Source organism: Cannabis sativa, chromosome 3, assembly GCF_029168945.1.
Source record: "Cannabis sativa cultivar Pink pepper isolate KNU-18-1 chromosome 3, ASM2916894v1, whole genome shotgun sequence".
NCBI lineage: Eukaryota > Viridiplantae > Streptophyta > Magnoliopsida > Rosales > Cannabaceae > Cannabis > Cannabis sativa.
The window spans coordinates 9183602-9255690 of record NC_083603.1 but is presented as its reverse complement, the minus strand read 5'-3'; the positions used below and the strand labels follow the sequence as shown (position 1 = coordinate 9255690).

General features: G+C 33.4%; 7 protein-coding genes across 7 annotated transcripts; 5 read left to right on the top strand and 2 right to left on the bottom strand.

Annotated features, from left to right (window-relative positions):
• The first annotated feature begins 6330 nt into the window (after positions 1-6330).
• Positions 6331-10626, top strand: LOC115708807 (protein ABSCISIC ACID-INSENSITIVE 5). The gene is made up of 6 exons (XM_061111642.1): positions 6331-6738; positions 7583-8969; positions 9575-9646; positions 9750-9779; positions 9875-9989; positions 10089-10626. The coding sequence occupies exons 2-5, from the start codon at positions 7650-7652 to the stop codon at positions 9968-9970; spliced, it is 1518 nt and encodes a 505-aa protein (XP_060967625.1). The 5' UTR covers positions 6331-6738; positions 7583-7649; the 3' UTR covers positions 9971-9989; positions 10089-10626.
• A 7585-nt stretch (positions 10627-18211) lies between these two features.
• Positions 18212-32467, top strand: LOC115710982 (protein DETOXIFICATION 16-like). Its single transcript, XM_061111641.1, has 10 exons — positions 18212-18372; positions 18515-18545; positions 21749-21953; positions 29336-29880; positions 29998-30084; positions 30202-30258; positions 31058-31296; positions 31383-31501; positions 31592-31678; positions 32258-32467. Exons 3-10 carry the CDS (start codon positions 21756-21758, stop codon positions 32333-32335), a joined length of 1410 nt encoding a protein of 469 aa, XP_060967624.1. The 5' UTR covers positions 18212-18372; positions 18515-18545; positions 21749-21755; the 3' UTR covers positions 32336-32467.
• Positions 32468-33946: 1479 nt separating this feature from the next.
• LOC133035902 (uncharacterized) lies at positions 33947-38184 on the bottom strand. The gene is made up of 5 exons (XM_061112344.1): positions 37699-38184; positions 37466-37622; positions 36883-37314; positions 34490-34550; positions 33947-34046 (listed from the first exon to the last, which is right to left on the bottom strand). The coding sequence occupies exons 1-5, from the start codon at positions 38182-38184 to the stop codon at positions 33947-33949; spliced, it is 1236 nt and encodes a 411-aa protein (XP_060968327.1).
• Positions 38185-38272: 88 nt separating this feature from the next.
• LOC133035613 (L10-interacting MYB domain-containing protein-like) lies at positions 38273-41351 on the bottom strand. The gene is made up of 3 exons (XM_061111640.1): positions 40973-41351; positions 39151-39504; positions 38273-39063 (listed from the first exon to the last, which is right to left on the bottom strand). Exons 2-3 carry the CDS (start codon positions 39502-39504, stop codon positions 38464-38466), a joined length of 954 nt encoding a protein of 317 aa, XP_060967623.1. The 5' UTR covers positions 40973-41351; the 3' UTR covers positions 38273-38463.
• A 13046-nt stretch (positions 41352-54397) lies between these two features.
• On the top strand, positions 54398-54889 carry LOC133035901 (uncharacterized). The gene has a single exon (XM_061112343.1). It carries the CDS (start codon positions 54398-54400, stop codon positions 54887-54889), a length of 492 nt encoding a protein of 163 aa, XP_060968326.1.
• Positions 54890-68982: 14093 nt separating this feature from the next.
• On the top strand, positions 68983-69501 carry LOC133035900 (uncharacterized). The gene has a single exon (XM_061112342.1). It carries the CDS (start codon positions 68983-68985, stop codon positions 69499-69501), a length of 519 nt encoding a protein of 172 aa, XP_060968325.1.
• Positions 69502-69543: 42 nt separating this feature from the next.
• On the top strand, positions 69544-70255 carry LOC133035899 (uncharacterized). The gene is made up of 2 exons (XM_061112341.1): positions 69544-69870; positions 69959-70255. Exons 1-2 carry the CDS (start codon positions 69544-69546, stop codon positions 70253-70255), a joined length of 624 nt encoding a protein of 207 aa, XP_060968324.1.
• Positions 70256-72089: the final 1834 nt, after the last annotated feature.

Here is a 72089-nt window from a genome sequence, read left to right as displayed (position 1 = left end):
TCAAGATGTCTTAAATAACTACAATATGCACGACAATAAAAAAAAAATAGATTAAAAAATTTCCTTGGATACCTAAACAAACAGAAGTGCATCAGTACATTCTTTTTAGGGATACACACTACAACATTGTACATCATTAGCGGCGGACCACTCCGCTGCTAATAACCCCACTCTTGGCCGCTATAGGGTATTAGCGGCGGAGGTCGGCCGCTATTGGTCGGCCGCTAATGCTTGGCCGCTATTAATAGTATCAGTGGCCAAAAAAGGGGTCCGCCGCTAATACTATTAATAGCGGCGGAGCATTAGCGACGGGACCCCGCCGCTAATACTCTTGTCAGTTTCGTGTTTCGAGACCGACAAAGAACATTAGCGGCGGGGTCCCACCGCTAATGCTCTGCCGTTACTACCTATAAAAATAAAAAAATATATATAATAAATATTTATAAATAATTATTTATATATTAATCCTATATATAAATAATAAATATAAATATTTAATAAATAAAATTCCAATTAATATAATTATAATAATTCAATAAAATTTATTAATAATTTAAAAATGTCTCAAAAGTAAATAACTTTAACATATTAATCCTAATGCAATATTGTCTCAAAATTAAACTAAATTATTAAAAAACATAAATAAATTATTCATTAACATCTTCATTAAGGTCTCTAATTATAAAGTCTTGATCCGGATTATTATCGTTACGAGTCCCCGAAGCCCGTGGCGGAGAAGGCACATATGCTTGGTGTGATGATAAACCCAGTGTTAAATTGCCGAGCTCAGCTTGGTTAAAAATGGGAGTTGAATAAAATTGGTTCTCCTGCGATGAACTACCAAATAATCCAAAATCAGCAAAATTTGAGCCGAGCGGAGGAGACTCTGATGGTGTTCGGTATAAGAACTGATTTCCCAATGGCGGACCAGACTGTTGTTGCTGTTGAGGAAAAGATTGGGGTTGCTGCTGCAAAAAATTTTCAAATTGCTGTTGTGACAAATTTTGGAATTGTTGTTGCAAAGACTGCTGTTGTGGTTGAGGAGGTTGTTGTTGCTGTTGTGGAGGAGCGGCATAACTCTGAGAAGACGAACCACCAGGTGACTGCGACTGACTATACGTTTGAATAAAATTCTCAAATTGTGGGTTAAATAAATGAGCACGTTGTTCAGGCGTCAAATTACTCCCCCCCCCCTCCAAGTGGCACGCATAGTTGAGAATATTTCTGCCACAGTGCTCATCATTTCAGTAGTTGGTGGGGGAGGCATCGTCGATTGACTTTGAGGGATTGACTTCTTTCCTTTGCCCTTAAGCCTTTTACCCACGCCTCTTTGATAGTCAGATCTTTCGCCTAGAACTGTTTCCAAAACGTCAAACTGATAACCAGTATCAGATTAAGTACCAGATGTAGCGCTCTGGGATTGCCGTTCAAGTCTTTTCCTGTCAAGCTCCTTCAACATTTCTTCCTATTTAAATAAAAATTATTAGAATATATAATTAATATAAAATAGAAATTTTAATAATAAATCATTTTATTCACTTACATAATCTTTTGCAGCAGCTTCATTAACGAAAGTGCCAGACAATTTTTTCACATGAATCTCCTTCCATGCTTCAACTACATGCTCTCCAGTAGGACCCCCTATACGAACATAAACAATTAAGTTAGTTTATTATAAGGGAAAAATATTATTAACAATTAAAAAATTGATATATACCATTCCGTGCCGTATGGAAGCCAACGATTTTGTACCTTGCGTTGTTGGATATTTCATTAGTTGCCGATTCGATTTATTTTTACTTTAGCGATTCAAAAATGCCTCGCTAACAAACAATTCGCAAACCGGTTTCCAAGTCTCAGTATTAAAGTAGTCAGGAGAGAATTTGAGAACTGTCTCCCAATCTTCTGTTTTTTGTAATGTTGTTTAAAATGCTTGTGTCTGAGTGTCTTTCGCTCACTATACCTCTCCGCCATCGCCGAATATAAAGTCCCCATCAGTAGGTCTCGGTGGGGATTCCCATCGATATCAAAATAGTATTATGTAATAAAATAATTTAAAATTTTAGTAATTTACAAATAAGGATATAAAATAATTACAATCATGAATAATTAAAAATCACTCACTCTTATTCGATTGAGCACTTGATCCTGATATTGTTGGGGTACATCTGAAAAATTTAGATGACCACCTCGGCACAACATGCTTACTTGCTGGCCAATAAATCGAACATAATTGCTTGCTTCAGTGCCAACAACTTTGCCAGTTTCAAGATCCACCTCCACCGTTAAGGGCTTACCAGCTTCTCTCCTTTTTTTCTTCAAGGTTAGTGTTTGCTGCAAGCCCACGACCCTTTCTTACCGGAGGTGGAACTTTATTTATTCGAGAGAAAAATACTTTTATTAGTAAATTGAACATTCACCATTTATATTAAGAACAATGTTAGATTTGAAAAAATATGAAAACCTGATTCGCAGGACGAGGGTACCCTAGAAGGATCAGGGGGATCCCTGCCATCACCATTCCCACCGTGGTATGTCGCTAGAATAGCTGACATTGTACTTTACTTTGAAGATGAAAAATAAAAAAAAAATGTGAAACACATAATTCAAAGTTGACACAAATATTAATACAAAAGAAATTAAAAAGTCATTTAATTGTAAAAAGTTTTAGTAACAAATATTTAGAAAATTAAAATTACACCGACGAATCACTATCATTTCCATCATTCACCAAGTTCTCATTTTCATCCTCTACATGTTCAACTAGTAAATCATCTACTTCTTCGGCTACATAATTTTCATCAAGTTCATTATTCTCTATCTCAGAATCCACTAACTGATCGAACGATTCAACAATTACTGGAGGTTCATTCGATTGCAAAATCAACTCTCCAAGATCAACCGTCAACACAAAATTTGAAGAGTTAGAATCACTAACAACATCAACATCTGTCTCATCTTCATTGTCATTAATGTCCCAAATTTATCGATGGCTAATATCTTCAACAACCTTCCAATCGCGACCTCTGAGTGGAACTTCAAGATAGAAAACTTGCTTGGCCTGGTTAGCAAGGATGTACGGTTCATCTTGATACCAAAATCCACGTATATTTATACTGGTTATATTATTTTCAGTGATTGTCTTCTTTCTTAATGGATTAGTGTTATACTATTTACATTCAAACAATGTCACTGTATATGCACCAGTATAAGATATAGTGATAACACCTTCAAGTGTGCCGTAGTAATTAAACCCTTCAGTTCCAGCAACAGTCACACTACTATTTTGTGTCTTTCGCTTTTGGTCTCGCTGAGACGCAATAAACCGAACACCATTCACCACACAACCTTCGTAAAATGTTGCTAAGTAATCGGAGCCAGAAGCTAGAGCGAGTAACTCATCACCATTTTGTAAAGTTCCAAGTTTGTGCAACTCATATATCTAAATACATAAAATGTATTAATATGACAGGATTATAAATGGCAAATTTTTATGTTATATTATACTTTTTTAATTTTTTTCATTATTTTCATTTTTCTTTATTTAAAAAATAACAAATTACAAAACTTACCACCTAAAATTATACTAAATAATTTTTCATTATTCTCACTTTATTATGATGATATTACATATTTAACATACCCAATAAAATTAATTAAATCAAATAAAAATTATAATATAACAACCAAAAATAGACATTAATAAATACATACAGTTCACAAAAAAAATTGTGTGTCCACTTTCTTGATCCTTTTACTTAATCTGAAAAATAACAAAAATAAATACTTTCAATTCCACAAAATAAATTAAAAAAGTAAAAAAAAAAATACAACAATAAAATATGTATATAAACTTTACAAAATATATTTATTTAGTATATACAATCACCAAAACGATATATATTAAATATACACATATATAAACAAAAACAACATATATTAAATATATAATATACAAACAATACATTATATTTTAAAAATATAACCAAATAATATATATATACACAGTGAACATATATACCCAAATAAAATAATAAATACCCAAATCAAATATATATATACCCAAATAAAATAATAAATACCCAAATCAAATATATATATATATACACAGTTAACATATATACCCAAATAAAACAATAAATACCCAAATCAAATATATATATACAAAGATTAGATTATATACATACCCAAATCTTATATATATACACAAACTAATATATATATACCCAAATAAAATATATATATACACATATTATTATATATATACCCAAATAAACAATATATATACAGATCTAACACAAAAATAATAAAAAAAAATCGATCTAAATATAAATATATACATAAATTATAAATCAAAAATATACATACAACAATAAAGATGTATATATTAATCTAAAACCTAAAACTATATAATATCAAATCTAAAATAAAAAAACAACACTTACCTAAAATGGTCGGTGGTGGTGGTCGGTGGTGCGTTAACGGCGTCGGGGTGATGGTGCGTCAACGGGGTGGTGGTGCGTCATGGTGGTGGTACGTCGGGGTGGTGGTGGGCAGCCAAGGGAGGGGGGGGGGTCGGGCTGATGGGAAAAAGGGGGAAAATGGTTTTTTAAATTTTGAAAAGAAAAAAGAAAAATGAGGGAAATGGGACTGATGGGGTATTTTTAAAGGGTTAGCGGCAGGGGTCCGCCGTTGATAGTACTATTAGCGGCGGGGGTAGTCCGCCGCTATTGATTTTGAAATGGATGAGCGAGATTTATCCCGCCCATTTATTAGCGGCGGAGCAATTGCGGCGGGGTTTGCCGCTAATACTAATAGCGGCGGAGAAATTGCGGCGGGGTCAGTCCACCGCTAATAAAATTTCAAAAAAAAAATTAAATTCGGCCACTATTAGCGGCGGACCCCACTGTCCGCCGCTAATACCCCTGTTATTAGCGGCGGAGAGGGTCCGCCGCTAAAGACTCCGCCACTAATGCCTTCAATTGTTGTAGTGATACTATAGAATTTTCTAATATAATATGGTAAATAATATCTTTTATTTTTTTTTTTATGAAAAACTAATAGAAAAGCACCCAACAAATAATAAAACTTAATCAGCTAAATTAAAAATATTTTAAAATTCTTTAATATATTTATTATTATTGAAAAAGTATTAACTAACTTATTTAAAATAAAATCCATCACCAAATCCACATATTTAGTATTTTTTTTTATCAATAATTAAATATTATTAATATAACAGAAAAAGTTTTAAGTTGAGCGTGTTTTTAACAAATAATTTTTATATGTATTTTTCAAATTGGTAAATATACTATTTTGAACTCTGTGTTTTGCAAAAGTTACTAATTGAACTTGCTATTTTGTTACAAGATAAAATGGACCCTGTATTTTCTAAAATGGTAAAAATAGGACCCTGAGTTTAATTTTTGACAATTTTTTTTAATATAACTAACTTGAAAACAATTCCTAACACGAATACAGAAAATGTAAACAGTTTTGTCATAAACACCTTTAGATCGGATTATTATTAAATTTTATTTTGACAAAAAATCAGTTTAGGGTCCTCTTTGTACTATTTTAGAAAATACAAAATTCATTTTGTTATTTAACAAAACAGAGAGTCCAATTAATAATTTTTGCAAAACACAGAGTCCAAAATGATATTTACCCTTTTAAAATTTTATTAAAATATTTAACACATTTTTTTTTTCTTTAAAAAACATCCATAGTCATTGTTCAAAAAAAATATTATAGTTACTAAAAAAGTAGAAATTTAAAAATTTAAAAATTATTTTATTATTAAAATATTAAGAGAAAATTATTATACACCTTAACTCTTCATAATCATTAGATGGATTTTATCAATAACTAAAAAAGTATCCTCACAATTTAGCCATCCCTACTATAATAGTCATGTCCTATAATTATATGTTAGATGTTATATATTTATGTTAACAATTTGTACAAAATCTTAAATTATTTACAAATCAGCAGCAAAACTCTTGGTAGTATTGAACCACTGGTGAGCCTCATAGCAAGGCCAAAGGCTGTTATAATGTTAGAACTCCAATGGTACTATATTATACCAAGAGTCAATGTATTGCAGGACATAGCCTGTCAAGTCTCGACAACTAACCAAATTAAAAGAATGAGATTACACCAAAAAAATACATCTAAACACTAACACAATAAAATCTTCCATTACAGAAGGAACATTACACGCGTTGAGCTCCCAACAAAGAAGATCCCAAACAACGACACATGCCCAACACTTGTCAACATACCAAACCATACTACTAACCTATTTAGGGACTCAAGTTTCATTTTCTTTTTTTTATTGTTGGAAATTGTGAATTTTTGCTACCTATTGTGGGCCCTCATATTTTGCTCAAGAGAAAGAGATAACAAAATATATCTACATTTCCCTTCTTCTACTTTATTCTTGATCTACCTTAGGGGGTATAGCTTAGAACACAATATACACCATTACCATGAGACTTAATCCAATTCAACTATCTCAAGTTTTGTACTCTTTGCTTTTCATATCATAATAATAATTATATTATTATAAATATTACCCAACAACTTCTCTAGAAATTAAGTATTCATCAATGGAGATTTCGTGAGATTATTTTCTTAGATGTAGATCTCTGTCCCTCCAAGACTTGGATAGGGTATTAATTAATTTCTAGAACTACTTGACCTGAATATTTGTATTGCAAAACCACCACACTTCAGGTATATTTAAACTACAATTTTTCTTTTGCTTCTATTTAATTTCCTCTATGTAATATATATGTAGATTTGTTTGTGTATGTTGCCTTAAGAATTAATAGGTTTAATTCCATGCATAGTGTTTATAATATGAATGATAATATGCATGTAATTAAAAGTTATGGGGATTTATTTTTTGTTTTGTTTTTTTTTTTTTTCAAAAAATTGTATCGATCAGTCCCTATATATGTATAATTCATGTTCTTCTAAAAGAAGAAAGATTCTCTTGGTCTATGAAAGCTAAACCCCCAACAACAAACTATTCCAAATTTGGTAACATATACACGACTAGTAGTGCAGATATTTACACGTTTCACATCATTGTTTTTGTTTGCCCCATTATTTACACTCTCTTATTATTTTATTTGTTCCCACTACAAATTATATAAAATTTGATTATTGTTGACGTATAATTTACACTCTAAATAATTTGCTTCACAAATATTTTTTTATTTAACTAATTATATTTTAGATAAATGGCAAGTCCCACTAATTATATACTCATTGGTGCGTCCAGTCTGTGCATGTAATTTAATTATTAACAAACCCATAATTCCTAGTTTTGAAGATTATTAGTAGAGGAAGTTAGAATTGTGTGACCCCATCAAATTAAATAGACTCAAAATTAACAAGTATATGCCTATAACTAGCTAGCAATAAGTGTCACTTTTTAGCTGTTACTTATTTATGTTAGAAAACCACATTAAGTGTTACACATAAAGCTTGTAGTGTTCGAAACATTATTATATATGTTCGAATTTATTAATCCTAACAAAAAGGGCACTTCGATTTTTCGACCTTTTAACAGGAAAAGATAGCTACAAAGTCCCCTCGAAGTCATAGATTAGTAATCTCAAAACAAAAGAGAAAAAACAATGGTGGGAGTAGGAGAGACAGAGGAGACGATGTCACATGAACAAGGAGAGGTAGAGCCCTCATCACTACTGCTCATCCAAGCTAATACTGAGCAGAATAACCAAAAGAACAACAATACTACTACGACTCAGTACCCATTTTCATCTCTGGGAAGACAGTGCTCAATTTACTCTCTTACCCTCGATGAGTTTCAGCACACTCTTAATGAAAGTGGTAAGAATTTTGGCTCCATGAACATGGACGAGTTCCTCACAAGTATCTGGACAGCCGAGGAAAACCAAGCCAATAACAATGATAACAATACTAATAATGATGTTGATGATGATGATAACAATAATAATAATAATAATCATGGCAGTTACAACAATGGCGGCGGCGGCGGCGGCGGCGCGGCAGCTGCAGCCGACTTACTATCACTCAGTAAAGTCGGCGCCGAAAAAATTGGGGTAGCTTCTCAGCCGAGCCTGACGCGCCAAGGCTCTCTCACTCTCCCTCCGCCGCTGTTTCGGAAGACTGTGGAGGAGGTTTGGTCGGAGATTCATAGCAAAGGTCGGCACGATGACGATCAACAGAGGCAGCGGCAGAGCACTAGCGCCAGCGCCGCCACTAGGAATAATACTATTAATCATCTTGATAGTGTTGGGGATATTGTGAGAAATTCCGATTCTACCCCTCGTCAGCCTACATTTGGAGAAATGACTTTGGAGGATTTTCTCGTCAAAGCAGGGGTAGTTCGGGAACCTGCTCCTTTAACGACGGTGTCACCTACGCCGACGACGCAGTCACTGAAGACGCAACAGTACGGAATGTACCACAACAACAACAACAACAGCAGCAGCAACAATAACAACAATTCTGCTGGAGCAGGGCCTAGTTTTGTGAACAGAGTCACCGGAAATTCTAGTGGCGGTTTGGGTTATCCGAGCGCGGTGGCTTTCGGGGACTCGGCGGTTTACGGAGGGAGTTCTTCGAGAAACGGGGCTTACACGCAGCAGCAGCAGCCGCCCGCGCCACCGCCTCCTCCTCCGGGTGTTTGTTATGGCGGGAGAGGAGTGAATGGCGGAGGAGGCGGGTACGGTGTGGGGGCGGTAGCTGCGCAAGCGCCTATGGGGTTGGCTGTTCCGATGAGTCCGGTGTCTTCGGACGGAATTTGTGGGAGTCAGGTTGAGAATTCTGGTAATCAATTTGGTTTAGATATTGGTGGGGTGAGGGGAAGGAAGAGGAGTCATGATGGTCCTGTGGAGAAAGTGGTGGAGAGACGGCAGAGGAGGATGATCAAGAATCGAGAGTCGGCTGCCAGGTCTAGAGCCAGAAAACAGGTTAGTTTTAATCTTTAATCAACTGTTTAAGTAACTTAGAGCAATTGATGTTAATTACAATATGTTATGCTTCATTAAGTTGTGTATTGACTTAAATTGTTCACTATTTTTCATTACAGTTTCTTTAGAACAGAGCAATTGTAATGGTTTTCTCATATCATTAGAGAGAATTTTACTGTCAATTAAGCTGTGTATGAACTTAAATTGTCCACATTTTTTCCCATTACAGTTTTCTCTAGACTAGGGTATTAATGCTTAAACCAAAGATAAACAAATAAATATAAAATAATTAAAGTACTCTGTATAAAAGTGTTAAAAAAAAAAACAAAGCATTATTGGAGAGTGAGATTTAAGTAACGAAGTAAAAATAATTAAGGAGTGACATTGATAAGGGTGTACTTATTTTAATATATTTTTTTTATTCTGCTCGACAGTGATGATGACATGTACTTTCAACTAATTTCGAAGTTTTTAAGGTTATATTTTGATGATGACAGAGTTATGTTGGAACTTTTTGGTTAACAAATCGAGGAAACTCATTTTATTATTATTGGTTATATCTTAATTATTAAGGATTGATTCATTGTAATTATATAATATTGCAGGCGTACACAGTTGAACTGGAAGCAGAATTGAACCAACTAAGGGAGGAAAATGCTCACCTTAAGCAAGCACTGGTAACAATAATAACATTAGCAACTCAATTAGTTAATTTTTTCTGTTACTGACAAAACATGTTTGTACACCATTTTGATTTTTTTTTTTAAAAAAAAAAAACAGGAAGAACTCGAGAGAAAGCAAAAGCAACAGGTACTGTACTTATTAATTTAATTATTTTAGTAAATTGATTAACTTTTTTTTTTACTTTATCTATGGATCCTGTTTTTCATGTGTAAATGTTTCAGTACTTTGAGGAAATGAAGATGAAAGCTCAAACAAGAGTCTCTATAGCCAAGGACAAATTGAAATTATTCAGAAGGCATTTGAGCTGCCCTTTGTGATTAAATGACAAAAAAAAAGGTACTTTATTTATTATACATGGCATGAAATTGGTTTTCCTACTTTTATGAAATTTTAATGTGATTTATTATTGAGGCTACTACTTTTTTTTTTGTGCAGCATTTTAAGAAACAAGGGACAGCTCATGTAACCAGTAAAAAAGAAAAAATCTGAGACTAAAAGGCTGATCAAAGAGAAAATGTTACAAAAGGTGTTGAAATTTGATTGCAAGGACTACTACTACTAGCATGTTTGGTTGATTTTAGGATTAGATAATTATGTTTGGGACTTAATTTCTACTCGCCTTGAATAGTTTTTGTACACAATCTTAGTCTAATTTATACTTGGTTAGCGTATATGTCTTTGGGTTTTTTCCTTTGTGATCAAATGTGTATATATGATGAAGTTTTTCCAGTCAATTGATGGCTATTAGTGGTAGTGGTATACATGCTGAGACACTACTGTGATTAATTGTTATAGGGATAAAGATGCAGAGGCAGAACCTAGTTTACGAGGGAAGGAACTGCTTTTTAGTTGTGAGTAGAGTAAAAAGAGAAAGACAATGCCTACTTTTATGTATTTATATGCTAGTTAATAGTTACTAGGTACGTGCCGCCCTCTTTATTAGAAAAATAAATTAACAATTAGTGTTATTAAATTACATTTTTGTTATTAAATTACATTTGAAGTGGATAAATTGTGTAACTTTTGTGCCAACAAAATCGTATAATATTTTTTGAAAAATTTATATGGTATACTAATTTTTGTTATTTTTTGACAAAAATATTGTTAGGCGGTATTTTTTTTTTATTTTTTTTAATGTATTTTTTTATAAATTTTATACTGCAGTATATTATGTTAAGTTTTCAATGGTGTATTTTAGTTATTCTACTGTTGGTTTGAGTTGTTCTGTTTTGTGTTCTACTTGTGTTTTATAAAAACACAGTATTTTTAAAAAAAAATTCATGTGACAATATTTTTATAGAAATTAATCTAAATTTCAGTATTTTTGTAAGTTTTTTTTTTTCCTTTTTTAAAAAAAAAAGAGAACAATTACATTATGCCTTTCGAAAAAAAAAAAATATTACAATTATGAAAACGAAAATGTTACAACTATTCTAAAAGAGTTAACAAGGTACATTCAATAGTATTTTTTTTAAAAGGAAATACACAATTATTAAATGTGTTTGGAAGTAGCTCTGTAATTACTAGGTAGGGTAATTATTAGGCTAGTAATTACACAATTTAGTAATTACACTATATTTTAAAATGCAATGTGTGTTTGGATATGAGGTGGTAATTACATATGAATTCCTAATATCTTGTTTGGTAAAATAGTTAGTAACTATATAGGAAAATAATATTTTTTAATAGCTAATGTTTAATATGGAAAGTTTTTAGTAATTACACAGTATAATTACATTCCTCATGGGTGGCCATGAGAATTGGAGAGTGTAATTGGAATCCCTCAATTACTTTCAATTACACAGTTACAGTGTAATTACATGGTTAGACAAACATGTCAAATTATGTAATTACCTCCAATTACATTATTACTTTCCAAACGCACATAAATTTGTTGATACATAAGAACTTAAAAAGTATAGACAAGTATTTGTCCATATACTCTTCTAACTAGTAATAGAGGTTGTGGGCAACATTATTTGCAAGTCGTGAAATGGTACTACAAAAATCACAACTAACAGCAGCTAATAAAGAATTAATATCTAATAAAATAGATTGAAAACTAAAATTTGAGTGAAGATTATTAATCTAACTAATTGCCACTGAAGAATCAATATTAATAATGGAAATACTAAAACTAAATTGGTGAGAAAGAATTAGGTCCAGTCTAATGGTAAGCAGCTCTGCTACATTGACAGAAAATTCACCTAACACACCAGATGACTAAGCCATCCATACTACACCATCGACGTCCCGTATCACTTCACCCAATCTGACAAAGCCCCTCCCAAGAATCATTGAAGCATTAGTCGCAAGAGAAAAAGAATGAGAAGGAGGAGGCATCCACCAAGGGTTTTCAATAGGGTTTGAATAGTGCAATCCCAAATGAAGGCCCCGCCGATTTGAATTCAAAAAAGTGATTATGAGCTTACTCTAGAACAACATCTAATCTTGACTTCTTATTACCAAACACTATTGAGTTTCGATCATACCAAATCCACCATAAAGTAATTATTATCAATTCAAAAGACTCACAGGATAAATTTTTAAAGAGAAAGAGCAAAACTTCTAGCATTGGTCCATGTACACAACGATGGAACACCGACCATACCCTTAATCGATGTAACAATAGAATCAAAACAGAGCAAAAAAATAAAGCATGTTCTAGAGTTCCAATTTCTTCTCCGCACCGTGAGCAACAAAGAGGTAACTTAACTTTTCGAGAGATAAGCTGTGTAACTATTGGTAACACTAAATGGAACATACGCCAAACAAAAACTTTTACTTTTGGTGGCATAGCAAGATTCCATACTCCATTCTACCAATGAATCAACTTAGATGAGTCTTCTATTCTCTCATCGACCTGAAGTGACCACACCAGCGAGTAGCCACTCTTAACATTATAAACTCCATCTCGATCATAATGCCAGTACCCAACCATCCTTTACTTCACACCTTGTTAATGGAATAGACAAAATTATGTCTACATCCATGGACAAAAAACTGCTCTTTAGTTGTGATTTGAGTAAAAAGAGAAAGAAAATGCCTAATTATATGTATATATATGCTAGTTAATAGTTGATAGTTGATAGGTACGTGCCTCCCTTTTTATTAGAAAATTAAATTAATAATTAGTGTTATTAAATTACATTTGAAGTGGATAAATTGTACTAATTATATATCTCTTTTCATTTTTTTTGCATGTGACGTTGGAGCTCATTGTCCGCCATTATGAAGTACGAGACCATCTCTACTGCCTTCGCCCTCTCTCTCTCTCTAAAAAAATGGACTTTTCAAAGTTGAGATTCATTATTTTACATTGTTCTCCGTCTCACGCGCCCAGCTCCAGCTCTGGTCTCTCTCTTTTGTTCGAGTTCTCTCTCTCTCTCTCTCTCTCTCTCTCTCTCTCTCTCTCTCTAATTTCTTTTGCAGGCAGTGGTGGTGGTCTGGTGGGATGGTGGTGGTTCGATGTGCTTTTGGTGGTACAATGGGTTGCTGTGGTGGCGGTATTTATTGTTGTTATTGTTGTTGGGTTGTTGTGGCGGTCCGAAGGATTGTGACGGCCTAAAAGTTTATATTTATTTTTTATTTTTTTTATTCTTTTACTTCGGTTCATAACTGAAACAAAAAACTAATTTACGTAAGTGTTTACTATTTGCGTCGGTTATGAACTAAAGAAAAAATCTTTTAGCGTTTGTTATCAAGTGAAACAAAAATATGAATATTTGCATTTACGGTTATAGTGTCGATTACACAGACCGATACAAATTCTTTATATGTCACTTAAAATTGAAGCAAAATACCATTTTTGTAGTTGTGGCATTACTAGTAGCAACACAACTTATCTCCTAAAAAGTTTAGGTATCTTTTGCTATTCACAATGCAAAACGGAACTTGAAACTTCTAAGCATGCTCTTTTTTCCTTCGTTGGGTTGACTCCGCTATGTGGTAGCAATTGGGGTGGTCGGTGCTTTGTCGAGGTGTATATGGATCAATGCAAGATATTCTCATTTTTCTCTTTGATAAGCTATCTCGGGAGGCTTTTGCTATACTGATGACAACTCTTTAGTGTCTTTAATATGATCGAAACTCAATCACATGCAACCTCGATTAGATGTTATTCCAGAATTGGCCAATTATCACCTAGTGGAGTTTAGGGAATACGGTAGGCGGGGCCTTCATTTGAGGTTGAGCCTTGCACACTCACCTGTAAATCAACCTAATCGATGAATTCCACCACCGCCTGAGTCCTTTGATCTAGCGATTGATGTTTCAGTGTTACCAGGCGGGGGTTTTGTCGGTTTGGTGGGAGTGATACAAGATGCTACAGGTGTGGTTTGGGCGGCGTGGTTATCTGGTGTGTTAGGTGATTTCTCTGTTAATGTGGCAGAGTTGCTTGCCATTCAGTTGGGTCTGTCTCTTGCGCATCAACATGGTTTCTGTATCTCCATTATTAATAGTGATTTTACAGTGGCAATTGGTGGAATTAATAAGCTTCACATGAATTTTAGTCTTCTGCCTATTTTATTAGATGTCTATTCTTTATTAGCTGCTGTTGGTGGTGGTTCTTGCATCGTCGTTCCGCGTTCGGCGAATGGTATTGCCCACACACTGTCAACCTCTATTGCTAGTTTAGGAAATTATGTTTGGACGGATGCTTGTCCACGATTTTTGAGTTTTTCTGTAACAACGGATTTAGTTCAATGAATTATGTCTTTTTTTCAAAAAATAGAATAAAATGCTCTCATATTAATTCAAAGAGTTACCCTACAATAAACATTAAAAAAGGTAATAGTTAGTTCCTCTAAGCGATACTCATTTGGTATTTGGTATTTACCGAAATAGTATATTTTAAGTATTCACATCTATAATATAATATCTAATAATCTCTTATATTTACCATTTAATTTCCCATTTTTTTTTTGAAAAAAAAATTAAAAAATCTCCTTTTTTTTTCTCTTTCTTTTTTGTACTTCCTCATTAAACACCATTTTCTTTGTCTAACTCTATTCATCGCACGAGGCACTTACTGGAAAAGTAGTTTCTCTTCGTCACAGCTCCAGATCACCTTTGCTCTTGCTCCAAAACACAACCATAGCTTCGAGTTCGACGATTGCATCGAACTTCAGGTTCGCCCTCCCCTCCATCCCATATCACTTCCATTTCACATTGGGTTGGTCTTTCTTGGCTTGTTTTCGATAATTATTACGAAATTCTTCCAAAAAATTCACTGGGATTTTATAAACGATTTCTTTCAAATTTTGATTCTTTTATTTGAGTACCTAAAGTGTTTTTCTCAAACATCATCGATTTCCATAGTATTTGAATTTCCGGTAATTACTGATCAAATTTGTAGATTTTCTTCATATTCATTACATTTTATAATTTTATTATTCGTATTTTTAAATTATTATACATTTATGATTTGTTTGAAAAATGCTTAATTATTACCCTAAGAAATAGTTTAAGGAAATTTATGCCCTTTTTAGTAACACATTAAAATTATAGACATTCATTATATTATTTAGGGATATTGGCGGTAAATCATCTGAACTTTACGTTTTGTAACACATAACCACAAAAACCAAAATTTTGGTGGCAAAATCTACTGAACACCCATTTTGTTTTGCTATGTACCCCTCCGTCCAAAAATCACAGTTAAATACCACAATGACTGTTCACGTGGTAAATTTTTAGTGGTCCACGTAATATTAATTTTAAATATTTAAAAAAATTAAAAAATTAGAAAAAAAATTTAAATTCTTTTTCTTTTTTACTTTTTTTAATTTAAAAAAAAATAAAAAATTAATAATTTTTCATTTTCTTTTTCTTTCTTCTTCTTCTTTTTCTTTTGTCTTCTTTTTCTACTGAACCCCTCCCAGGCCCTCTCTCTCTCTCTCTCTCTCTCTCTCTCTCTCTCTCTCTCTCTCTCTTGTCTCACCACCAGAGCCGAAGCACCAGACCGGAGGCGAAGGCTCTCTCTTTCTCTCTCCTGATCTTCTCCTTTTTTTTTTCTTTTCTTCTTCTTCCTCGCGCTCTGTCTCTGTCTCTGTCTCTCTCTCTCTCTCTCTCTCTCTCTCTCCCTCTCTCTTCGTGGTGGTCGCCGGAGGTCTCTTTGTTTGTGCTGGTCGCCGGGGTTGGTCGAGAGATTGGGGAGAGGAGGAGGTCGAGGTTTTGAGTTTCGGGACTTGGGGACTTGGGGGTTTTGGGTTTTGGGGTTTTGGATCTCCTTGTCCGTTGGTGGCTCCGACACTGGACAAGGGGGTCGGGGGTGTCGTCGGCATTAGGGTTTGCTAGGATTTTTTAGTGAAGAAGAAGAAGAAAAGAAAAAGGAAAGGGAAAAAAAGAAAGAATTTTTTTTTTTAATTTTTAAATTATTTTTTTATAATTTTATAATTTTATACTTTTTAAATTATTTTTTAAAAAAAAGAAAAAGAAAAAAAAAGTAAAAAAATATTTTTTAATTTTTTTTTTCTAATTTTTTAATTGTTTTTAAATATTTGTAATTATTTTTTAAAACTAATATATTGTGTGGACTACTAAAAATTTGCCATGTGTACAAGTGTGTACACGTGGACAGTCCACCGTGGCACTTAACTGTGATTTTTGGACGGAGGGGTACGGAGCAAAACATAATGGGAGTTCAGTAAGTTTTGCCACCAAAATTTTAGTTTTTGTGGTTAAGTATTACAAAACGTAAAATTCAAGTGGTTTAACCGCTAATATTCCTATTATTTATTTAAATGTGGATGAGATTTTTTTTTTCTGTCGTGTATATTTGTAAAATAATATTATTATGCTATATTTTTTTTTTAATAAAAGGTATGTTTTTACTTTTAACTTTAAGGTAAATTTTGTTAAATTTTTTATAATTTTGTGTATTTTATATCCACTTCCTTATTTTTTTTTTCCATTACAATTCTTTATTTTTTTTCTCTTTAAAGATTCTTCCCATTTCATTACTTTCTCTATATTTATCTTTCTTCCATTTTTTTTTTCACTTATGCTATTCTATTTTCCTTTCAATTTTTTTTTTTTTTGGTTTTAACATAATTAAAATTCTATATTTTAATATTACATATTTTTATCATTCTTTATGTTATATTCTTATGTATTTTCGCTCAAAAAAAATGTTCTATTATTGTGTTTGTTTTTAGGCTAATTAGTAATTTTTCCCCATGAACTTTGACATGTACTAAATCGTGCCCCCTAAACTTTTTTTGTCGTTAAAAATTCTCCACTGAACTATTGAGATTGTTAAATTTAAGGACTTTTGTCTAAATTTAGTAAAAAAATTCTAACATGGATGAAAGTATAAGAGGCATGATTTAGTACATATGAAAATTTGAGGGGCATGATTTGGTAGATATCAAAATTTGGGGAGCATGGTTTAGTACATAAACAATCACTGAAACAGTAAAATTTAATAAAATTAGACAAAAGTCCTCAAATTTAACAATCTCAATAGTTCGGGGGAATTTTTAACGACAAAAAAAGTTCAAGGGCACAATTTACTACATGTCAAAGTTCAGGAGAAAAATTACTAATTAGGCTTGTTTTTATTAATACATTTTTTTTTACTTAATTTATATTTTTCGAAAGGCTCATTTTACAAAGTTTACTCTACTATATTGTTATAAAAAAAATCAAAGGAAAATTTTACGAAATAAAATTTTTAATTATAAAAATATATTTTTAAAATTTTAAAATTATAAAAATACATAATAACGGTAAATCAACTATAAATAAACTGTAAAATACTTAGAAAAGTAACTTTATGCCAAATATAATATTGTTTTTTTTTTTAAAATGAATATGCCAAATATAATATAATTATAAACAAATTATAAAATAACTAAGAAAATAATTTATTATATTTATTGAAGATATATTTTTTGTTTTTATAATTTTTTTTTTCAAATTTTTGGTTATTTTTATAAATTTGAAAAATCTTTACTGTAATGTAAATGCCTAAATGGGAAAAAAAAATTTAGATTTTTTTTGAAAGCAAAAAGTTTTTAGATTAAAAAAGCAATTAATATTACATTAAATAGGAATGAAAATAAAAAATACATATATAAATATTTCACGTCCCATGATATGATTGTGTGTTTTTTTTTTCTTTCAAAAAACGGTAACTAAACAAGAGCAACAAGAAAATTGTGAGCAAACAAAACAAAGCTGCACGTGTCATTCTCTGCAGCTGGGCCCGCGATATCAGATTCCTCTATCACTCACTGTTCCGCGCGTGTATAACAAACATCTACCTCTTTGGAGGGTGCGCAGCACGCTCCCTCGTGTGAGTGGTATTTAGCAAATAATAATAGAAACGGCTTCACAAATTGCCGTTTTCCACGGCAGCTAAGCATTATCCGATGACAGAAACAATCTTCGTTGCCATCTTCTTCAAAAATAACTGATCAGTATGTAATATAGTAAAGAGAGAGGAAGAATACAAAATGTGCCACGTACGACTTAATCCTATAATTCTAACAAATTGACACGTGTGCAATAAAAACGTCTGCAGAAAACAGATGTTAAAAAATGTCTGCAGACTAGAAGAAATTTCCAAAATGGTTTATGCAAATAAAGAAAAGAAAAATAGAAAAATGATAGTATAAGAAAGAAAGCCACAGTTTATTTAATAAATGGTTGAAGAGTTCAAGGGAATACAAGTTTGTATTTGTGGCTGAAGCATTGAAGAAAGAAAGCATATACGGTGATCCTTACTATTAATATTATTATTATTATTGTCAATTTAACTACTCTTTCTCCCTTGGATATACCACCATGTCTTTTTTTTTTTTTTTTGAGTGGAAAATAGTGTAATAACCTCTAATATGTACATTGTTAAATTCCAGTGGGAAGCTAAAGTAAGGGACTCTTATAAAGGTATGTGGTTTTATATATAAATAGAGGAATTTTTGTTTTTTATAACTTTTGCTCTCATCTATATATTGGAGATTTGTTTTGTTTTGGTATTTTTTTTTTCTTTTGAGTTGATTGGTTATAGACTGAAGGTTCACTTACTTTTTTTTTGCTTAATGAAGTTTCACTTACTTAGGTTGGGTTTTATAAGATTGTATTATTATTATTATAATTATAATTATTAGTGATATAAGTATTTAAAATTTTTATTTCATAAAAGACATAAATTCAATATTTATTTTTAACTGCAAAAGTACTCAATATTTGTAAAATTGTTATTTTTTTTTTAATTTTATTGGAACAGATTCTATTATTATCTTAAACATGACACATATAAAGTCCTGATTCTAGATTATTGAGGCTAGGCAAAAACATGTAGTATCAGTAATTTTTAAATGTTCTTTTAATAAATTCAAAACAGATTCTTTATTGACGAAATTTAAAGAAATTACAGTTTTACAAATATTGAGTAATTATGCCGCTAGACATAAATATTAAGTTTATACAATTTATAAAATTAAAATTTTGAATATTTATGTCACTTTTTTTTTATTATTATTATTATTATTATTATTATTGAGAAAGGAGAGATTCCAACTTGCATACTCTTTTTTATGAGGAAAAGCAGTGTGAAATCTAACTAGGCGGGGCCACATGGGGTCATGCGGGGGCACATGATCACACTTGAGTTTTCCTAAATTGTAATTTTGTATAGAAATTATTTAATAAATTTAATTTTTTCCCCATAAAATTAATTTTCTCTTTTTGTCTATAAATATATGCTTTTTATTTTTTTCTCACATATTTTTTTATATTTATCTGCATAAAATGTACATTTTTATTTATATTCTCACACATTTATTTTTATCTATAAATTTTTATCCAACAAAAAATTAATATTTTTCATTCATATCTTATTTTAAAAAATAAGATTTTTGTCCCTCCACTGATTTCGCCGCTGACCATAAATATCAATGACAATAAAAAATCTTATGAAAATAAAATTAGTGCCATGACCTAAGAAACATTGGACTATAAATATTTTGAACAAGTAGTTTTATATTTTTTAGGTAATGGCTTTCCTAAAAAATTAATTTATTTAGAGCACTGGCGGATGTAAAATAGAGTTTATTTAAAATATTTTTTTAAAAAAAACCAAACAAAGAACACGTTACATCATATGTATTTGGAATTGTTTCTTCATTTTAAAGTTGTTCTTTAGAATTTTATTTAATTTATAGAATACTTTAAATATATTTTAGAGGAAATTACATATTTTTTTTTTGGATTTTTATACAATGTCTGCAAAAATATGCATTTTTTGTTTTAATAAGTTATTTTAGGGAAAAAAATTCAAAAAAAAAAAGTATAAATATAGAAAAAATAGTTAAGGGTGTAATTGTTACCTTATGCTGTTTACCCTTCATTTTTTAACCTTTTTTTATATATAATTTTTTTCCCATAAAATAACTTTATTGAAAAAAGTACATTTTTATAAATTTGTTCCTTAAAAACCATAAAAAATAAAAATTCTCCTATATTTTATTAATTATTTTAATTTTTCTCTTACATATGAATATATGTATATTTGAAATGAACAAAATGAAAGAAAGTGAAATATGGTGATGTATTGTGATGTATTTTATTGTGCAATGTAAAAGTTTAAACAAATAAAAAAAGTAAAAATTTGGTGATATATTTTGAAGAATGGCCGGGTATAGAGAAGTTGTTGGGAGAGTACTCTTAGGGGATGGACCCATTAAGATATAGTGCCCACTAATAAAAATATTATCTTTTAAGAAATTAAATGTATATTTTTTAATTTAATAATTATAAGCCAAAATAGTAGAAAAGTCCTCACAAAATTAAATAAATTTAGTAAGAGTGATTATAATATAGCTATAAATATATTTTTTTTATGATAAATAAGCTTCTACAAAGTAAAAATCTTAGGTCCGTCACTGACACTTAGATAAAAACATAATGTATTATTATAATATTTATTTAATTTTTCAATTAAATAAAAACATAATAGTAACAATTTTGAATATTTTTTTATGATAAATATTATAATATTCTGGTTGAAATTTTGAATATTTTTGTTTAGATATATATGCACACATATAATTGGTCGTCAAAAGAATTTTTTTTATTTCTTTTAACAATTTTGAAAATTAAAATTTCCAATTTATATGTCAATTATGGTTTTCTTTCTTTCTTTCAAATTTGATTAGTAGTATTATTTCTTCTTTAATGTATTATTATAATATTTAGACAATTTATGATTTTTGTTCTTCAAATTATGACTTATGTATTAGAGTAATTTGCAACATAAATACTTAAATTTAACTTCTAGTTGTAAATAAATACCTAAGTTTAATTTTTAGCGGTAATAATACTTAAGTTATAATTCTGAAACTTTTGTAAGATTACCTAGCTGTTAAATATTAAGTAAATTGTCATGTGTCAATTTCTAATTGGTGCAAGTCATCAAATTTTTATTTTTTTATAAAAAAAATAATTTAAATATACCAATAAGAAATTGACACGTGGATAATGACTTAAAATTTAACGATCAAGTACCTACAGAGTTCCAAAAATATAACTTAAGTATTATTATTGTCAAAAATTAAACTTAGGTATTTATTTACTACTGGGAGTTAAACTTAGGTATTTATGCTGCAAATTACTCTATGTATTATTGTGCCCCCAAACTTTTCAGTCAAGTTTTGTCACACATAGCAAACAAAATGATAGCATGTCTGCTTAGCCAGTTTCCACATCAATGTTATGTGTATAATTTAAAATTAAAAAAATAAAATTATGTATTTTTAAAAAATATTAACTAAAAAAATCAATGATCAAGAAAATTACGTAAAACTAAATTAAAAAAATAAATTATTTTTTTTAATTTATTACACACGTGGCATTCACATGGCAGTGACGTGGCAATTGACTAAGCAGTCATGTTATCATTTTGTTTGCCACATGTGACAAAACTTGACAAAAAGACCAATTTACAATACTGAAAATAGTTCAGGGACTATTTTTAATAGGCTAAAAGGTTTAGGATGTACAATAATATATAGTTCGGGAGTTAAAAATCTTAAATAGCCTAATATTAATTTAGCTTTAATAATATTGCTACTTGCTAACATATTATTCAGGAATAAAATGGAGACCTGGAAAAAGGTTTGGAAAGAAGTGCAAAGACAACTTCTATTAGCAGGTCCAGTGTCTTTGGTTACTTTGATGCATATTTCTTTACTTATGATATCATTGATGTTTATTGGCCACAATGATGGAAAGTTGGCTTTAGCTGGTGCATCAATGGCAACTGCATTTGCTGCGGTCACTGGTTATTATGTCCTGGTATAATTAACTTTTGTACATTATTTTAATATTATTTGAGCTCTACTACTATATTATATATTATATGTACTTATTAGAGGTAGGGAACAAGTTCGTCTTTAGGGTGGGGCAGACAGGCCTAATTAGGCCTTACGCCCTGACATTTTGGGAGTCTAAAAATAAAAAATTTGTGAGTTTAATATAAAAAAATTAAATGAGAATCAATTCTAAATTTCTAAGCCAGTTACATTTCATGATACAAGTTGGATTAAACATAAATTATATTATGATTTTTTGATTTTACATCCTATACACAATTTTTTTTTTAATTTTGGGCCTCCAAAATTATGGGGCCTTGAGAGGCCTAAAAAGACCTTATTTTAAATTTTTCCCTAGGACTCGCCCGTCCCACCCAAAACATAAGCTGAAAAGGCTTCATGTAAACACTGTTAACTAATACTTAGTTCTTTGTTAACTATAGGATTAGTTAATCGTGTTAGTTAGTTAAGGTAGTTATATGGTTGTTATTTTTAGTTTTGTATTTGTATCATAACTTCTCTATAAATAACATTGCCTTTGATGTGAGGTTCAACTTTTGCTAAACTGTTTTCTTCTATCTTTCTTTCTCTCTTGTGCCCTGTTTCTCTACATGGTATCAGAAATCTTGACCTACGACCATGTCTTTGTCTACTTCCAATCCTCAGGCTCCTGCCATGAATTTTGCTGCTCAAGCTACTCAGGCCCTTGCCACATATCTCGCCGCTCTTGGATTCCATTCTCGAATTCTTCGTCTTCATCTCTCACAATTAAGCTTGACCATGTTAACTTCTTTTCTAGGAAATCTTAGGTCATTCCCACCATTATCGGACATGATCTCAATGAGATCTTGTTCACAGGGGTCCCTCCTCCTCAGAATCTTGTTAATAATACTGCCAACCCCGAGTATCTCCAATGGCGACAAAAGGACCAACCTCTTTGCTCATGGCTGCGATCATCCATGTCTGAGAATGTCCGTGCTTCAGTTGCTAACTATACAACCTCCTACTCTGTTTGGCGTACACTTGAGCAGAAATTTGCATCTCAAATCAAAGCTCATCAACTCTAGCTCAAAGGTCAATTCTCACATGTTCAAAAAAGAGGCTTATCAATCTCTGAATTCATTGACAAAGTTCAAGCCATTGTGAATTCCCCAGCCATTGCTAGATCACTTGTTGATGAACAAGATTTGGTGTTACAAGTTCTTAATGGTCTTGGACCTGAATTTGATCCAGTTGTCTCGGGGATCACTTCAAGAAGCGATGTTTTGACCATTGAAGAAGTGCAGGCTCTCCTTCTTTTGCATGAAATTCGTATTGAACATGATCTTGAAATAAAACATCTCTCAGTCAAGATGCAAGAAAATGTGGCATTTGGCAATGGCAGATCTGGAGGTGTTCGACCTTTTGCCAATTCCAATTCTGCAACTCAAAGTAGTGCACAAGCACCAACAGATCGAGGCAGGGGCTATCCCAGGTTTTCTAATCAGAGGGTTGTCTGCCAAGTTTGCATGAAAATTGGTCACACAGCTGCTATGTGCCATTACCAGTTTGATAAAAATTGGACAACTCCAAAACTAGGTAACTTTGTTAATCGTGCATTCCTCACTGATCTTAAATTTGATTGTGATCCTCAAGCATACATGTAACACCCTAACTAACATAGGCGTATTACGTGATTTTTAAACTTGCTGTGCAGCTCGTTGCTAATCAACGAGGTTTATGGAAAACGTGATTAATTAAAATTTTTGCCTTTTAATTAAACTTGTAAAATATAATTACAAAAGACTCGGGATCCCGATTACAAAATCATTTACAAAAGTTAACTGTTTATACAAAATAAATGTCGCATAGCGACTAGTTACAAAATCAGCCTTTCTGTCCCGAGGATCGTACGCTCCAGGCCTAACCACCCCGACATGTACAATCTTCACAAGCTCGTTCACAGTCCATCAGCTTTAGCCTTACCTTTACCTACACATAAACGTAGAACTGTGAGTCGACAGACTCAGTAAGAAAAGCATAATAATATTCATACATAAAACCCGGTCATGATCAGACGCCCATACCCCTGATCATAACCCTAACTGCCGTGTCCAACACGATACTGAGTCCCACTACTGCCGTGTCCAGCACGGTACTGAGTCACTACTGCCGTGTCCAACACGGTACTGAGTTCTGAACGTTCATAGGGACGGTACTATTGACAAGTAACAGCCTGATCGGTCGAACCGGTCATACTCCAGCCTGTACCGACGTGTTACAGTATCCTCCTGATCGGTCGAACCGGTCATACTCCGGCTGCTGGTCATACTCCAGCCTGTACCGACGGAATACGTCAATAGTACGGAACCACCAACCAAGTGTCAGCCTGATCGGTCGAACCGGTCATACTCCGGCTGCTGGTCATACTCCAGCCTGTACCGACGTGACAGGGTTGGGTGGTTCGAAGCCAACATACATAACTAATGTAATCTAACAGGCTTCCTACATGCACGCTAAACATGTAATCTACATATGCATACTGTTATACTAATCTTTCCTGGATTCCGAATTCAGGTGTGCCGGTCAACCTGACTGGAACTTTAACTGTGCGGCGGATTATAGGCTCCTAAACCATAAAAATCACAACACTATAAGTGACACGCTAAATCACTTCCCGGGGACTTAAACTAGGAACTAAAAGTTTCCCTATCGATAAAAAGCATGGCAATACCCCTAAAAACATAAAAATAAGGAAAACTAGGGTCCCTGAATTTTCCCCAACCGGTAGACCGGTTGCCCAACCGGAATTCCGGTTCTGGGAAAATTCAGAACCCCATTCGGAATTCCGGATGCACAACCGGAATTCCGGTTCCTCGCAGGCAGCAAACTCAAAAATCCATATCTTGCTCAAATCAACTCCAAATCAATTCAAACCTTCCAGACCTACTCCATATAACCCAAATAATATTTCTAAGGCATTAAATCTACCCAGAATGCACAGAAATGAAAAACACCATTAAAGCTCAAGCTTTGAGTTCTAAACTTAAACTTGAGCAAACCTTGCTAACATGCAACCAAACTAGCTCAATTCTACTTAATCAAGCTTAGAATAACCTCAAAAAACAATAACAAACATCAACAACATCACAGCAACAGATTCAAATCATTTCTCTCAAAAATCATAAGTTTTGCATAGAAAAAACCATAGCTTTAAACAAGATAGCAAGCATGCATTAAAACCTAGATAATCCATTCATTTTAGACCTAATTAAGCTTCTGTAAACAACATATAAACACAGCAACAACAGCCACAAATTCATGCATGCATCATACCATTTTCATCATTTTTTTCCAAGAAACAAAGGAGAAAAAGCTAGAGAGACATACCACAACAAGAGATTACTTGAATTTAGGTTGAAGCTAGCTTGAAAATCAAAATCCCAGCCCTTGGAACACCCCTTCCAGCCGAGAGAGAAAGAGAGGAAAAGAGAGAGTGTTTTCTTGAAAATTTTCTATCTTTTTCTAAATTGAGAGTTTTGAAATGAGAAAATGAAAATAAAAGACACCTATTCCTATTTACTTCAGCCAATATTGAAGATCAAATAACATTTATTTTTCAATTAATAAGTCACAAAAAGACAAAATATCATTGGGGCAAAAAGACCATTTTGCCCCTCCACACCAAAATCACATAAATCACACTAGAGGGGTATTTTTAGGAAATTCTAAATTCCCGGCCATTCCCGACATTCCCAATGTCTAATAACTGTCCCAATTTACTAACATACTAAGTTGTGATTTCTACTGAGCCAAACACCGAGTTCCAAAATACCGGGCACCGGAATGCAAAATTATGCAAACTACTACATGACATAAAAATGCATCTCTGAATTCAATAAATAACAGTATAATAAATTATTTAAATAGCTATAAATAATTTTCATAATTAATCATAATTAACTGCTAATTTCCAAATTAAACTAAGCGGTCTTTACAATACACCACCACCATGGTTCAAGATTTTGGAGAGGATAGTTCTTGGTATGTGAACTCAGGAGCTACCACTCATGTCACCTTTGACAATGCTAATCTCGACACCTCAAAGGCCTTCACTAGTACTGAGACTCTAACCATTGAAGATGGTAAGAAACTATTCATCTTTCATATAGGTTTTGTCTCAATTCCATCTCTTAATAAATCTTATCCCTTACATATGCATTCAGTTCTAAATGTCCCGTCCATTACTAAAAATCTGGTTAGTGATCTAAACTAACTAAGGATAATGACATTTTTCTTGAATTTCATAAAAATTATTGCTTTGTCAAGGACAAGACAATAGACACCGTTCTTCTCAAAGGGAAGGTTAAAGATGGCCTCTATCTCCTTGGTGATGCCTCTCATCAGTCAAGCCCTACACTACAATGTCATGTTTCCACTTCTGCCAACTCTAATAATGTCTACTTTAAAACAAACTGTACTTGTACTACTGAGTGTGTTCACACATCAATCTCTTGTTATACAATTTCAATAAATGAAAATGAATTCTGTTCTTCTTCTTCTTCTTCTTCTTCTTCTTCTTCTTCTTCTTCTTCTTCTTCTTCTTCTTCGTCTTATTCTTCTTCTAAGTATTCTACTTTGCATGTTTCACAACCTGTTAACATTAACTTGTGGCATTGTAAATTAGGCCATCTTTCTCATTCTACATTACAGAAACTATTGCCCTCCCAACCCCATACTATCTCACTGAAAAACATTCAGTTTTGTAATGCCTGTCAACAAGGGAAAAGTCATAGACTTCCTTTTTCAACATCTCAATATCAATATCGTGCAAATAAACCATTATAACTAATATATACAGACCTTTGGGGCCCCTCTCATGAACCTTTCAAAGATGGATTCAGATATTACATCCATTTCTTGGATGACCATAGCCGGTTTACTTTGATTTATCCACTAACATTGAAATCTCAGGCATTTGACATGTTTATTCAGTTTAAAAGTTTGGTGAAAAAACAGTTTGGATTGCCTATTAAGAGTGCGCAGGCTAATGGTGGTGGTGAGTACAAACCTTTTGAAAGATTTTTGGCTAACCAAGGCATACTGTTCTCTCATCCCTGCCTCACAACCAATTCCCCAACCAGCTCCACAACCTGCATCTTTACCTCCATAAATATTTACACACCAGCCTGTCCAACAACCTGACCTATTTGACCCACAATATACCAATACAACAGAAACTCCTTCTACCTCAAACCCAATAGCCAATGTTGTTCCTGTTCCAAATGTTGAACCTGTTTTAGATGTTGGTTCCGCAACTCTTCATGAGAAAGCTCTTGCTGCTCCTGGCCCCAATCCCTCAACTTGTGTCTCAGGAAACACATTTCTGCCACTATTGCTCACAGATCTCATCCTATGGTCACTAGATCCAAGAATGGCATAGTTAAACCAAAAGCTTAATTGGCCCCCAAGCACCCTTTACCAGAATCTCTTTTACCTTATAAGCCAAGACCTCTTCAAGCAGCCCTTAAAGATCCTCAATGGTTTAACTCAATGCAACATGAAGTTCATGCTTTAAAAAAGGAAGGTACATGGACATTGGTTCCCTATAAACATGTCATGCACATCATTGGCAACAAGTGGGTTCATAGAATTAAACTCAATGCTGATGGTTCATTAGACAAGTTCAAATCAAGACTTGCAGCCAAATGCTATTTACAAGCTCCTGGTATTGACTACGAGGAGACATTTTCCCTAGTAGTAAAACTTGTTACAGTTAGAACAGTCTTATCTCTAGCTGTTACTTCAAACTGGACAGTGACTCAATTGGATGTTAGTAATGCTTTCCTAAATGGATCACTAATTGAGACAATTTCATGCAACAACCTCAAGGTTTTGTTGATCAGTCTAAACCAGATCATGTTTGTCTTCTTCACAAGGCTCAAGCTCTAAGAGTTTGGAATAACAAACTCAGAACTAGTTTACTTCAATGGGGCTTTAAGGCATCCAAATCTGACACATCTCTATTTGTTCATGGTATTGGAAACAACCTGCTTATACTCCTTGTATATGTATATGATATTCTGGTAACAAGTCCAAACAAGTCTCTCATAACTAAACTGGTTACAGATCTTAACAGGCAATTTTCACTCAATGATCTTGGTGAGGTTCACTACTTTCTTGGAGTGGAAATTTATCGAGACTCCAATGGCATGTTCTTATCACAGACTAAGTATACCACTGATCTTTTAGTCATTCTTCACATGGAAGGAGCCAAAACTTGCTCTACTCATTTAAGCAGTACAACAAAACTGTCTCTCAATGATGGAGAACCATTTGAAGAACCAACACTGTATAGGAGCACGATTGGGGCCCTACAATACCTTACTCTCACCAGGCCAAATGTTGCCTCTGCAATCAACAAACTGAGCCAATTTTTGAAAGCTCCAATAGTGCTGCATTAGGAGGCATGTAAGAAGTTATTGCGATATCTCAAAGGCACTACCTCAAATGGATTATTTCTCAAACCTACCACTGTCATGACATTAGAAAGCTACTCCGATGCTGATTGGGCCAACTGTATCGTTGACAGAAGATTGACAGGGGGTTATGTGGTTTACTTAGGTGATAATATCATTTCACGGTCTGCAAAGAAGCAATAGGTTGTTGCTTGATTAAGTACTAAAAGTGAATTTTGTGCTTAAGCAAACACAGTTGCTGAGTTGAAATGGATTGTTTCTCTGCTTACTGAGCTACAAGTCACTCTTCCACAATGCCCTGTTATTTGAGTCGATAATCAGAGTGCTACTACTCTAGCAGCTAACCCAATTTTCCATGCTCGATCCAAGCATATTGAAATAGATTTGCATTTTGTCAGGGATCACATTCTAGACAAGAAGCTCTCAGCTTGTTATGTTCCTTGTTTCGATCAAGTAGCTAATATGCTCACTAAACCACTGTCCAAAGATTGATTTACCTACCTTAAGTCCAAACTTAAAATGGCTAAAAATTTTTTTCGTTTAAGGGGAGATGTAAACACTGTTAACTAATACTTAGTTTTCTATTAACTATATGATTAGTTAATTGTGTTAGTTATAGTTATATGATTCTTATTTTCAATTTTGTATATGTATCAAAACTTCTCTATAAATAACATTGCCTTTGCTGTAATTTTCAGCTTTTGCAGAACTATTTTCTTCTATCTTTCTTTCTCTCTCGTGCTTTGTTTCTCTACACTTCATACTTACTATAAGTTTATTATATTTTGTTATCAATTCTATTAATTTATTCATGCATCTTTTTTACTAGTACTCATTTTGTTTGCTATTATTATTTTTTTGATTAGCATGGTATCACTATTACATTTTACTTGACTTGTTTGACCAGGTGGGATCCACTAATGCATTGGACACTTTATGTAGCCAACTATTTGGAGCAAAACACTATCCTATTCTTGGCATAGAATTGCAAAGAGCAATTATATTTAGTTCGGCTACTAGTGTTATGATTTCAATCATATGGGCAAATGCAACTCCAATTTTGATTGCCATGCACCAAGATCATGAAATATCTCATGAAGCAGGAAGATATTTACTATATTTGGTTCCTAGCAATTTTGCATTTGGTCTACTCCAATGCTTTCGAAGTTTTTTGCAGAACCAAAATATAGTAAATCCCATAGTCTTGAGCTCTGTAGTAGCAACTATTGTGCATATTCTCTGTTGTTGGATTATGGTTTGTAAATATGAGTGGGGAAGCAGTGGAGCTGCAGTGGCAACCTCCATATCGTATTGTGTAAATGCATTTTGTTTGGCCCTCTTTATCAAATTTTCTTCAACATGCAAAGAAACTTGGAATGGTTTTTCAAAACAAGCTCTTCACAATTTTCTTCCTTATATGAAATTAGCCTTGCCTTCGGTACTAATGGAATGGTAAATAAGTTGATGATGAAATTATATATACATATACAATTAATTTTCTCTTTCAATTAATGTATATATATGTTCTGTTAACATATATACATTATTAATGTTCCATTGATTCAACAGCTTCAAGACTTGGGCATTTGAGATATTAATCATCTTTTCTGGGTTTTTTCCTAATCCAGTGCTTGAAACTTCAGTTCAATCTATATGGTAGGTTCAACTTTTTACCTTATTAATCTTATTTGTATTAAATACATGCATATTTTTTGTTGATTCATAAAAACTATTATTTATCAAGGAAGGTAAAATCTGTTTCTCTTTTCCCAGTCTTAATACATTTGGATTGATTTGGTCTATCCCTGCTGGGCTCATGGTCAGTGCAAGGTAAGAGTAAATAAATATTACTCATTAGTCTTTTTATTAATATTTAATCAAACTTTTACGTGATTGTCAATTGTTTCTTCGTTAGCACATATTGATAAAAATGAACTCCAATCCTAATATATAATGCTGGTTACATTTGATACATATTAAATGTTGGGCCAAATTAATTTGGATCAAAATATAGCATGACCAAATTTGATCGAAAATATATTAAGAGCCTAATTTGGTCCAAAATATTAGCATGGTCAAATTTGACCTAATTTACTAACATACCTCTCCTATTTATGTAATTTATTTGTTTTTGTATGGATGTACTTTATTAATTTAAAAAGATTTTTAATTTATATTTTATTATATTGTATTAATTTTTTTTTTAACATTTATATATTATAATACATAAGTTGAGCTCAAACGCAACACTTCCAACACACATATTTTCCTCTTTGAACTACCCTCAAGTGATATTATATTGTATATCTTTAATAAATATTAATAACTTGTTGACTTTTTAAAATTATTTTGTCCCTTGTACTTTGGAGCAAAATACAAAAAGTGGCTAAATATAATATACTTTTCATTAGAGATGTCAAACTCTTTGTTTGCATTTAAATACGAGAACAAGAGAAAGTTAGAGAGATTACTATCGTTTATTGAAACTGAGACTCATTGTTTTAAGAAAACAGTTTCATGGCACTAGATATAATGTTTTGGTGCATATTTTAAGTGCATTATGATTACTCATACAGCAATATATGAATAAACATTAATTATAACTTTCTAATATATATTTACTTGTCAGTGTACGAGTTGGAAATGAAATTGGGGCCAAAAACTTAGAAGCAGCTCGTTCAGCCATGGTCGTGGTATCAGTAATAGTCATCATTGAGGGACTTGTGGTTGGAATTAGTATCATACTCTTGCGTAAGATGTGGGCTGGGTTATATAGCAACGATGAAAATGTTGTCAAAATTGTGTCATCCTTGATGCCCTTTCTTGCAATGTCATGCTTTCTAAATGGATTTCAGACTGTTCTTTCAGGTATATATATATAACTTTGTTTCATCAAACACATTAGGTAAGTTTTATTAGAAAATAACTTATTTGCTCTTCTTTTTAATTCTTAGGCATTTTTAAAGGATGTGGCTGGCAAAACAAAGGTGTATACCTCAATCTTGCAGCGTTCTATTTTGTTGGAATTCCATGTCAAGTTACATTTGCCTTCGTACTCCACATGAAATCCAAAGTAATAATAATAAATTGATTTTCATGTGCAAGAATTAATTACTAAATATTTTTAGTTTACTATAAAATAATATATATTTGATTGCTGTAGGGGCTTTGGCTGGGGATGATTATTGGCTTTGTTGTGAATGTAATATTTTTCCTTATGATCATCTTACGTGCCAACTGGGATAAAGAAGTAAGTCTATATTTTTTTAAGCCGTTTTATTTGTTTCATTTTTTATAAGACAAATTTTATATATGAGGATTCTCTTACACTATGTTTGGTAAAAACGAGAGAAAGAAGGAGGGAAAGGGGTGGAGAAAGAGGCATAGAGGGAGAAATGTAGATTAACCTTTGTTTGGCAAGAGGTAGAGAGAAGAGAGAGGATCCCCTCCAAGTGCACAAATTTCAATCCCTTCAAAACTGAAGGAATTTATGAAAAAGACAAAAAAAATTAGATGTGTCTTATACCCTTTAGAAAACAATATATAATTATATTAAAAATAATAAAATAGTAATTTTATTAATATTTATTTTACTATTCATCTTTCCACAATACCAAACAATACAAAGAATAACAACTATTCTTTCTATCTCCCTTACTTTCCTACTCTCCATCATTCCCCTTCATTCATCATACTCTTTTTCCTTCCTACTACCAAATATAACCTCAAGGATAAGATGAGATTTTTATATTGAATAAAACATAATCCTAATTTTTTAGACATCTATTCTTTTTTTATTATAGGTTTAATTTTCATCTATATATTTTAGGTAATGAAGGCTGAGAACAGAGTGAAGGAATGCTCAACTTATGGAGAAAAGTCTTCAGGTCAAAATAATTCTAGTTAACACCACCACTTTTGGTGAACATGATAATACTACTTTGTAAATTGTAATTTTATTTATTTGTTGAGTTGTTGATGCTTTTTATTATTTTATTTTGAATTTATTTGTTTGAATGGTTATATATTTATACTTTTCTATGTTGTTGATTAATTAGTTACATGTAGTTGTTATTTTCTCTATTTATATTTTTCTATGTTGTTGATTAATTAGTTACATGTAGTTATTATTTTCTCTATTTATATTTTTCTATATGTTACTTAATATAATACCATTATAATTTAAATAATTTATTATGAATGCAAAATATATATTTTTTTAAGGAGTCAAATTTTCTGTCCCAATTTTCTCCCTATCCCAATCCAATTAAAATGTTCCACTTCAATTAAATGTATATTTCCTAACAAAGTTAATACATTTCTCTTTCCAAAATAAAGAAAGAGAATTAATATATTTAAGTACTATTTTATTTTATTGTTAATAATAATTTATTGTCATGTGACTATTTTAAGAAAAAAAATAATAAAAACACTTAAATCAGATTTTACCCTAATATATTATTAATAATATTAACGTAAATTGTAATACTAATACATTTAAAAAATAATATATTATTAATATTAAAAAAAAAGAAGATTCTTGATAAAAAAAAAATCTGAAAAATAAAGAGCAGTAGAGAAAAGAAATAGGTCTATTTTTTTTTATAGAATTATATTATTTTTTAGGGGAATTACTCCATATACTGTTTTTTAACTTTTTTGTTTTTTTTTTTCAAATTTACGGTTTGAGTTTCTAAAGTGGTTGCAGCGTTAGTTGCAATAGGGATTTCTATACGATTTTTTGTTGCGATTTAGGTTACAGCGCTAGTTGCAATAGGAGTTTCTATATATAATTCCGTAAAAATATAAAAAAAAAATATTTTGAAGTGTAAAAAATGAACACGCCCCTATTTTTTTTTAACTAAAATCTTATTTTACTCTTCTTCTTTTTTTTTTGTTTTTTTAACGGAATTCATTTTATTTTAAAGAAATTTACATGGAATACTAACTTTTGCCATTTTTTTTTACAAAAATACTGCTAGGCGGTATTTTTTACTTTTTTAGTGTATTTTTTTATAAGTTTCATACTGTAGTATATTGTGTTAAGTTTTCACTGTTGTTATACTGGTGTTTTTTAGTTGTTCTACTGTTGTTTTGAGTTGTTCTATTTTGTGTTCTACTGGTGTTTTATAAAAACACAGTATTTTTAAAAAAATTTCGTGTGACAGTATTTTTGTAAAACTTAACCAAAATTTCAGTATTTTTGTAAGTTTCTCTTATTTTATTCAAGTGTCTTTATTATTTAGGTGCCAATTTTAACTAAAATAGTGTCTTTATTTATTTTATTTTAACTAAAATAGTCTTTAAATATATTAACTTTATTAAATAAGGGGATATACATTTAATTGAAGTGGAGTATTTTAATTGGATTGGGATAGAGAGACAAAAAAAAATTGGGACAGAAGATTTGGCTCTTTTTTTAAAAGAAAAATTTTCACAAAAGAAGAAAATAAATTACAAGAGTATGCTTATTTGGAACAATAGCAGCATAAGCAGCAAAGAGAATTTTCTCATTCCATCAAGCACTAACTCTATCTCTAGAGTATTCTTGGCTATCAAGCACTAACTCTATCTCTAGAGTATTCTTGGCTATGTAATTGGTTGTACTATTGCGATTCCTAAAAGTGAAACAAAAGCCTTTATAACAAGTATTATTCATGTTTCCAGACAAACAACACATGTGCGTGTGGTATCCTTAAGTCAATTTGTGAGCCTATTCTAAAGGCCTAATCAGATAGTGGTCCAACCCAAGCATGAAGCTGGCTTACTGATAGTTGGGATTTGATTAAGACTTGACTATGAATGAAGTTAGAGCAACGAATTCGGAGAGCTGACTCAATCGAATTACCAAGTGTCTGATGAGACATAAACGTATACTCCACGAGTATCTAAAAGGGTATTCCAAAGGGTATCACGGTAGCCAACCTTCTTGGGTGTCGCGAAAACCAACCTTCTGGGTCTTTCTAATGTGGCACATCGTTGACACTAAATCCCATAAAATTAGGGGCCTGTCCCCCAAATCAGACCTGGGAAAGGTGCACAACACAAAAAAATAACCTACCTTTTTGTGCAACACCCACTCCTCTGACTCACACTATACATGATCAGTGGCACACGGCCACCTGTCAACATTAGACAATACGATGATGTATGGACGACAGATATCCCTCATTTAGGCCTCACCTACCAAGCCTAAAGTTAATATTATATTGTATTTTACCCCATCAGTGGGCTTATTTCTATACACCAAATCCTAACGGCTCCAAGTTGATCAATAAACCTGGTCTCAGTTTATAAATAGGGCTTTATCCTTTCATACAAAGGGTAACGAACTGTAACACCCTACTAGTTTAGGCACGGTACGATATTTTCTTAATTATTGTGCTAACCTTTCCTAGCCAAATGGCTTACTATAAAAACGCGTATAATAATTTTTTTTTTGTATTAAATAAAAATTTACTAAACATACTTCATATTTACAAAATGTTTACAAGTCTGGATACCATAATCTATTTTTCAAATAAACATAAAATACGGAATAGCAAAAGTGTTCCCTAACGACAAACAAAACTGAGCTTATGTTGTCCCAAAGATCATAACCCTTTAGGTCTAACTGTCTAGATATGTACAATTTTCACTGAGCTAGCTCCAAACTCATTATGGTTCAGCTTTATTCTTGCCTTTACTCTTTCGAAAGTTCTAACACACAAGTATATGTATCGCTTACAAGTAATAAACTCACAAGAGTGAGGTCGATCCCACAAGGACTGTAGTTAAGTGCCAAATAATTCAATTTCTAATTCTATTTAGTGACAATAATATTAAGAAAAGAAGTTTTTAAATTCTACTAAAAAGGAAAAAAAAATATTTAAAGTGAAATTAACAATGATTAATGTTTAGGGTGATTAATTTCGATTGAATCTACTTTATATGGTTTAATATAATTTAATTCTCAAATTCCAATCTTCATGTGATAGCGGATTTACTAAAGAAACTTATATTCGGGTTAGGATATATAAATCTCAACCTATATACAAACTTTCTACTTTCATGATAAATTTAACAAATAAGAAGCAGTAAGCATAAAAATCCTAAATGCTACACAAACTATATAGTTACTCTCGTCCTATATCAAAATTTGTGTCTATTTTACTATAGCATAATCAATACTCACTTCTCAAATTTTGTATTGAAATCATTAAATAGTTAATTGGTGATCAAGATATTAAAAGCAATCAAGTATGAATGAAATAGATACACAAAAAATTGGGAAAGAATTAAATCACATTAAATCAAAATAAAGTGTCAAACAACCTCCATTAACAACCCTAGTTGAAAGTGTAGCTACTCGTAGTCATTGAAAAAAAATGCCAACAATTAATTAAGAATATAACAAAATAAATAAAAGAAGGAACTCGTCGAAAAATATGGATGAAAGTCTCCAAAACCGCCTTCTGCTTCCAATTTTTGTCCCTCGAAATTATTTCTTTGAAAAGTGCCAACATTCCCTTTATAAAGCCTCACATTAGGATTAAAACCCTAAAATTTTGCCAAATTAGCTACGGGCGGCGACGCTGCCAGAGCATGTCGCAGCCTATGTCTCTTTAAGCACGGATGAATCTTCCAGATTTTTCCTAGTGTGCCGTGACACTGCCAGAGCATGTCGCAGCCCTTGAAGCTCTAATTTAAGCAGTGAGCAACAACAAGTCCCATGCCTCAACATTGAATCCCAACATTGAGGTCTGCCTACAAACCTTCTAAACACGACTTTACTGCCAAATTTTTACCTTTTAATGCCATGACATTGAATTTTGGAAGCTGCAATCATATCTGTTAACTCAAACTTTTCGATCTCCTTGTTTTGATGATTAGCAAATATTTGATTATTATTTGTTACTAATGATTTATTGATTTTGTAGCAAATTTAAAAGAGAAAATAAATATTTTGGTATTTTTACCAAACTTTTAAAAGCAACACTAAGGGCCAGTTTGGCACAGCTGTGCTGTGGCAAAAAGCAGCTGTAGCTGTGCTGTGAGAAAAAGCAGCTGTAGCTGTGCTGTGAGAAAAAGCTGCTGAGTGTTTGGTAAATATAATTTTAAAACAACTGTGAGTTTAAAAAGTTTTATATAAGTGTTTGGTAAACTAAATGATTATATAGTTGTCAAATACACAATGACCAAAATAGGTATCATATGTATTTATTCAAATAAATTCATACATATTAACATATATTTATAATTTTTTTTTATTTTATTGAAAATAATAATAATTTTTTTATAATATTTAATTTTTGTATATATAATAAAATAATTAGTAGATATTTAAAAATAATTAAAAAATCAACATAAATATTATCTATTAAATAATTTTAGATTATTACAAATTTTGCTCATAACAATCAATTTAATTTGACAAAATATATATGAATATATTTTAATTATGTCCCATTAAACTTGCAGCAATCATATCTCTGATATTGTCCATTTCATTTAAATTTGAAGTTGTAATGGTCTCATCTTCATCTTCAATATTCGTTTGATTATTTGCACAATAATCTGGATTGTCTCTAATTTTCTCAAAATGTCGATCACATTTTGCATGCCTTCGAATGTAATTATGCAAGGCCATTGATGCAATCACTATTTTTACTTGCTTCTGGTATGGATAACTAGGCATATCTCTTAATATTTTCCATCTCTTCTTCCATACTCCAAAAGTTCTTTCAATAACACTTCGAAGAGAAGAATGTGCCTGGTTGAATACCTCTTTATAGCCAGTAGGTTTGCTACCTCGTTGAAATTGTGGAAGATGGTATCTTTGGCCTTTATATGGTCCTAAAAAACCTATAATTTGTGGGTATCCCGCGTCTACTAAATAATATTTTCCTGTCAAATAAAATATAAAAACATAATTAAAAAATTATAAAACTTTAATAATTTATAAATGTGTTTAGATGGCAACCTTGGGGAGGTTTTGGAAAATTTGAAGTTGAACTACGTAAAGCTGAATAAAAAATTCTTGTATCATGAGCAGAACCTTCCCACCCGGCATATGCATATATAAATTGCATATCAAAATTACATACTGCCATGACATTCTGAGTTGGTACCCCTTTTCTACCAACAAACGGTACTTGATCTTCAGGAGGAATTACGGCATTCACATGTACACCGTCTATTGCGCCAATACAATTCTAAAAAAAGAACACTAAATTATAAAAATATACTATAGCTAGAAAAAAAAATGTATAATTTTAAAGTATGACTTACCTTAAAATGAGGCATGTATCTAGAATCTCTCAATATCTCTTCAGGAACATCTTTAAAGTCTGGGTCTGGAGGTTTTAATACATCTACACTCATATGACATAAAACATCTAAAACCTTATTGAAATATCGACTAACTGTCTCGCCTGAGTGCTGGAATCGCTCTTGTGTCAAGCGGTTTCCAGCACCGTGACCTAATGTAAATAAAAACATGCCTAATATTTCAAGAGCACACATTCTCTTCGAACCCTTAAATCCATAATTAGCTTCCAATTCATTGCATAATTTAATGAAAACACACTTCTCCATCCTAAACATTCTATGACATCTACTTTCATTTCCTTGTAATATTTCCATCAACCACATATGACCAGTTTGAGAAGAATTCATACAAGGAGTCTTTTCAATGTATGTTGTATAATAATGTTGAACTAGATATGTAGCTAGATACGCCGATTGTAACTCAATCTCCTCATCAGTGTCTGCCATTATTTCTAATTTAAAATTATCCTGTAAATATTAAAGAGTATATGAAATACATATGAAATAGCCATAAAGTCTTTATAGCAAATGCAAGTTAAAAAAAATAATAAAGCATATTCATACTAGTGATAACACCAAGTCTGAAGAACAAATACAATTAAAGAAAAAACATAACAAACATATATTAAAGTCTTGAGAGCAATACGATTAAAGAAATAACATAACAAAAATATATTAAAGTCATTACACAAAGTTTAGAAAATAAAGGCTACTATTCTGAACGATTTAAGCATTATAATTATATTCCAGAGTATACTCATTCTTGAGCCAAGTAAGCATTAACTCAGGTTCTTCCAATGAAGCAAACATCTCTCTCTTCTCTTTCATGATAAACAAGCGCGTTGCAAATAAATACAAGCTGCTCCCTTTCTCGATTTCAGGCAAAGAATTTAACATTTTCATAACTTCGGCAATACTATTCTCTTTTCTAGCTATTTCAATATTTCTACTTCTTGTCTCCACGGCATCAGCAAGGCGACCAATTTGTTCAAATATCATTACGGGCCCTGTCTTCTTCATTTTTCCTTTTCCATTTTTCATTTTTTTATTTTGTTTCTCAAGTGGCTCAGTTGTTCTCTTGCTAGTTTTCTCTTTAGAAAATCTATCAATATTAGGCATCTCTATATCATCATCACTACTCTCAAGTTGTTCATGTAAGGTTTCAGTATCATTAAAAGGCTTTTCAGACTCAGATGGAATTATTCCAGATGAAGGTGTCCAAGCATACTCTCCTGTAGCAACAGTGTTCATAAAAATCTTATCTAATTTTTCCTCTACTTCTGGTTCAATTCCCCGAATGCGAAACTTTGCAGCATCGGGATGAGTCTACAAAAGAAAGTTTGTTAATTAAATGTACCATTCATAAAAAAGTCTTTTAGTTTCATATAAATATTTAACAAGATTATAATGTACCTGTAATTTACTATTCCACCAATCTTCAGTTGCATCAATTGTATTCTTTTGCATACTCCATCCTAAACCAGTTTCTTTTCCCTTGAGTTGCTTCCAAAGCTTCCATTCATTTTTCAATCCATCCCATTTATTTTTTAGCTGGGCTCTAGTGTAATCTCTTTCAGTTGCTTTTTTCATATTTGTAATCAAGTTTAGATATCCAATTTTATCTAAATAAGTAGTAGGACGATGTCCATCCTCAACCTCTTTGATACAGAATTCCAAGAAAAAATTCACACTCTCAGAATTCCATATTGCTTTACCTCGTGGTACTGCTACATCACCTTTAGTACAAATATTTTTTTCTTTCTCCATCTAATTAAATTAAAATAATAAGTTTTATTAAGAAGTAAAAAGTAAAATAATGAGTCATAAAGCTAAAGAGTAATCCAACACGAAAAACACATAATAATTATGATGATAGCCTCATCATCATTCTATTCTATTTGGGTACTTAAAATTTTTATCATAAAGTAGAATTTTAAAGTGAGACCAAAGTAATGTAAACACTGATTTTCTAATATTTATATGTATATAATATATATATATATGTTCTTGCATAGTTTTTTGTTAGTACTCTTATCAAAATATAGTACCAGTACTATAATTAACTAGTTATTATATAGATATGAGTAACACTATGATGCCAAGAGTTAAGGTCAGTCTATCTAGTTTACAGTAGTGGTAAGCTTAATTACCTTGATTATATATATATTATTTTTATATAGTTCTGATTTGATCTGTCTTTTTATATATAATTTTCAACATACACATATATAAGACTAAGGTTTACTATTGACTTATTTATCTCCCTCTCTCACTTTCTCATCATATTGTAGAAAGAGAAAGTAAAAGTAAGGCTTGCCGATACATATATAGATATAGAATATGGGTATTTGGGGTTTAGGCTTTTAAAGCTTTACATTTTTTAGTTTCATGGCATACTAATAAAGAGTAAAGTTGTGATTTTTATTCTACTTTATTTTTCTTGGAAGAATAAAAAATGACCTATTTTGATGAGGTTCAAGACCTACAAAATTCTTCAATGGTTCTTGATACCTTGTTCTGTGAGGAAGAAGATTTTGAAGATGAGTTTGAGGAAAAAGAAGAAGAAGAAGAGAGTAAGAACTGTGATAATGGGTGTGAGAAAAAGTAACAATTTTTTTCCATTGGTTTTGCTAGAAAATGATTTATTTTGGAAAAGTGATGAACTTTCTTCTTTGATAACTAAAGAGGAACAAACCCATTTTTGTTACAGTGATTAAAGCTTAGATGAATCATTAATGGAGGTGAGCGTCTTCTTCTCTCTATCATTCCTGATAAGTATCTAATCTTTTACTTAATGCCAAAATGGTTCTATCATTTTCTAATGTTAAAGTTGGTCTTTTTTTTTGTCACTTTGACATTAGATTCAAGATTTCTGGGCTATCAATATTATCTACTGCAACAATAATGAGATTGAACCATTTAATACAGTAGAGTACCATTTGAATGTATTAAAATTCATTGAGGTACACATCTAATCACATGACTTTATTTGTTATTTTTGAATTATTACTATTCACGGTTTTGCTTCTTTTTTATTAAACATAAATGTTGTGAACTTATTGTAATGATATAGGAAGCCCAGTTGAACCTATCGATGCATCATTTTACAGTGAACATTTTATCATCTAAAATGATAATCACATAAAAGAAATTGAAAAGAAAGAAATTGGTTCGATTGAAAAGAAAAATCAAAAAATATTTCTATGGCATTCAAAGGAAAAGTTAAGAGATAAACCTTAATTGTGCAGAGTTATTGATGACGGTGTTGGCAAACGGCGGTGCGAGTGATCGGGGAAGGAGAAGATTCCTGCGATTGAACTTGAGGAGCAGCAATATACAATATGTCTGGGTTGATTTTACGATTGAAAAAAACCCTCAATAAAATGATAGTTTTTTAATTTAAATGAGGGTAATTGGGTCAACTAAAAAATTCATTAAACCCAAATTTCAGCTTCCCGTAAAAGCTAAAATCTAAAAGTTGGTGTGTGCCAACTTTAACTAAAAGCCACAATTTTAGCTTAAATTTTAAAATAAGCTATTTTTTTTATTTTACCAAACACTTTTTAAGCAACAACTTTTTCAAAAAGCACTTTCAACTTTTTAAAAAGCTATTCCAAACGGGCCCTAAATGGACTCAACAAGCATATCAAGAGCAAAAGATTCATCAAGGGATCAACAACTCAAGACCCTATTCAAAAGAGGTCTTCAAAATCCCAAAGTCAAAAAGTCAACCCGAAAGTCAAAGTCAAAGTCAAAGTCAAGGTCAACTCTCGGGAAAAATCAACTTGGGATCAAAAACATGCAAATCAAGCTAGGAGGCTCTTCTACATCAAGACTACTCAAAATTAAATGGTATAAATCTACTTTAGTCTTGTTAAAGTGATTTGCATAGCACACTAAGTTTTTATAAATTTGAATTTTGGCCCATTCACTAACTTGTGCAACAAGTTTTCTCACACGATAGTTCAAAATTTTTTTTGATTGAATTTCTAAATTACATTTTGTTTAACTAAGAGAACAAAGTTGGAATTTCTGAAATCGGATAATCGAGTAAGAAGTTATGCGCGTTTAAGTCCCGAAAAATGGCACTTTTGCCACTGGTCAGCCATCCGGAATTCCGGTTGGCAACCGGAATTCCGGTTGTAATCAATCCGGAATTCTGGTTCCCATCCGGACTTCCGGTTCATGGCTGACCCCACCTCGGGAAACGTGCTAACGGCTATAAACGGCTAGTTTTTTATCAAACACTATATAAACTCGATTTTTCTTTCAAAAAATAAGTTGGTTGAACATTTATTACATATATCTAACCTATCTAAGTGAGATTAAGGAGCTTCTAAGTTTGAAATCCAAACCAACACATTTCACACACTTTGAGCCAAAATTTGATTTTATTCATCTTAAGTGTGCTTGCTTTTCACTCTAGGTTTCCATTGTATCATCATATTTCTACAGTGATTTTAGCTTGTATATCAAACACATTTCCATATTGTGATTGAGGTGAGGTTGGCACCGGTTTTGTAAACAACCCGGAAATAGTGAGATTGGCACTTTAACGATCCGAGAAAGAGGTTAATAGTCCTCGGGGGTGCGAAACTATTGTAAGAGGTTTGGAAATACCTTGGTGAAAATTTCCCGGTTGTAAGGGTTAGTCAAGCCCGTTAACTTGGCTCGATATTGGAACTCAAAGCTAGGTCCATAGCTTTGAAGACCAAGGACGTAGGTGGCATAGTTCTACCGAACCTTGTAAAAATTGAGAGTTTGCATTTTCTAATCCTTAAACTCTTTACTTTACAAGTTTAATTATTTGTCTTAATATATTGCTTGCCATACTACTTGCTTTTACTTGATTAATTGACTAATTGCATAATTTTGTGTTAAAATTTTTAATTTTCCGAAATTAGTTTAAATTTCCAATTCACCCCCCCTCTTGGAAACATATCTTGGGCTAACAATTGGTATCAGAGCAAGGGCTCAAATTATTTGATTAGATTTCACAATCTAGAGCATGGCATTTCCAAGTAATTCACAAAATAACATGTTAGAAGGTTTTAGCACAAATAGAGCACCATACTTCAATGGAGTAGATTTTCCTTATTGGAAAATTAGAATGGAAACTTACCTTCAATCTATTGACTATGATTTGTGGCATATTGTGTCTAGTGGTCCTTATGTTGCTAAACATGTCATAAATGGTGTTGAAGTAATTAAGACTTATGAAGCATATGATGAAAATGATAAGAAAATGCTTTCTAAAAATGCTAAAGCTAAATATGCTCTTATATGTGGTTTGGATAGAGATATTTTTAAAAATATTGAACAAGCCTCTACCGCTTATGATATGTGGAAAATGCTTGAAGTTACTCATCAAGGAACTAGTGCTATGAAGGAAACTAAAATTCAAATTTATTCCACTCAATATGAGAACTTTAAGATGAAATCGGATGAAACCATTGCTAATATGTATACTCGCTTCACTACAATTACTAATGGTTTGAACTCTCTTGGCAAGGTACTTACTCAAAAGGATATGGTGACCAAGATTTTGGGAAGTCTCACCAAGGCTTATCAAGGAAAGGTGGTTGCCATTCAAGAAGCTAAGGATCTCTCAACACTTCCCTTGGAAGAACTAATTGGCTCACTCATGAACCATGAAATTTTCATGAGTGCTCAAGAAGAAGAGGAAGTTGAGAAGAAAAAGAAGACTATTGCATTCAAGTCTTCCTCCTCCCATGCCATTAGTGAAGAAGATGAGGAAAGCTTATGTAGTGACATGGAGGACTTGGCACTCTTCTCTAAGAAATACAAAAAGTTCATGAAATTCAAAAAGAACTTTGGGAAGAAGCCACAAAGAGGGAGTGACTCAAAAGAAAGAAAAAGCAAAGATGATCCACCAATTTGCTTTGAGTGCAAGAAGCCCGGACATATGAAGATGGATTGTCCAATGAGAAAGAAGAACAAATACAAAGGAAGGGAAATGTTGGCGGATTGGCTCAATAGTGACGAAGAGGACTCCGAAGAAGAAGGAAAGAATGAAGTGGCAAACATGTGCATGATGGTACTTGATGATGGGGTAAGCATTTCTAACCAAAATGATTGTGATAGCGAAAATGATGATGATAACTTAGATATGTCATATGATGAGTTGTCTAATTCATTTAAGGAACTATTTGATGATTTTGGTAAATTGCTTGTTAAAAACCAAACCCTTAGAGAGAAGACCAACATGCTTTTAAAAGAAATTGAGATTTTGAAAATAAATGAAAAAGAACTTATAGCTAAATCTCAATGTGCTACATGTGCTTCACATAAGAAAGAAATTATTGATTTGAAAGCCCATGCGAGAAGCCTAAAAAAGGACATATATACCTTCACTAGAGGTAAGGAAGGCTATGATCTCATGGTGGGAAACCAATCATGTGGTTTTTCAAAAAATGGTATTGGTTATGATCCTAGTAAGAAACAAAAATTTTTGAGAAACTTTTTTGTGAAATCATCTAGTCTACCTCACTTTACATGCACATATTGTAACCGAGATGGTCATACTATTTCCTATTGTCATGTAAAGAAATTTGCATATCTAGGCAAGACTAAATGGGTACCAAAGGGTTCTAGAACTAACATGAATGGACCCAAAGTTATATGGGTACCAAAAGCCAACAAATGAACTTGTTTTTGTAGGAATTAACAAGAAAGAGCCAAAGCTTATGGTTCTTGGATAGTGGATGTTCAAAACATATGACCGGTGATCCATCAAGATTTTCAAGCTTTAAAAGCAAGGAAAGTGGCTTTGTCACTTTTGGAGACAATTCAAAAGGAAAAATCTTGGGCATTGGTGATATCGGTAACGTATACTCTCCATGTATTAAAAATGTGCTTCTTGTTGATAATCTTAAACATAACTTTCTTAGTATTAGTCAATTATGTGATATAGATTTTCGTGTTGTGTTTGAATCCTCAAAATGCTCCATTGAAAATGTTTCAACCAATGAAGTTATTTTCCTTGGAGTAAGGAAGGATAATGTGTATGTTATTGATGTTGATTCTTTTGATAGTAAAAATAAATGTTTAACCGTTATGAATGATAATTCTTGGTTGTGGCATAGAAGATTAGGACATGCTAGTATGGATTCTATTTCAAAATTGGTTAGAAAAGATCTTGTTATTGGTTTGCCATCTATTCCGTTTGTTAAAGATAAACTTTGTGATGCATGCCAATTTGGAAAACAAATTAAAACATCTTTTCATTCCAAGAAAGAAATTTCAACTACTAGACCTTTACAATTGCTTCATATTGATTTATTTGGTCCTTCTAGAATTGCTAGTCTTGGTGGTAAATACTATGCATTTGTAATTGTTGATGATTTTTCAAGATTTACTTGGGTTATTTTCTTGACTCTTAAAAGTGATGTTTTGGAAAACTTTGTCAAATTTTGTAAAAATGTGCAAAATGAAAAAGGATATTCTATTACCTCCGTTAGGAGTGACCATGGTGGTGAGTTTGACAATGATGCCTTAGAATTGTTTTGTGATGATCATGGTTTTAACCATAACTTTTCGGCACCAAGAACTCCACAACAAAATGGAGTTGTCGAAAGGAAGAATAGAACAATTCAAGAAATGGCTAGGTCAATGCTAAATGAAATTTCATTACCAAAATATTTTTGGGTCGAGGCCGTCAATACCTCTTGCTATATTTTGAATCGTGTTTTCATTAGGCCCAACATGAATAAAACCCCTTATAAGCTTTGGAAAGGAAGAAAACCCAACATTGGCTATTTTAAAGTTTTTGGATGCAAATGTTACATTTTAAACACCAAGGACAACCTTGGAAAATTTGATGCTAAATCCGATGTTGGAATTTTTATAGGGTATTCAACACATAGTAAAGCTTATAGAATTTATAACAAAAGAACTAATGTTGTTGAAGAATCTATTCATGTTGCTTTTGATGAGACTAACCCGCCTACAAGCAAAAGTTTAGATGATGATGTTGTAGGTTTGGGAGATGAGGTTCAAAATCTCGAAATTGGAGAGACTTCCAATGCTCCTTCACAAACTCCCAAAGAGGAACCACCCATGGAAAAGGTAAATGAAAGCCAAGGTATGAACTCTAACCTTCCACATGAGTGGAAATTCAAAAGTGCTCATCCTATAGACCAAATTCTAGGTGATCCTTCTCAAGGTGTCACTACTAGAAACTCCCTTAGAAACTTGTGTAATTTCATTGCTTTTATTTCTCAAATTGAACCAAAGAATTTTAAAGAGGCCGAAGTTGATGAATTTTGGCTTCTAGCTATGCAAGAAGAAATAAATCAATTTATAAGAAATAATGTTTGGGAGTTAGTTCCAAGACCGTCACATCAATCGGTGATTGGAACAAAATGGGTCTATAGAAATAAGGTAGATGAGCATGGGGTCATTGTGCGTAACAAGGCTAGATTAGTGGCCCAAGGTTACAATCAAGAAGAAGGAATTGATTATGAGGAAACCTTTGCCCCGGTAGCAAGACTTGAGTCCATTAGAATGCTGTTAGCTTTTGCATGCCACAAGAATTTTATCTTGTATCAAATGGATGTAAAAAGCGCATTCTTAAATGGGTACATTATGGAAGAGGTTTATGTCTCTCAACCACCCGGTTTTCAAAATCATAAATACCCTAACCATGTTTACAAATTGAAAAAGGCTTTATATGGTTTAAAGCAAGCTCCTAGAGCTTGGTATGAAAGATTAAGCACTTTTCTTATTTCAAATGGTTTTTCAATGGGTAAAGCGGATAATGCACTTTTTATAAAAAGAAAATCCAAAGACATTATTATAGTACAAATCTATGTTGATGATATTATTTTTGGTGCTACTAATGATGCTCTTTGTGAAGAATTTTCTAAGTGTATGCATAGTGAGTTTGAGATGAGCATGATGGGAGAACTCAACTTTTTTCTTGGACTTCAAATCAAGCAACAAAAGGATGGCATATTCATAGGTCAAACTAAGTACATCAAGGATCTTCTTCAAAAGTTTGACTTGGCAAATGCAAAGTCCATGAATACACCCATGAGCACATCCATAAAGATGGACAAAGATGAAAGCGGTAAGAATGTGGACATCACCAAGTATCGAGGTATGATTGGCTCTTTATTATATTTAACCGCTAGTAGACCGGATATTTTGTTTAGTGTTGGTCTTTGTGCTAGGTACCAATCTTGTCCTAAAGAATCCCACTTGAGTGCCGTTAAAAGAATATTTAGATACTTGATAGGCACAATGAGTCTAGGACTTTGGTACCCCAAGAACTCAAACTTTGAAATAGTTAGCTACTCGGATGCCGACTTTGCCGGTTGTAAGACGGATAGAAAAAGTACTAGTGGAACTTGTCACTTTCTAGGAAATTCCTTAGTGTCATGGTTTAGCAAGAAACAAAACTCGGTAGCTCTATCCACAACAGAAGCCGAATATATAGCCGCGGGTAGTTGTTGTGCACAAATACTTTGGATGAAACAAACTCTTAAGGATTTTGATATTGATTTTGAATGTACACCCATAAAGTGTGATAACACTAGTGCCATTAACCTCTCTAAGAATCCAATATTGCATTCTAGAGCCAAGCATATTGACATAAGGCACCACTTCCTTAGAGATCATATCCAAAGAGGTGATATTTTGCTAGACTTTGTAAGCACCGAATTCCAATTAGCGTTTATATTCACCAAGCCTCTTAGTGATGAGAGATTTAGTTTCATTAGAAGAGAGCTAGGCATGACCAACTTAAATGAAATATAAGGTTTGCTAGCTATGAAAAATTTCATATCTCTTTACTTACTTATTTATGCATAATTGTTCCAAATATGATATTAATGAGATTTATATGCATATATGAGAAAATTTATTGATACTTGACCTATATGAACCATACTTGTTGAAAACTCAAGATTATAGGTCAAAATGTGGATTTTTGGTGATCTTTGGAATTGTCTTTAAACAAGTGAACATGTGAATTTTTGCATATTTGATTTTCTTATGTGTCTATATGCTTGAATATGTGAAATTGAATGTATTTAGTATGCCTATAGGTTTGCCTTGATTGAAATTTGCATGAAACAAATTTTTGGTACCTCACTTGTTGAATTTTTAGATTTTTAGGCCTAAAAGAGTGTTTTTCGCCAAACTCTCTCATTTTTCAACATTTTTCGATTCCGTAAGTTTGTACACCTCACATTTTATTTTATAAAACTGCTGGAAAAAGAATTTTTCAATTTCGTTGCATAAAACTCATTTTTGGTACGGTTCTAGTTTTCTTGGCAATTTTCGAAAAACTTACCGTAAATCGTCATTTTTCATTATTTTTCAGATTTTCTTGTTTGAGCAATTTTGTTTTATCATATTAAAGGTATTAGAATTGGTTTGGGGTCATTTGGGTCAAAATTGGATTTTTTAGCACATTTTTAGGAACTTTTTTTTCTGGTCCTGTACCAACCGGAATTCCGGTTGTACCATCCGGAATTCCGGATGGCACAGGATCAGCAAAAGGGGCAGTTTTGTCTTTTTAATGCGATTTTTTCCCTTTTTAAACCCTACCACTGAATTTTTCCTCCCCCATTCAGTTTTTTCAACCCTAATACAACAGCCATCATCTCTTTTTCTCTAAAATTCTCTCCTTCAAAGCCTCACTCTCATCTTTCAATAATTAAAAAAAAAGAGAAGTGTGTTCTTCAATGGCTTCCTCATCAAGAGCTTCCAAGAGAATGGCTAGTGCAATTCAACAAAGGGAAATAAGGGCAAAAGCAAGGCAAGAGCCCACTCTCTTCTTCAATGATGAAGATCACAACAAGTTTGTCAATGATTTCTCCTCTAGGAAAATTCTCAAAGGTAAAATTTGTGATCTCCCTAGCCTTGATTGTGTTGATTTTAGTCATCATTTTGATACCCTAGGTTGGACATCTTTTATTCAAATTAATACTCCATTGTATCCTAGGCTAGTTCAAGGTTTTTATGCTTGCATTAAACCTACATTAGAACCTTTAGGTGTTAGAGGAACCCTTAGAGGAGTAGCTTTTGAACTCAATGTAGCCTCTCTCAATGACATGTTAGGAGCACCAAATGGTGGCATATTACTTGAACCCAAACTTTCTCTCAAAAATGATGGCATTTTTAACTTTGATGAGTGTTCTAGGAATATTTGTGGTGATGACCCTTTTATTATGAGACCAAAAAGACACCAACTCACCTTAGAGGCTAAAATCTTCCACAAATTTATTGTTGCAAATCTTGCTCCTAGAAGTGGCCACCAAGATGAGATCAATTCCATTGATCAATTACTCATGCATCTCATCATAGCCAAAACCACACCCATCAACCTAGGCTATCTTATTTTAAAATTCATACTTGATGTGGACAAGCCTAATATGATTAAGGCACTTCCCTTTGGTTTTCTTCTTAGCTACCTTTTTCCTCTCTTAGGAATTCCTACCCTACATGAAAAGAAAAATGATCCTACCTCTAGTGACATTCTAGGATCCAAAACTTTCAAGGCTATGGGTTACAAATTCCTTAACAATGAATGGGTGTTCACACCCAAAAGAGGGCAAAGAATGCAAATTGATTTGGAGAGTGATGATGAAGAAATTAATTTGCCCGCAAGTGAAAGTGAAGAAGAAGAAGAAGAAGAAGAAGAGATGCCTCCTCAAGCTCCTCCCATGCCTACTTTTCCCCAATTCAACCTTGAGGAAGCCTTTACTCGTCTTCACACTTCGGTTGACAGCCAATTTCAAACCTTGAGGAATGATCTCAACTCACAACTCACCAACCTCAACAATGACATCAACACCATGAGGAGTGACATGGTGCATGGGTTTGCTAATGTGCAAGAGGAGATGGCACAATGGAGGGCATACATGGATCGCTTTGGCCCCCCACCAAACTAGTTCTTGCATTATTTTTTTTTGGCTTATTTAGTTTCTTTTGATTTTTTTTTTTTTTGGTTGTGTGCAAAGGCTTCATGCCTTTTGACTTTGTGTTAGTTGGTACTTTTTCTTTGTTTTATTTTTTTGTTGTTGTTGTTTGTTTGTTGTGTTGAATGTTATTTTGGATGCTATGTTTTTTTTTAATGCATTGGCTTGTTGCTTTGTTTTTATTTTTTATTATTTTTTTTCTCTTTTCCTTTATTTTTTTTGTGAATTCCTTGCCACCCTTTTTGATGAATCAAAAGGGGGAGAACAACTATTGATTAATTTTTGGCATCACCTCAAATTTTTTTTGGTATCTAATCCTTTTATCATAAGTAAAAATTGAGGGGGAGTTTACAAATTCATGCAAGGTAAAATTAAAAGGTAAATTTTTTTTCTTGCACACATTAAGGGGGAGCTAATCCAACTTACTTTGCTTAAATTTTTTCTTTCCCTTTCAAAATAATCAAATATTTGATATCATCAAAAAGGGGGAGATTGTTAACTCAAACTTTTCGATCTCCTTGTTTTGATGATTAGCAAATATTTGATTATTATTTGTTACTAATGATTTATTGATTTTGTAGCAAATTTAAAAGAGAAAATAAATATTTTGGTATTTTTACCAAACTTTTAAAAGCAACACTAAATGGACTCAACAAGCATATCAAGAGCAAAAGATTCATCAAGGGATCAACAACTCAAGACCCTATTCAAAAGAGGTCTTCAAAATCCCAAAGTCAAAAAGTCAACCCGAAAATCAAAGTCAAAGTCAAAGTCAAGGTCAACTCTCGGGAAAAATCAACTTGGGATCAAAAACATGCAAATCAAGCTAGGAGGCTCTTCTACATCAAGACTACTCAAAATTAAATGGTATAAATCTACTTTAGTCTTGTTAAAGTGATTTGCATAGCACACTAAGTTTTTATAAATTTGAATTTTGGCCCATTCACTAACTTGTGCAACAAGTTTTCTCACACGATAGTTCAAAAATTTTTTTGATTGAATTTCTAAATTACATTTTGTTTAACTAAGAGAACAAAGTTGGAATTTCTGAAATCGGATAATCGAGTAAGAAGTTATGCGCGTTTAAGTCCCGAAAAATGGCACTTTTGCCACTGGTCAGCCATCCGGAATTCCGGTTGGCAACCGGAATTCCGGTTGTAATCAATCCGGAATTCCGGTTCCCATCCGGACTTCCGGTTCATGGCTGACCCCACCTCGGGAAACGTGCTAACGGCTATAAACGGCTAGTTTTTTATCAAACACTATATAAACTCGATTTTTCTTTCAAAAAATAAGTTGGTTGAGCATTTATTACATATATCTAACCTATCTAAGTGAGATTAAGGAGCTTCTAAGTTTGAAATCCAAACCAACACATTTCACACACTTTGAGCCAAAATTTGATTTTATTCATCTTAAGTGTGCTTGCTTTTCACTCTAGGTTTCCATTGTATCATCATATTTCTAGAGTGATTTTAGCTTGTATATCAAACACATTTCCATATTGTGATTGAGGTGAGGTTGGCACCGGTTTTGTAAACAACCCAGAAATAGTGAGATTGGCACTTTAACAATCCGAGAAAGAGGTTAATAGTCCTCGGGGGTGCGAAACTATTGTAAGAGGTTTGGAAATACCTTGGTGAAAATTTCCCGGTTGTAAGGGTTAGTCAAGCCCGTTAACTTGGCTCGATATTGGAACTCAAAGCTAGGTCCATAGCTTTGAAGACCAGGGACGTAGGTGGCATAGTTCTACCGAACCTTGTAAAAATCGAGAGTTTGCATTTTCTAATCCTTAAACTCTTTACTTTACAAGTTTAATTATTTGTCTTAATATATTGCTTGCCATACTACTTGCTTTTACTTGATTAATTGACTAATTGCATAATTTTGTGTTAAAAGTTTTAATTTTCCGAAATTAGTTTAAATTTCCAATTCACCCCCCCTCTTGGAAACATATCTTGGGCTAACAATATCAAATATTCTGGATTTTTTCTTGAATTCATCTCCTTGTGCTCTAGCAACAAGACTTTACTTAATTCATCCATTTTGTATGTTTTTTATTAACTTTGTTCTATTCTTCTTCACTACTAAACCCGAAAAAATAGTAATAACTAAACCATAAAATTGCACAAAACACGATTAAAACTCACTAAAGCACTTTAAAAACCCACTTAAAAATAACACTAATATAGTCCTAATAAACTCCCCCTCACTTGACCTTTATTCGCCCTCAATTAAAAATTGACACTAAACTAAAGACAAATGAACACCAAGCAAGCCTTACTTCATTTCACACCACACCATCGCCACTCACAAGATTCTACTGTTGTAAACTAGATTTTCAATTTAATTGCTCCCAATACTCAACTTTAGCATTCAAACTCAAAAAGAAAAGTATAACTCACAAATGTCAAAAACAATTGGAACTTAATATACATACTCAAAGTCAATCCAACATATCCACAACCTAATTATCAGTAAGCTTGCAATATTTAGCCTATCCACTAATGTCAACAACATGTGCTTTAAAGACTTCAATGGTTTTAAAACTTTTTAGGCTTAGGTCAATTGTAGATGAAAGATGTTATTTATGCTCACATATACCATAAGCTTTTCCAATCAAATTATCTCATGGTTTTCACAAGTGATCCCAATATCCCCTTGTTTTTACTAATTTCATGAAAGAATCTTCTCTTTGATATCCTTGAAACAACTTTTTTTCCCAATGTACACTGTATTGTCAAAATTTTGTTCTTTTTTTTTCTTTTTTCTGAGTTGTTGCAATTATATATATTTTTTTTAAAAAAAATTCTCTCAATAATATATTAATTTTTCACAAAACATAACATAAACTTTCCTCCATTACAATCCCCCCAAACTAACGATCCACTTATGGTATAGCTAGGGACAAAGGTAGATAATAATGGATTCAAATTTTTAGCTCAAGGCATGTGTAAAAACAAAGAATAAAGCTAAAATTAAAAGCTTAAAGAAGGGTAAACTAGGATATAAACTACAAGGGTAGCTTGAAAGTCACAAACGTTCCAAAAAAATTTTCTAAATTATTTTTGAAAGCACACATCATCAAGGATTTCACCTCAAAGACCAAGTAATGCAAGTTCTATCCAACCCAACTTATCAATCCTTTAACCAAGCAAACATGTATAACACATTCCAAATAGTCACATCCTATCAAATAAAAATAAATTATAATTTAAATATTATGACAAAAAAATTAAAATAAAAAATTATATGAAATTTTCTTAGAAAAAAAATAAAAATATATATTCATGAGTTAGAAAAAATTATGAAAATGAAATCAAAATAAGTATTAAAATTAACATAAAATAATGTGAGAAATTTTTTTTTTAAAATAAAATAGAGTAAATTTTAAAAATTATTTAAGTTTATATTTTTTTTAATAATAGGGTGTATTTATCATTTATGGGGTGCAAATAGAACTCCCCTTTGACATAGCCCCATTCACTTGCCCACCTTCCCATGTAACTCAAAACTAACACCAAAGTAAAATCTTCCAATAGCTAGACTAGAGCACCTATGTATTAGGCTATTTATTATTACATTGAAAAAATGAGTACACAAAGCAAGAAAATCTCGTACTCGTTGGGGATAAAATGCACACAAGCAGAAACTTATAGAGTTTGGGAGTAGGAATTTAAAGGCACAAAAATGTACCAAGTTGAATCAAAACTAAGAGCTCTTAAACCAGTCCTTAAAAATATAAATAGATCTGGTTTTTTAGACATTCAGGGGGCAGATATTAAAGAACAATGGGAGCTTAAAGAGTGTTAAGACAAACGCAAAGCTGATCCTGTTAACAAGGATTTACTAAACAGAGAATTAGAAGCAAGGGAAAAATATGTTGATGTACATGAGGGTTTATACTCCTTTCTATATCAAAAATCTAAGCTTTCTTGGGCTAAAGATGGAGACACCAACTCGTCTCTTTTTCATTTAAGTGTTAGAGAGAGAAGATCTCAAAATAAAATCTTTTCTATTACTAATGCTGAAGGAATTAGAGTAGATGATCCATCAAAAGATGGAGACACCAACTCGGCTCTTTTTGGAACTCAAATGATGCAAAGGCAGCCTGTTTTGTTTACATTATTGAGCGTGGCCCTCTCTTAACTAAATAACATGCTGACTTGCTAATGGCAGATTACTCAAATTGGGAGATTAAAAATGTAGTGTTCAACATTCTTAGAATCAAGGCCCCGGTCCAGATGGTTATAGCAGTTACTTTTTTCCAAGATAGCTGAGAGCTAATTAGACATGATGTCTGTGCAGCCATTATTTCCTTTTTACAATCGGGTCAATTGTTGCAGGAGATTAATTCAACCATGCTTACCCTGATTCCAAAGATGAAATGCCCCATCACTATAAGTGATTTTTGACCTATTGCTTGCTGCAATGTGCTACATAAAATTGCAACAAAATTGATCTGTTCAAGGCTAAAAACTATCCTACGAGATCTAATAGCTCTAAACCAAGGTGGTTTTGTCAAAGGCAGTTTTATAGCTCATAATATTATAATTTGCCAAGACTTGATCTGACACTGTGGAAGGAAATCTATCAGACCAAACTGTATGATCAAACTTGATTTACAAAAGGCTTATGATACTATAGAATGTGAATTTTTAGAAGAGCTGCTCCGAGCCTTTAGTTTTCCAAACAAATTCATGTCCCTCATAATGAATTGTGTTTCTACACCAAAATTCTCACTCCTAATCAATGGCTCCATGAAGGGTTTCTTTGAATCCAAAAGAGGTCTTTGCCAAGGAGATCTAATATCACCCTTGCTCTTTGTACTTGTGATGGAATACTTAAGTAGAATCATGGAGAAAATTAGTGAAAAGGAGGAATTCTACTTTCATGATAGATGTAGTGCTTTGAAGCTTAATCATCTAAGCTTTGCAGATGATATCATATTATTCTGCAAAGGCAATTTTAAGAGCATCTATTTAATCCTACAAGGATTGAAACTCTTTTCAAATACATATTGTTTGGAGCCAAATGTTCACAAATTAGCCCTATACTGCTCGGGTATGGATGAAGCCGAAATTAAACGAGTACTAGATGTTTCAGGTTTTCAGCAGGCATTATACTCTAGTCAGATAATTGGGCTTGCCAATTTGCACTCAAAGTATATCCTCCACAGAATGCAATTTACTGGTGCAAAATGATGGCAACTAGGATTAAAGTGTGGGCTACTAGGACCATCTCATATGCAGGTTGAATTGTCCTTATCAATTCTCTTTTGCTCACTTTCCATGTACTGGAGCCAGATTCTAGTTCTTCCCAAGAAAATTATCACTCAGATTGAAGACAATTGCAGAAGGTTTTTATGGAAAGGCCAAAGCAATATGTGTGGCTTGGGAAAAGCTTTGCCAACCCAAGAAGGCAAGAGGATTAGGGTTCTTAAGCATATCACAATATGGAACATGCTGCAATATTTAAACATGTCTGGTCTTTAGCAATAAAAAAAGACAATCTATGGGTTAATTAAATGGATACACAATGTGTACGTCAAAGATGCTAATTGGTGGGAATACCGGCCTCCCAATCTTAGTAGCTGGTGTTGAAGGAAAATTATGGATTGTAATGAAAAGATCAAGCTTCTCACGGATCCAGGTTAGTTTTCAAACACTGAGTACTCTATCTCTATTGGTTACAAGATGATTACTGAAAATCGAGAAAGAGTCTTTTGGAGCAGAGTAGTTTGGTGCAAATTGAATATCCCTAAACATAGCTTTATGTTATGGACAGCTACTCTTAAAAGACTCAAGACAAGAGAGAGACTTTTCAAGTTTAGAATTATAGATGAATCGAGTTGTCTTCTTTGCAATGCTCATGAAGAGACAACTTTACATCTATTTTTTGCTTGCCCTTTCTCTAAGAAGTGTTTGTAAATAATCAAAACATGGCTGAACTGGAGTTTACAAGCAGTAAAACTTCAAACCATCTTGAGATGGATTGAAAGATCAAAGAAAAGCTTGTTCAGGAGAAATATATTTTCGGCTGTCATTGCTGGTTTGGTATTATCTGATTTGGAAAATAAGAAATGAATAAGTGTGAAATAATGCAGGGATAGAACCGATTCTTGTAGGGCATCCTAGACAATAATTAAAACAAGAATCTCTTGTGTTTTGCCGAAAAATAACAACCCAAGTTGACATTGAGCGGTTTAATTAATTGTAATTATCTATAACTAATACAAAAAAAATGATGTATAGATTTTCTCAGGCCTCTTTTGAGGTGCTATTAGGTTGTAGACTCGTCCCATGTTCTGAGTTATGAAGCATTGGAACTTTAGCCAGACTTGTCATACAAGGAACAACCAGTGCAGATACTTGATAGAAGAGAAAAAGTCTTGAGAAGCAAGACAGTGGCACTGGTGAAAGTACTGTGGAGGAACAGTTAAGTAGAAGAGGCAACCTGGGAACTCGAGACGAATATGCAGCAGAAATATCCGGAGTTGTCCAGGTAAATTTCGGGACGAAATTTCTATAAGGAGGGGGTAATTGTAATACCCGGAATTAAGAAATGGATTAGCGAAACCCTAACTAGATAATTATGTGTAATTGAGGAATTATATTATTATATAGTTCAATATATGTGATTTTATATGAATTTTAATATATTAAAGACCCCGTTGGTGAGCCAGGGGCATTTTGGTAATTATGACCCGAGAAGGGTAAAATGATGAAATTAATTTAATTATGTGCTTAATAGGACTATATTATTATATAGTATGCCTGTGTTTTCTTTTCAAGTGTATTCTGATAGGTTAGCGCCGTATAGTCACAACCGGGAATTTCGAGCCGAACCGGGTTCGGGCCCGAAATGTAAATTGGATTGATTATTTGGAATTGTATTTGATGAATGATAATCTGAATTTTATTTGGAAATTAATTGAGTATTGAATGACTATTTTACCCTTGTGAGGGTGTATGTGGATATTTAAGCCCTAAGGGCATTTTGGTCATTTGACCCCTAATTACTATGTTTGGAAAATGTGATTTTTGAGGAAGTGAAATGTTAATTTCTGATGGCTTCCCCCTCTCAACCGAACCCTCTCATCCTCTCTAACCCTCTTCTTCTTCAAACTTGATTTTTGAGAAGAAAGCTTGATTTTTGGCTTGTTTTGGAGCTTGATGCTTAGTGATTAATTGTGCTAAGCTTGGAATTGGAAGTTGAGGTAGTCTTCATAACTTTGATTCTCATTTTGCTTGCTGAATTTTAGTGTTGAAAATGCATGAATATGATGGTAATGAAGATGATAATTACATGTTGCATGAGATGATGTTCTTTTGTTAATTTAAGTGAGTTTTGCTTGAATTCTTTGTGTGTTGGTTGTTTGAGCTCTAGATGGAGTTCTAGGGTTTCTTCTTTATTTTGAATTCAAAGTATTTGATGATGATTGTTGCTGGAAAAATAGTTGGGATGCATGGTTTTGAAGCTTTAGTTGAAGAGCTTGGATTTTATGAGTTAAAGTCATGATTTGTGTTTTATTGTGGGATTTTGGATGCATGAGATATATGTTTTTAATCCTATATTATTTGCTAGCTGCTGTAAGTGGATTAATTATGAATTAGGTTGTGAAAAGCAAGATTGAGTTCATGGAACTCAAGCTTGGTGCTTTAATGGCACTTTTTGATTTTTAGTGCAATTGTTGTGTTTAAGTTGTGTAATATGTTTATTATGACATATAGTGATGCTCTGGAAAGTTTGGGAATGTTTGGGGATGAATTTATTATTGAAAAGCTCTTTTCGAGCTCTATGTGATTATCTGTATTTGAAATGCCATGAATTTATTTTATGAATGTGAAATCAGGGGTTAACCCTATTTGTGAAAATCCCGAATTGTGTGACTAGGATTACCGGCACCTGGTCAGGAGCACCCGTGGATTCGAATCTCTGCCTTTGCGGGACAATAGGTAAGACAGTAGTTGCACGTAGAGATATGCACGGTGGTGCTTATATTGAATATTATATTGGTGATAATTGAAAACCGAGATTAGGGTTATTACCCTAAAGTGAGCGGTTTAATGGCCTAGGGTGATTACCCTAGTAATTATTAATGTGTAAATGCTATGCCATGCTAAATATATTGTAATAAAGAATTATGCGCACAAGGCATAATTAAGTTAGACTCGGTAAATTAGTACCTTGAGTTTGATAGTAATGTGGTCTAGGGTTATTACCCTAGAATTTATGTGAAGGTAAGAAAGTCATGATGTACAATAATATTGCTAATCAAGTGAAAGCATGAATTAGGGTTATTAATCTCTATAAGTGTTATTTTGAGCATGCAATGATATGTTATATGAGAGACTATTTGGTATGTAATTTAGGGTTATTACCCTAAGATTCTATATATTTTGATATCTATTGAATACATACATATATTTCAAGAGTTATGTGCATAAGACATAACTTGGTTAGACCTAGTATATTACTAGGATAAACCACTGAAAGAACGTAATGTATGGATTACGTAAATATATATGAATAGGGTTATGCGAGAAAGGCATAACCAGGTTAAACTCGGTAATTATAATCGAGATAAACCTTACTAAGACCTTATTGTAAATAGACGTGTGAGCGTAACACGTAGGTCTATGCTACATAGACATATATAGACATGTGGGAGCAACACGTAGGTCTATGCTACATAGAAATATATAGGCGTGTGAGCGTAACACGCAGGTCTATAGCAAATAGACAAATAGTGCAGTGGCACCAATAATTATATGATAAATATATATGTTGAGACTAAGGGTTATGCGCTCAAGGTATAACCAGGTTGGACTCGATAACAAGAACCGAGATGAACTGATCTAAGGCCTTATTGTAAATAGACGTGTGAGAGCAACACGTGGGTCTACGCCACGTAGACATAAATAGACGTGTGAGCATAACACGTAGGTCTACGCCACGTAGATATAAATAGGCATGTGAGCGTAACATGCAGGTCTGTGTCACACAGACAAATTTGAATAGCATTGTTGTTTATATTGTATGATGAGCATATTATTGATATGTTTTATACTGTCTTGCTGGGCTTGGCTCACGGGTGCTCTACTGTGCAGGAAAGGGTAAGTCAGTGGCTGATCAACCATGAGTTTGAGGAGCAAGATGAAGAATGTACATGTTCAAGCCATATCAGACCAAGCGGGTTAAGGGTATATCAGTGATGAAATTTTGGAATTCTATTTTTCCGTTTAGGTCGGCTAGAAATAAATGACTTGTAATAGCGTTTGTAAATATTTTTGGGATCCCAACTATTTTAAAAGTTTAAATACATTATAAGTTTATTTTCATTCTGTTTAATATAAAAGTTTAAATTCTGCGCTATTTTGATTAGTAATCCCGTTTAGAGGATTAGGGTTTCATAAGTATTTTGGGTTTTCTGATTCATAAAAAAAAAGTTTACCATATTGGAATAAACTAATGAGAAATTCTCATTTATTCTATCAAGTTCTTTTTCTCTTTGTTTTCTTTCTTCTCTTACTTTTTACTCTATTTTATATTATTTTATAGCATTTATTTTTTTATATATAGAGAATTTTACAACATTTTAAAAAAGAAAACTATATTCTAAAAAAACTAACGTTAACAAAAACTAAAAGGATGTTCCAAAGTCTCTCTCTTTTGAGTGGTTCGAATGTATGCAAAAAGTTTGCTTTGTCTGTTTGCTGTTTTTGATTGATCATTTGAATTAGATCTTTTCACTCCGTTTTGTCTTTCTCTGTTTCCCTGGTTTTGTTTTTGCTCTGTTTTCGTCCCGACCATCTTCCTGGTTCATTGTTGGTGTTCCATGGTGTCAAGCAGTCACATGAAGGAGATTGAGGATCGTTGGCAGAATATCCAAATTGTGGAAGAAGAGGAAGATGAAGTTTTCTATGGTGACAATACCGGGGAGGATGACGACGAACAAGCCATTGATACAAGGTGGTGTCTCGTTGGCCGGTTGCTCATGGGAAAGATATCAGATTTTTGGGTGTTTCAAAATGTTATGGCTGATCTGTGGAAGCCCGGGAGAGGTATGTACATCAAACAACTTGATCAAAACCGATTTTTATTTCAGTTCTATCACGAAGTGGACATTCAGCGGGTTATAACAGGTAGCCCTTGGACATATGATTGAAAACAAATCATTTTTTCTCGACTGAAAGACGATGATAATCCCAGGACCCTCAGTTTAAACTCCATTGATCTGTGGGTTGAAATCCACGAGCTGCAATCTGGGTTTTTTACGATGAAGGTGGTTCGCGATGCTGGTAATTACATGGGAACGTTCATTGAATCTGACCCATACAATTTTGTCGGAGTTTGGCGCGAATATCTCAGGGTGTGGGTTACGTTATCGCTTGATAAACCATTAAAGTGAAGAATGAAATTCTGAAAACGTGACGGAGAAAGTTTCTACGCTGTCTTCAAATATGAATATGTTCCACTCTTTTGCTTTATCTGTGGTCTTATGGGACACTCCGAAAGGTTTTGCCCCCGATTGTTCGACGCACCAGCAAGCTCCATCGTCAAATCTTACAGGATCGGTATGAAGGCAACGCCTCGACGGCACCAACAAGTTTCTGCATCTCCATTTCTCCGGCCTGGCAGATCCACGAGTTCCCCACAATCGGCTCCACATCCCACAAATCGTGGAGATAATCCTGCCACTAGATCAGCCACGGATTCTATGGGAATTCCACTAGCCAATCGTCCGAAATCAATGCCCAGACAAAAAGAAATTGCCATTTATGATAGCCAGGAAGATGATGAGGAGTTGACCAATGCTGAATTAAAAAGGAAAAGATATGCAATTGACAAAAATCAAGCTGTTATCAACGACTCCTTATTGCATGGGAATGAGTCTGTGATAATTGATACTGAAGTGGTTATGGGCCGTGTAGATGTCAATATGGAAAGTGGGTCAAAAAATGTGAATGTGGTGGGTCCTGGATTCTAGGCCCACCAAGCATTATGAGTTGTATTAGTTGGAATTGTCATGGGGTTGGGAACCCGCGGGCTTGTCAATTCTTTAAAGATATTGTTGTTCAAAAGAAGCCCAATTTAATTTTTTTGTGTGAAACTCTATGTAAAATGATGGAACATATCACAATATGGAACATGCTGCAATATTTAAACATGTCTGGTCTTTAGCAATAAAAAAAGACAATCTATGGGTTAATTAAATGGATACACAATGTGTACGTCAAAGATGCTAATTGGTGGGAATACCGGCCTCCCAATCTTAGTAGCTGGTGTTGAAGGAAAATTATGGATTGTAATGAAAAGATCAAGCTTCTCACGGATCCAGGTTAGTTTTCAAACACTGAGTACTCTATCTCTATTGGTTACAAGATGATTACTGAAAATCGAGAAAGAGTCTTTTGGAGCAGAGTAGTTTGGTGCAAATTGAATATCCCTAAACATAGCTTTATGTTATGGACAGCTACTCTTAAAAGACTCAAGACAAGAGAGAGACTTTTCAAGTTTAGAATTATAGATGAATCGAGTTGTCTTCTTTGCAATGCTCATGAAGAGACAACTTTACATCTATTTTTTGCTTGCCCTTTCTCTAAGAAGTGTTTGTAAATAATCAAAACATGGCTGAACTGGAGTTTACAAGCAGTAAAACTTCAAACCATCTTGAGATGGATTGAAAGATCAAAGAAAAGCTTGTTCAGGAGAAATATATTTTCGGCTGTCATTGCTGGTTTGGTATTATCTGATTTGGAAAATAAGAAATGAATAAGTGTGAAATAATGCAGGGATAGAACCGATTCTTGTAGGGCATCCTAGACAATAATTAAAACAAGAATCTCTTGTGTTTTGCCGAAAAATAACAACCCAAGTTGACATTGAGCGGTTTAATTAATTGTAATTATCTATAACTAATACAAAAAAAATGATGTATAGATTTTCTCAGGCCTCTTTTGAGGTGCTATTAGGTTGTAGACTCGTCCCATGTTCTGAGTTATGAAGCATTGGAACTTTAGCCAGACTTGTCATACAAGGAACAACCAGTGCAGATACTTGATAGAAGAGAAAAAGTCTTGAGAAGCAAGACAGTGGCACTGGTGAAAGTACTGTGGAGGAACAGTTAAGTAGAAGAGGCAACCTGGGAACTCGAGACGAATATGCAGCAGAAATATCCGGAGTTGTCCAGGTAAATTTCGGGACGAAATTTCTATAAGGAGGGGGTAATTGTAATACCCGGAATTAAGAAATGGATTAGCGAAACCCTAACTAGATAATTATGTGTAATTGAGGAATTATATTATTATATAGTTCAATATATGTGATTTTATATGAATTTTAATATATTAAAGACCCCGTTGGTGAGCCAGGGGCATTTTGGTAATTATGACCCGAGAAGGGTAAAATGATGAAATTAATTTAATTATGTGCTTAATAGGACTATATTATTATATAGTATGCCTGTGTTTTCTTTTCAAGTGTATTCTGATAGGTTAGCGCCGTATAGTCACAACCGGGAATTTCGAGCCGAACCGGGTTCGGGCCCGAAATGTAAATTGGATTGATTATTTGGAATTGTATTTGATGAATGATAATCTGAATTTTATTTGGAAATTAATTGAGTATTGAATGACTATTTTACCCTTGTGAGGGTGTATGTGGATATTTAAGCCCTAAGGGCATTTTGGTCATTTGACCCCTAATTACTATGTTTGGAAAATGTGATTTTTGAGGAAGTGAAATGTTAATTTCTGATGGCTTCCCCCTCTCAACCGAACCCTCTCATCCTCTCTAACCCTCTTCTTCTTCAAACTTGATTTTTGAGAAGAAAGCTTGATTTTTGGCTTGTTTTGGAGCTTGATGCTTAGTGATTAATTGTGCTAAGCTTGGAATTGGAAGTTGAGGTAGTCTTCATAACTTTGATTCTCATTTTGCTTGCTGAATTTTAGTGTTGAAAATGCATGAATATGATGGTAATGAAGATGATAATTACATGTTGCATGAGATGATGTTCTTTTGTTAATTTAAGTGAGTTTTGCTTGAATTCTTTGTGTGTTGGTTGTTTGAGCTCTAGATGGAGTTCTAGGGTTTCTTCTTTATTTTGAATTCAAAGTATTTGATGATGATTGTTGCTGGAAAAATAGTTGGGATGCATGGTTTTGAAGCTTTAGTTGAAGAGCTTGGATTTTATGAGTTAAAGTCATGATTTGTGTTTTATTGTGGGATTTTGGATGCATGAGATATATGTTTTTAATCCTATATTATTTGCTAGCTGCTGTAAGTGGATTAATTATGAATTTGGTTGTGAAAAGCAAGATTGAGTTCATGGAACTCAAGCTTGGTGCTTTAATGGCACTTTTTGATTTTTAGTGCAATTGTTGTGTTTAAGTTGTGTAATATGTTTATTATGACATATAGTGATGCTCTGGAAAGTTTGGGAATGTTTGGGGATGAATTTATTATTGAAAAGCTCTTTTCGAGCTCTATGTGATTATCTGTATTTGAAATGCCATGAATTTATTTTATGAATGTGAAATCAGGGGTTAACCCTATTTGTGAAAATCCCGAATTGTGTGACTAGGATTACCGGCACCTGGTCAGGAGCACCCGTGGATTCGGAATCTCTGCCTTTGCGGGACAATAGGTAAGACAGTAGTTGCACGTAGAGATATGCACGGTGGTGCTTATATTGAATATTATATTGGTGATAATTGAAAACCGAGATTAGGGTTATTACCCTAAAGTGAGCGGTTTAATGGCCTAGGGTGATTACCCTAGTAATTATTAATGTGTAAATGCTATGCCATGCTAAATATATTGTAATAAAGAATTATGCGCACAAGGCATAATTAAGTTAGACTCGGTAAATTAGTACCTTGAGTTTGATAGTAATGTGGTCTAGGGTTATTACCCTAGAATTTATGTGAAGGTAAGAAAGTCATGATGTACAATAATATTGCTAATCAAGTGAAAGCATGAATTAGGGTTATTAATCTCTATAAGTGTTATTTTGAGCATGCAATGATATGTTATATGAGAGACTATTTGGTATGTAATTTAGGGTTATTACCCTAAGATTCTATATATTTTGATATCTATTGAATACATACATATATTTCAAGAGTTATGTGCATAAGACATAACTTGGTTAGACCTAGTATATTACTAGGATAAACCACTGAAAGAACGTAATGTATGGATTACGTAAATATATATGAATAGGGTTATGCGAGAAAGGCATAACCAGGTTAAACTCGGTAATTATAATCGAGATAAACCTTACTAAGACCTTATTGTAAATAGACGTGTGAGCGTAACACGTAGGTCTATGCTACATAGACATATATAGACATGTGGGAGCAACACGTAGGTCTATGCTACATAGAAATATATAGGCGTGTGAGCGTAACACGCAGGTCTATAGCAAATAGACAAATAGTGCAGTGGCACCAATAATTATATGATAAATATATATGTTGAGACTAAGGGTTATGCGCTCAAGGTATAACCAGGTTGGACTCGATAACAAGAACCGAGATGAACTGATCTAAGGCCTTATTGTAAATAGACGTGTGAGAGCAACACGTGGGTCTACGCCACGTAGACATAAATAGACGTGTGAGCATAACACGTAGGTCTACGCCACGTAGATATAAATAGGCATGTGAGCGTAACATGCAGGTCTGTGTCACACAGACAAATTTGAATAGCATTGTTGTTTATATTGTATGATGAGCATATTATTGATATGTTTTATACTGTCTTGCTGGGCTTGGCTCACGGGTGCTCTACTGTGCAGGAAAGGGTAAGTCAGTGGCTGATCAACCATGAGTTTGAGGAGCAAGATGAAGAATGTACATGTTCAAGCCATATCAGACCAAGCGGGTTAAGGGTATATCAGTGATGAACTTTTGGAATTCTATTTTTCCGTTTAGGTCGGCTAGAAATAAATGACTTGTAATAGCGTTTGTAAATATTTTTGGGATCCCAACTATTTTAAAAGTTTAAATACATTATAAGTTTATTTTCATTCTGTTTAATATAAAAGTTTAAATTCTGCGCTATTTTGATTAGTAATCCCGTTTAGAGGATTAGGGTTTCATAAGTATTTTGGGTTTTCTGATTCATAAAAAAAAAGTTTACCATATTGGAATAAACTAATGAGAAATTCTCATTTATTCTATCAAGTTCTTTTTCTCTTTGTTTTCTTTCTTCTCTTACTTTTTACTCTATTTTATATTATTTTATAGCATTTATTTTTTTATATATAGAGAATTTTACAACATTTTAAAAAAGAAAACTATATTCTAAAAAAACTAACGTTAACAAAAACTAAAAGGATGTTCCAAAGTCTCTCTCTTTTGAGTGGTTCGAATGTATGCAAAAAGTTTGCTTTGTCTGTTTGCTGTTTTTGATTGATCATTTGAATTAGATCTTTTCACTCCGTTTTGTCTTTCTCTGTTTCCCTGGTTTTGTTTTTGCTCTGTTTTCGTCCCGACCATCTTCCTGGTTCATTGTTGGTGTTCCATGGTGTCAAGCAGTCACATGAAGGAGATTGAGGATCGTTGGCAGAATATCCAAATTGTGGAAGAAGAGGAAGATGAAGTTTTCTATGGTGACAATACCGGGGAGGATGACGACGAACAAGCCATTGATACAAGGTGGTGTCTCGTTGGCCGGTTGCTCATGGGAAAGATATCAGATTTTTGGGTGTTTCAAAATGTTATGGCTGATCTGTGGAAACCCGGGAGAGGTATGTACATCAAACAACTTGATCAAAATCGATTTTTATTTCAGTTTTACCACGAAGTGGACATTCAATGGGTTATAACAGGCAGCCCTTGGACTTACGATCGAAAATAAATCGTTTTTTCTCGGCTGAAAGATGGTGACAATCCCAAGACTCTCAGTTTAAACACAATCGATCTGTGGGTTCAAATTCACGAGCTGCAATCTGGGTTTTTTACGATGAAGGTGGTACGCGATGCTGGTAATTACATGGGTACGTTCATTGAATCTGACCCAAACAATTTTGTCAGAGTTTGGCGCGAATATCTCAGGGTGTGGGTTACGTTATCGCTTGATAAACCATTAAAGTGAAGAATGAAATTCTGAAAACGTGACGGAGAAAGTTTCTACGCTGTCTTCAAATATGAATATGTTCCACTCTTTTGCTTTATCTGTGGTCTTATGGGACACTCCGAAAGGTTTTGCCCCCGATTGTTCGACGCACCAGCAAGCTCCATCGTCAAATCTTACAGGATCGGTATGAAGGCAACGCCTCGACGGCACCAACAAGTTTCTGCATCTCCATTTCTCCGGCCTGGCAGATCCACGAGTTCCCCACAATCGGCTCCACATCCCACAAATCGTGGAGATAATCCTGCCACTAGATCAGCCACGGATTCTATGGGAATTCCACTAGCCAATCGTCCGAAATCAATGCCCAGACAAAAAGAAATTGCCATTTATGATAGCCAGGAAGATGATGAGGAGTTGACCAATGCTGAATTAAAAAGGAAAAGATATGCAATTGACAAAAATCAAGCTGTTATCAACGACTCCTTATTGCATGGGAATGAGTCTGTGATAATTGATACTGAAGTGGTTATGGGCCGTGTAGATGTCAATATGGAAAGTGGGTCAAAAAATGTGAATGTGGTGGGTCCTGGATTCTAGGCCCACCAAGCATTATGAGTTGTATTAGTTGGAATTGTCATGGGGTTGGGAACCCGCGGGCTTGTCAATTCTTTAAAGATATTGTTGTTCAAAAGAAGCCCAATTTAATTTTTTTGTGTGAAACTCTATGTAAAAAAGATGTTATTCAAAGATTAAGAATCCAACTTTGTTTTGAAGGCAGTTTTTGTGTTGAAGCCCAAGGTCATAAAGGAGGGATTGCCCTTCTTTGGAAAGCCCAAGAGGAGGTCCGTTTACTCCAATATGCACATAATTTCATTGATGCAGAAATCGTAATGCACAATACGATTCCATGGCATCTTACGGGCATCTACGGTGAACCAAAACGAAGCTTGCAGTTCAATAGTTGGAAGCTCATTCATGATCTTGCTACTTTTTCTCAGCTTCCTTGGTGTTTAATTGGTGATCTCAACAACATAGGAAGCCAAGCCGAGAAGAAAGGTGACCGCCCTTATCCCCCCTCTCTTATTGCCGGGTTCCAAGATGTCCTTCAAAGCTGTGATTTAATTGATCTTGATCTTAGGGGATACCCTTTTACTTGGGAACACAGCAAAGGAACTTCTTCAAGTGTGGAAATTCGGCTTGATAAAGCTCTTGTTTCCCATCTTTGGCTTCAATCTTTTCCCCAAGCTACTCTTACCAACGGAGACTTCTCTTCATCTGATCACACTCTGATCTTCCTTGAACCGAAACCTCCATGGATGCCTAAAAAAACATACCATTTTCGGTATGAAAACTGTTGGAGCCGTGAGCCCCTTTGCTCCAAGTTGGTAGAAGATTGCTGGAACAATAATCAACATCTTTCTCTTTCTGAAAGAATCAAAGCTTGTGGCATTGCTTTGGATTCTTAGGGTCGAACTCTTACAGGTAATTTCAAAACTCGTATTTCTAAAAGCAAGCAAAATTTGGCTCGTTTGAAAAGTAGTACTGATGCTACTGATGTGCAGAATTTCATTACTGAGCAAACTAATTATTTTGAAATCCTGGCCCAACAAGAACTTTATTTGAAGCAGCGGTCAAAACAACACTGGTTACATGGAGGAGATAAAAATAGGAAATATTTTCATGCTTCTGCAAGCACTCAAAAACGCAATAATCAACTTAATGTCTTGCAAGATAGCCGTGGGGTTCTAAAAGATTGGGATTCGGGTCTTGAAACTGTCATTTCTGATTATTTCTCTTATCTCTACACTGCTAATGCTTCCCAGTATCATTCGGTTATCAATGGGGTCAATTGCTCGGTTGACATTGCTCAAAATAATGATCTCCTTCAGCCTATCCAAGATGAGGAAGTCAAACAAGCTCTATTTCAAATGCATCCTGACAAAGCGCCAGGACCTGATGGCATGGGTCCAAGTTTTTACCAAACTCATTGGGCAATCATTGGTAAGGATGTTATCAAGTTTGTTAATGATTTTTTCATCACTGGTTCTTTTCCTGCTGGGATTAATGAAACTAACCTCGTCTTGATTCCAAAAAAGAAGAACTTCTCCTCTATGCCCGACCTTCGTCCTATTGCTCTGTGTAATGTGCTTTACAAAGTAGCTGCAAAAGTCCTTGCTAATAGGATGCGACATATTATTGATAAGGTAATCTCTGACACTCAAAGTGCTTCCATTCCTAATCGTCTTATCTCTAATAATGTCATGGTCGCCTTTGAAGTCATGCACTACTTAAAAAGAAAGACCAAAGGAAAAAAAAAGGTTTTATGGCAGTTAAATTAGACATGAGTAAAGCCTATGATCGAGTTGAATGGGGCTATCTTCATGCTATCATGTCTAAGATGGGGTTTGCTGACAGATGGGTAAATTTGATCATGCAATATGTGTCTTCGGTTCGTTATTCTGTTGTGCACAATGGCCGAATCATAGGACCTATTGCTCCTTCCCGAGGAATCCGACAAGGCGATCCTCTTTCTACTTATCTCTTTATCATTTGTGCTGAGGGATTCTCCTCCTTGTTACATCAAGCCGAATCAAGAACAAGTCTTCGTGGTATCCGTGTTGCTAACCGTGCCCCGTCTATCACCCACATGCTCTTTGTCGACGATAGCTACTTGTTTTGTCAAGCTACCAATGATGCTGCCACCAATCTCCTCCACTTGCTACACTCTTTTGAGAATGCTTCGGGTCAGAAAGTCAATGCTTCTAAGTCTAATATTTTCTTCAGTCCGAATACAAGCTCCTCTATCTGTGAAAGTATTTGTAGTATCCTGGGCATGGTCGAAGCTTCCGAAGGCAGTCACTACTTGGGACTCCCTAACATCATTGGCCGAAACAAGAATGTTATTTTGGGGTTTTTAAATAACAAAGTCATAAACCGTTTGAACAGTTGGCATGATAAGTATCTCTCTAGAGCTGGTAAGGAGATTCTTCTCAAAACGGTTATCCAATCACTTCCTACTTACGCCATGAGTGTTTTCCTTATTCCCACTGGCACTTGTGATGAGATTGAAAAGCTTATGGCCCGATTTTGGTGGAAAACTAGTTCAAGCAAAGGAAATGGGATTATATGGATATCCTGGGAGAGAATGGCTACTCATAAAGACCTCGGGGGAATGTGATTTCGTCATTTAAGTGATTTCAATCTTGCTATGCTTGCCAAACAAGGATGGCATTTCTTATGTAATCCTAACTCTCTTGTTAGTCGGGTCTATAAAGCAAGATACTTTCCCCACTCGGATTTCCTCAGTGCCGACCTTGGCTCCAACCCCAGCTTTGTGTGGCGAAGCATTTGGAGTGCTCAAAACCTTCTCAAACTTGGAGTCCGCCGTACTATCCGTACCGGTATGCACACAACAATTCTTGATGCTCCGTGGCTTCCTGATAAGGACAATCCATTTGTTACAACCAACAATCCTGGGCTCTTGAATCAGAATGTATCGACATTTTTCTCGATTGATTCTCTGTGTTGGGATTATGATTTAATCATGGATATGTTCAACCCCCGAGACGCTTCTCTTATTCTTGGTCTCCCTTTGAGTCACACTTTTGATGATGACTGTTGGTACTGGAGTGGTGAACCAAATGGGAGTTTCAGTGTAAGAAGTGCGTACGCCCTGCTTCAACAGAGCAAGTCCACTAGACCTGCTTCTAATAATTTCGGGTTCTGAAAAGAGTTATGGCAACTGAAGATACCACCAAAAGTCAAAAACATGTTGTGGCGCGCCTTGACTAACTGCCTTCCAACCTATCTCAATCTTGTTACTAAACATGTAGATGTGTCTGTCCTTTGCCCCATGTGTGAAACACATCCCGAAAACACTTCTCATGCCTTGATTGAGTGTGCTCTGACTACTTCCTGCTGGCATTTTCTTGGGGTTCATTGCCCGTATCCCCCTGGCACTTTTGCCTCTTGGCTTGAACACATATTTTCTTCTTCTGCGACCGAAGATATGTGTAAAATTGCTATGGTTTGTTGGGCACTGTGGAATGCGCGGAATAAAAAAGTGTGGAAGAAACAATCTTCCTCTCTGAATGAGGTTATGGCATCAGCAAATACTTCTCTTGATCATTGGAGAAAAGCTTAGGATATTACTTCTCTCTCATCTATATTTCTCAACAATTTAGGTGATAGGAATGAGCGCGCTTTGGGTCAAACCGGTGTTGGAAACCATCAAGATTAATGTTGATGCAGCTTCATTTGAGCAGGAAAATTCTTATGGTTACGGGATGGCCGCCCGTGACCAGCTTGGTTCCCCTCTTCACATTCAGGCTGAGTATCATGGCGGTTACTTTCCATCTGAAGTGGTTGAAGCAATGGGTATCAAAGAAGCACTTAGTTGGATCAAGGCAAACCATTGGAAGGGAGTTACGATCGAGAGTGACAGCATGCTCGCCGTTCAGGCTATTCATTCTACTCAGTGAATGACTTCTGTGTTTGGCTTAGTTGTTATTGATTGTAGAACTTTATTATCCTCTCTTTCTGATGTTTATTTACGTTTTGTTAGACGATCAGCAAATCGTGCTGCCCACTATGTTGCTAGGCATGCACGATCTCTAACTGGTCATAGCATTCTGGGGTCTTCTATCCCCCGTGATCTTCTGAATATCTTGTATTCAGAATGCTAAATTAATGAAGTTGCAATTTCATGTAAAAAAAAAAAAAAGATGTTCCAAAAAAAAAGAGAGAAAGGAAACTATTTGCCAAAAAAAAAAAAAATTGCTCGCTATTAGTGTTGACGGGTCTCACCAACAAGAATCAAGATCACCTGTTAAAAATTGATGTTCCATACTGTGTTAAACCTATTAAAGTTTAACACATGAAATAATTTAATTTATATTAAATATGTTAACCAATTTTGTTGACTTTATTAGATTTAATTTTTGGGGCTTTTTTCATTTTTACACTTCAAAACATTTTTTTTTATTTTTTACAACATTCTACATAGAAACCCTTATTGCAACTAGCGCTGCAACCTAAATTGCAACAAAAAATCGTATAGAAATCCCTATTGCAACTAGCGCTGCAACCACTATTGAAACCCAACCGTAAATTTGAAAAAAAAAAGTTAAAAAAATAGTACATGGATAATTCCCCTCACTACTACAAAGTTGGCTTTTCCCAACGGTTAATAAGGGGGTCAATTATGAAAACCGTTAGAAAAAGTAAGAGGAGATTTTTTCCAACGGTTTAAAACCGAAACAAAAAAACCGTTGGGAAAAATAAATGCCAACGGTGGAGAACCGTGGGCAAAACTAAATGGATTTTTAAAAAAGGAACAATAAATGCCAACAGTGTATAACTGTTGGGAATACTAAGCATTCCCAACATTTTATAACTGTTGGGAATACTAAGCATTCCCAACATTTTATAACTGTTGGGAATACTTAGTATTCCATATTTGTTTTAGTATATAATTTTTTTTTTCTTAATAAAAAAAATTTGTATTTAATAAAAAAAATAATAAAAAAAGTTTCAGATTTAAAAAAAAAAATGGTACTTGTTTTTACTTAGTAAAATAAATATGTATTTAATTAAATAAAATACAAAATAAAATTTCAGATTTAAATAATAATAAAAATTACTTAATTAATTTATAATTTGAGAATTTATAAAATTGAGAAGTTTGGATTTTATATATTTTCAATTAGAGGATAATTTTATAGATTAGCTGTATTTAAAAATTTATTATGAAAGTTATTAAAAAAAATTATTGTGAAAGAGAAAAATTATTTTAATTTTTTTGTCTTAATATTTAAAATATAATTTATTTTTGTTGGTTAAGTATATGTTTTAAGAATATAAATTGGAAGAAAAAATTAAAAAACATAGTATAAAAAAAATATATATTTTATATAAAATAAAAATTGTTAAAATGGGATGTCTTTATAAGTTTTGTTTTTGAGGTGTAAATAAATTTTTTCTAAAAAAGTATATATATTTTAAGGAATTTTTCTAAAATAATTAATTGAGGATAAAATTAAATTAGGTATAATTAATAAAATAATCAGATTTTTTTTTTGAGAAAATAAAATAATCAAATTAATTTAAATATTTTGGTAAATAAATATAATTTTGGGTATAAAAGGAAAATAAGAAACCCTAATCCGAACCCAAACCCTATTTCATCTTCTTCTTCTTTCCGCCCCTCTTCTTCCTCTATTTCGTCTTCACCCAATCTGCCTCCACAGACCACCATCACCATCATCCAAAGCCGCCTCCAGTACAGACCACCATCACCATCATCCAAAGCCGCCT

Coding starts and splice junctions, on each gene's coding strand:
- LOC115708807 (XM_061111642.1), top strand. CDS start 7,650: ATGGTGGGAGTAGGAGAGACAGAGGAGACGATGTCACATGAACAAGGA. Junction 8,970..9,574: donor GGTCTAGAGCCAGAAAACAG/GTTAGTTTTAAT, acceptor ATAATATTGCAG/GCGTACACAGTTGAACTGGA. Junction 9,647..9,749: donor CTCACCTTAAGCAAGCACTG/GTAACAATAATA, acceptor AAAAAAAAACAG/GAAGAACTCGAGAGAAAGCA.
- LOC115710982 (XM_061111641.1), top strand. CDS start 21,756: ATGGAGACCTGGAAAAAGGTTTGGAAAGAAGTGCAAAGACAACTTCTA. Junction 21,954..29,335: donor TCACTGGTTATTATGTCCTG/GTATAATTAACT, acceptor TTGTTTGACCAG/GTGGGATCCACTAATGCATT. Junction 31,679..32,257: donor GTGCCAACTGGGATAAAGAA/GTAAGTCTATAT, acceptor TATATATTTTAG/GTAATGAAGGCTGAGAACAG.
- LOC133035902 (XM_061112344.1), bottom strand. CDS start 38,184: ATGGCAGACACTGATGAGGAGATTGAGTTACAATCGGCGTATCTAGCT. Junction 37,315..37,465: donor TGCATATGCCGGGTGGGAAG/GTTCTGCTCATG, acceptor TTTATTTGACAG/GAAAATATTATTTAGTAGAC. Junction 34,047..34,489: donor AGTGGGTGTTGCACAAAAAG/GTAGGTTATTTT, acceptor TTTCACTTTTAG/GAATCGCAATAGTACAACCA.
- LOC133035613 (XM_061111640.1), bottom strand. CDS start 39,504: ATGGAGAAAGAAAAAAATATTTGTACTAAAGGTGATGTAGCAGTACCA. Junction 39,064..39,150: donor GGTGGAATAGTAAATTACAG/GTACATTATAAT, acceptor TTTCTTTTGTAG/ACTCATCCCGATGCTGCAAA.
- LOC133035901 (XM_061112343.1), top strand. CDS start 54,398: ATGAATTGTGTTTCTACACCAAAATTCTCACTCCTAATCAATGGCTCC.
- LOC133035900 (XM_061112342.1), top strand. CDS start 68,983: ATGCTTGCCAAACAAGGATGGCATTTCTTATGTAATCCTAACTCTCTT.
- LOC133035899 (XM_061112341.1), top strand. CDS start 69,544: ATGTTGTGGCGCGCCTTGACTAACTGCCTTCCAACCTATCTCAATCTT. Junction 69,871..69,958: donor AATCTTCCTCTCTGAATGAG/GTTATGGCATCA, acceptor TCAACAATTTAG/GTGATAGGAATGAGCGCGCT.